Below are 72,089 nucleotides of genomic sequence, written 5' to 3'. Positions count from 1 at the left end.
TTATTATTAATCCTTTTATTAGTCATCTTTTTGCCAACATTATGTGTCATAATTTCTTCATGCACAAAACTTAAAACTTGCTTCCCATCGGCATTCTCACCGATTCTCGAATTATTACATTTATTATCAACATTATCATCAACATTATTTTTCGCAAAATCATGCATAAAACTTGAATCTTGACTTCCGTCGGCATTCTCACCGATTCTCGAATTATTATATTTATTATCAACATTATCATCAACATTATTTTTTTTTAAAATTTTCATGCATAAAACTGGAAACTCAACTTCCGTCGGCATTCTCGCCGTTTCTCGGATCATTATTAAATCTTTCATCAACACATGAGTTAGAAAAATCATCTAGACATACCTCATAAGGTTCCAGCGTAACTACTGGTACTGCAATTTCCACCTCTTCTCGAGTGGTGTTGATAATAAATAAATGCGCCTTTCCTTACGGTTCATCTCCCAAATAAGTTCCTCTGCCTACCTTGAGGCGTCGTACATACCCCGTTTTCATCTCTGTATTCGCAATGCGGACATAAAATCCTGTTTTGGTCCGTGCTGGCACCGTAATAGTTTCTCCATGCTCGAATTTAATCACCTTGTTACGTAGCTTCAAACATCCCTCAGAGTATAATACGTCAATACAATTATCTTTTAAAAATCTGGACCCCAAAATACCATCGCTCCTAATCGGAAAGTCATTCGGGACTAAGTGAAATGTTATCGGAAAACCATAAAATTTTGTATAAATTTTTCCCAATGTAAGTACATATTCTTTAGTAATACCTTTCAATTTTAAAATATCAGTACGATCAATCCAAATATCTGTACCAACCATATTATATTTTAAAAGATTTAACTCACAACCCGTATCAATCATTAAAATTACCGGGTCCATTAGCTCCACTGCGGATAACTTGATGGTAGGAGCTTCACAATCGTGGTTAAGTTCTACTACGGCCACTCGAGTGCTTCTTCCTGAGACTCTTCGTCCTCTTCCTCCAATTGCACCTGCATTATTGGGCACTCGGTCCTGACAACCTCCCGCGTCGCACCCTGTCGTGGAGGTTGTTGGTAGTTTCCCGTCCTGTTTTCTTTTGTCATTTCTTGATCCGCACCTGAAGAACTTGGTTAAGGACATTCCGTGTGATTTCTTCGATTATTTTCCATTCTTTTCCTGCAATCTGACATAAAGTGGCCAGGTGCCTTACAATAGTAACAAACCTTTTCATATGTCGAATTATTTCTTGGAGCCGGTGGTTCGTTAAATGACATCGAGCGGTTAAAATTGTTTCTGAATTTATCGTTCCTAAAATTCGTATTATAGTTATTATTATTATGCTTGTTATAATTATTATTATTTCTGTGAGGTGGTGATTCACTGGATGCCGGTGGTCGGTTAAAATTACCTCTGAATCTATCGTTATTTGGACTTGTATTATAATTATTATTGTTATTATTATTACTATTCATATTATTATAGTTATTATTATTATTGCGGCTCGGGTTTCGCTGGAAACAATTAACAGCACTGTGCCCGGTTTTATTACAAATTTGACAAATTACTGGTTGCCCCTTGACAAATGTCACTTGTCTACCATCTTTATGAGGTAAGTCGTAACTATGAGGTTGATTTGAACAATTAAAGTCTCTTTTTGTTGAGATCTTACCTCTTAGCAACTCCTTAGCTCTTATTTCTTTTTCTATTTTTACTGCTTCAAGCAAGGTATTTCGGAATGTGTCATCTCTTCGGATTTTCTGCTCGATCTCTGGTTTGAATCCTTGTATGAGACAATCTCGGAATTCGTTTCCATACCGTAGTCTCTCGGCTGCCGTAAGTGCTGCACCGTTCTGTGCTTGGATCAGATCTAAAATTTGATTACCAAGCTCCCGAGCACGGTTTGTATATGTCAATGCAGATTCATCATCACGTTGAAAAATTCTTCCCATCTCGCCTTGGAGTTTTTGGTCGTGGAAAATTTCTCACGGCTACTAGCTTGGCTGGATCCGGACGGACACCCTCTGCAGATATAATATGGCCTAAATAACCAACTTCCTTACGTAAAAATTCGCATTTTTCAGGTTGTAGTTTTAAATTAGCGTTTCGCAACCGCTTTATCACCCGATCTAATTTCAACATGTGTTCCTCCAGGGTGCTGGCGTAGATAACAATATCATCTAAATAAACAAAAACTTCCACACCTTGTAGTCCCGATAAAACAATATTCATTAGCCTCTGAAAGGTAGCAGGGGCAGTTTTGAGCCCAAATGGCATCCACACGAACTCGTAGTGTCCAAATACTGTCGAAAAGGCTGTCTTGTGTCGATCTTCTGGGTCAACCTCCACTTGGTGATAACCCGATTTTAAATCCAAAGTGGTAAAGTAAATCGCCCCTCCTAGTTGTTCTAAAATTTTACAGATTAATGGCAAGGGTTGGGCATCCCCAATAGTTTTTTCATTTAACGGGCGAAAATCCAATACTAATCTATATTTTTTGTTACCCTGAGGATCTGGTTCTTTGGTACGATCCACACAAGTGTGTTATATGGTGACACTGAGGGCTGAATTATCCCCTGTTCCAACATTTCTTCTGTTTGTGCATCTATTTCGCCTCTTAAACCTTGAGGATAGCGATATTGTCGCGTAAAGACTGGTACATCATCCGTTGTTCTGATTTTATTAGTCAGTATTTTCGTACATTCCAGCAGATCCCCTGGTAAAAAATAATTCTCATGATTTAATTTAACATGTTCTAAAATACTTTCCTTTTCTTCTTCATTCATATGATCAAGCCGTAATATTTTCATAATTTCCTGGACACGCCTCTCACTTGGGTCGTACCCCTCATCGTAATAAATAGTTTGGTATTCCTCATTTTTTCCTAGATTATTCTTGATGCTTCTATTTGTACATAAGAAACTATCTGTGACAGGACATTCATTATCTACAGCATCTGAAACTTTCTTCTGGGCCTTCTCGTCAACTCTTGACTTATTATTAATCCTTTTATTAGTCATCTTTTTGCCAACATTATGTGTCATAATTTCTTCATGCACAAAACTTAAAACTTGCTTCCCATCGGCATTCTCACCGATTCTCGAATTATTACATTTATTATCAACATTATCATCAACATTATTTTTCGCAAAATCATGCATAAAACTTGAATCTTGACTTCCGTCGGCATTCTCACCGATTCTCGAATTATTATATTTATTATCAACATTATCATCAACATTATTTTTTTTTAAAATTTTCATGCATAAAACTGGAAACTCAACTTCCGTCGGCATTCTCGCCGTTTCTCGGATCATTATTAAATCTTTCATCAACACATGAGTTAGAAAAATCATCTAGACATACCTCATAAGGTTCCAGCGTAACTACTGGTACTGCAATTTCCACCTCTTCTCGAGTGGTGTTGATAATAAATAAATGCGCCTTTCCTTACGGTTCATCTCCCAAATAAGTTCCTCTGCCTACCTTGAGGCGTCGTACATACCCCGTTTTCATCTCTGTATTCGCAATGCGGACATAAAATCCTGTTTTGGTCCGTGCTGGCACCGTAATAGTTTCTCCATGCTCGAATTTAATCACCTTGTTACGTAGCTTCAAACATCCCTCAGAGTATAATACGTCAATACAATTATCTTTTAAAAATCTGGACCCCAAAATACCATCGCTCCTAATCGGAAAGTCATTCGGGACTAAGTGAAATGTTATCGGAAAACCATAAAATTTTGTATAAATTTTTCCCAATGTAAGTACATATTCTTTAGTAATACCTTTCAATTTTAAAATATCAGTACGATCAATCCAAATATCTGTACCAACCATATTATATTTTAAAAGATTTAACTCACAACCCGTATCAATCATTAAAATTACCGGGTCCATTAGCTCCACTGCGGATAACTTGATGGTAGGAGCTTCACAATCGTGGTTAAGTTCTACTACGGCCACTCGAGTGCTTCTTCCTGAGACTCTTCGTCCTCTTCCTCCAATTGCACCTGCATTATTGGGCACTCGGTCCTGACAACCTCCCGCGTCGCACCCTGTCGTGGAGGTTGTTGGTAGTTTCCCGTCCTGTTTTCTTTTGTCATTTCTTGATCCGCACCTGAAGAACTTGGTTAAGGACATTCCGTGTGATTTCTTCGATTATTTTCCATTCTTTTCCTGCAATCTGACATAAAGTGGCCAGGTGCCTTACAATAGTAACAAACCTTTTCATATGTCGAATTATTTCTTGGAGCCGGTGGTTCGTTAAATGACATCGAGCGGTTAAAATTGTTTCTGAATTTATCGTTCCTAAAATTCGTATTATAGTTATTATTATTATGCTTGTTATAATTATTATTATTTCTGTGAGGTGGTGATTCACTGGATGCCGGTGGTCGGTTAAAATTACCTCTGAATCTATCGTTATTTGGACTTGTATTATAATTATTATTGTTATTATTATTACTATTCATATTATTATAGTTATTATTATTATTGCGGCTCGGGTTTCGCTGGAAACAATTAACAGCACTGTGCCCGGTTTTATTACAAATTTGACAAATTACTGGTTGCCCCTTGACAAATGTCACTTGTCTACCATCTTTATGAGGTAAGTCGTAACTATGAGGTTGATTTGAACAATTAAAGTCTCTTTTTGTTGAGATCTTACCTCTTAGCAACTCCTTAGCTCTTATTTCTTTTTCTATTTTTACTGCTTCAAGCAAGGTATTTCGGAATGTGTCATCTCTTCGGATTTTCTGCTCGATCTCTGGTTTGAATCCTTGTATGAGACAATCTCGGAATTCGTTTCCATACCGTAGTCTCTCGGCTGCCGTAAGTGCTGCACCGTTCTGTGCTTGGATCAGATCTAAAATTTGATTACCAAGCTCCCGAGCACGGTTTGTATATGTCAATGCAGATTCATCATCACGTTGAAAAATTCTTCCCATCTCGCCTTGGAGTTGATATAATGATTTTGGTGGCTTGTACAATTCCTTTAACTAATTAATACATTCATCAACATTCGCAAAAGGCGTACCTTGTATTGTTCGTCGTGCCTCTCCTTTTAGTCTGTTTCTCAGTAGCATTACCAAATTTCGATTATGTTCTGCTAGAATCATAGCTTGTGCCTCTTTACATCCATCAATGAAATGAGCTAATGGTATATTGCTACCATTAAAATAAGGGACTGCCTCCAATGCATACTTAATTGGGGTAGGCATTATAATATTAGGTGGATCCATATTTAAATCGCGTACCTAAATTTGTCTGTTGGCAACTCCTGCAGCGTCGATCTGTCCCGCTCTTAACAATTCTTGGCGGCGTAGCTCTTCTTGTCTACGTAGTTCCTCGTTTTCTCGTTGTATTACTTCCTGTTCAGCTTCTTGACGTAGATGTTCCTCGTTCTCCCGTTGTAGTCGTTCCCTCTCAGCTTCCTGATGAATGCGACCCTCAGTCTCCCGTCGTATCCTTTCTCTTTCAGCTTCTTGGCGTCTGCGGTCCTCAGCCTCCCGTTGTACTCGTTCCCTCTCAGCTTCTTGATTGACAGGTTGATTTTCTCTATGTAAGCTCCTAGTAGTAACTCCTAATAATTGTGCTTTTTGCTCAGATGTTAATAAATTTGGATTTGCAGGTAAATTTTCCCATTCAGCTGAATTGTTACCTGAATTACCTTTTTTATTATCGTTATTTCTTTTTCCGGACATACTCGATTACCGCGGGCGTTTCATTATTGAAATCCTACTTCTGACACCAAAAATTATTATTTATGTTACGTCTAACATGCAATAATAACAAATACCAGATACAGTCTCTTATTTCGAGTCAAGACACTTAAGTCCTTTACTCGGGCGACGGAGACCACGTCGTTACGGTAATGAGTATGAGAGAATATAGAGAATTATTCTAGAGAAATAATAGAAAAAAAAACGATTGGATAACTTACAATTGTTTATTAGTAAATTATTCAGCTTTTCGTGGTACAAAGGTGTTGTTGCTGGTTGGGAGTTCTCTGACTTTTTCAAAATGTGTAACATACTGGCTTAAGACCTAGTATTCAACGTTAGTCCTGTCAGTACCCCTGGGTGATAATAAACTCCTTGATGCGCGGTACTACGGAGTATTACGACGAAGTTTCAACTTAACGGAGATGCGTAAACTAGACTGGACTGAGACTGGGCAATTAGACCGAAAAACTGCGGGTTTATATAGTCCGAAATCGAGGGGAACCGAGCCGTGCCCCTGAATCTGACACCAGAAGAGGAGATGCTTACTGTACTAGCGTCTTTTTTTACATGCTTCTCCTTCCGCGGTTTATTCTGCACGTGCGGTACCCGAGGTCAAGTCGAGAGAAAAAAAAAAACAATTAAATCATTTTCTTAATTATTCGGTATTTGAATCGGGGGTTTTCCTTTAAATGACTTTTCAGTTCGAATGCTGGTTATCAAAAAAAAATCTAGCATCTCCTCAAAAGAAGAAGAATTATCGTACATTTAGTTTAAGAAGATTCTGGAAGCGTAAACATGGACTTGTTCTTGGTGGCACGTGCCATTACGGCTTGGCCTCCAAATCAACGAATGGAGGGGTGCCATCTAAGAGGTATCGGCGAACACCAGAGCGGCTACTGGACGGCTCCTGTTACTGGGTAATAAAAAATGAGAGCTCGGGGGGGGGGGGGGGCAGCTAGAATCATCAGTGGACAAGCATAATGTCAGGGTCGAAGTCCTATGTCTCATAAATCACGCGACTGCAGTCTTGAGTAAAAATAGAGGGATCGGATAACTAATGTGAGTGTGTCTTAGTTTGGCTCGTGGAATTAGGGGTCCTCTCTTGCTCTGGTCATTTAAAAGGGACACACTGAGGTTGAGAGTGAGGGTACCTAATATGAGTGTTGAGTAATATAGATTATTACTCTGTATGCACGCGGACTTCGTCAGCTATGTTTTCCGTTTCTATGTTCTCCTAATTCAGATGATCGTGTGGATGTATGTATGAGCCTCCTTACATGCATGTGTACGCGCTCCCGCACTATTTCTTTTATTATGCTATATATACGAATTACATATGAAGTCTTGTTAAGAGTTTTAAAATATCAGTGGCATTAGCTATTGAAACCACGGTTTAAGTTTGCACAAGCGATGAATGTGTTTACAGGTTCACGGGTTACCTCATCAGGTGAGTGTTTTTAAATGAAACTCTATTTTTAACACACCCGGTGTAACCGATCCTGGTAACTAAGGTGTATTAACCCGGTTTCTTGATTGAGTGAGGAAATACAAGTATTTCTTTCTGTTTTTAATGTGTTTAAATGTTTTATTACCTTAAAAATAAATAAATCGTTATGTTGTCCTAATAATAAAATTTTAACTCGATTATGAGGGGACACACACAGTTCTCCCCGCTCTAGTTCCCCTACCACGCGTGTATCTTGCTCCGACTTGAAGGAGAGCTTCTGTAAGGAGAATACCTCTTCCTATGTTTAGAGATTTTTTTTACCAAGGATACCAGGATACGGTAGGATTTTAACATGTAGATTTTTTTTGTGTTCTCTACACTGGTCGTAACAGTGCCAAGTATCCAGTTCCGTAAGCAGCCCAGAAACCTGAACGACGACCCACGGCGAAGGTCAACGATGCAGCGGCGTCCTATACCAGCAGTACGTCGTACTTAATAAATCCAGATAAGATTTTATATTAAATTTGTATTCATATCTCTCTCTTCAACGCGATCTAGCGTAAATAATTATTAGATTTTATTTTCCCGTGTTCATTAACATTGGTGCGTTAAATAAATTTACTTCATTGTCGCTGAACACTTACTTATTTCTAAAGGAATTAAATTTATAAGTAAAGGGGACTTCTGTATATATTTGGGTCTTGGTTAAATAAAACTAAATCTTATATATAATTGAATTGAGTCTCTGAATAAAATTGCTTTCATCACCAGCGTCGTCTAGAATAAGTTTTAATTTCAGCCACGTGTCCGGTCAAAACGAGTCGACCTACTCCTGAGATCTTTTCCCGTCTTTCTGAACCAGCAACATAATACTCATAATTTATATTTATATTTAATAATTTATTATTAATTAATTAATTTATTCGGGAAAATTCTTTAACTGTTGTTCGTGGCTACTGGACACGAAGTAGCCAGGGCCCGTTGTTATAAAATATTTAAACCTTGCTCAAGAATTATGAACATTTCCAAGTGCTGTCTTTTGAACGTTTTCGAGTGACCCTTGAATATTAATAATAAAGATTCTCGATTTTTTCACCACCAATTTGCATCACAATAAATGAAAATATAACCCGAGAAATAGAAATAATGAGTTATTTACATACTTTTTTATTTTCAAATTCAATTTTTAGGTTGTTTCGTTTTTTCAAAACCTACCAAATTTTATTGTTCAAGACTGTCCTGTATATTTTTAGTTATGCAAAAGTTATATTCCAGTGAAATGACAATAATTGAGTGATAAAACACCACAAAAACTAATTCAAAGTATTAGTTATATATTACCAGTTAATATTAAAAATTCTTGAGCACCATTTAAATATTTAAATTTTCGGCTGAAATGTTCCCGCATAGACATGATTCTATAAACATAACCTATTACTGCCATCACAAAGAAGAAATTTAGAAGTAAACAATCTGAATTTCAATCATTTTTGATATTTTTAAAATTCGTGAGTGACCTTTTAATAGTATATTACGACACTAGGCCAGAAAGCTGAATTTCCTGGCCGATGTGATATTAAAGCCTCGGCTTTGATATCACATACGTCAGGGAATTCAGCATTCTGGCTGGGGGTCGTATACTATGTTTCTTGTTTCCCAGCCGAAAGTACGTTGAATTAATTAACATGGTGAGGTGAAGCCAATCGGGAAAGGCGACGAAATATATAATATGAAACGGTGAATATATCATCAAAAATACGTTATTTAATACGAAACTGTCGCCTGCTACACTTGCCTCCATCTGTTCTTAACTTAACCCTAATGTCTTTGTTTCACTATAGGAAGCTTTTTTAATTACTCCTTCTTTCAGTAAAAAAATAATTGTTTTATACTTTTTATATCTACAGATGAGTCAGATCACGTCAAGTGGACTCCCCATATTCCACTTGATCATGAAAATTAAGTCTATGTATGTTTTTCTTATGTGGTCACTATGAAAAATTAAACCTTCGAACGATTTTTCAAAATTTTCATTTTAACAATGATTTTTTTAACAATGAAATTGTTGCGTAATCAAAACTATATTTGAATTCAAATATAGTTTCACTTCCACAGATAGAGGCAGCACCTACTGGGGCCTAGTCTCTAAATTTAAACTTGGACTTGCGCAGTGCGGCGCATGCGCATCTACTCCTTCCTGCTTCGTGTCGAGAAGACGGCCGCCATTATCTTTCGCTATAAACATTCAAGTGATAACACGTGTTATTAGAAATCATATCATTTTGCGCTCATCTCGAGTAATTAATTATAAATAATAATTAAAATCAATTAAGTAATCAATCAGCTCATCAAAAATATAATTATTTTTGTAATTGTAGGCACCAGAGCTCATAAATAAATCAATAAAAAACTCAAGACTTCCAGTGATCAACGACCACGTTCCTGAAGAGGTTATTCCGACGGAAAACATTACAGGTGTTTATTTATTCGATAAATAATAATATCAAGTGCTCAGAAAATTAAAAAACTCAATTTATAATAAATTAATTATCAACATGCTCAATATTTTAAATAATATAAAAGTTAATTCTCGCTCGGTAACCTCTACAATCATGCTACCACGTGTTCATGAAATAAATTCAACTTAGTGCAATTTATTATAAACTCATTCCAATCAATTAAATTAAGTGATCATAATTATTATAAACTCAATAACCTAATTTATTCATGCATTGGTGCTATTTAAAATAGTAATTCAAGTGTTCAATAGTTAACTTCGCTCGGTAACCTCTGAATTTATGTTACTTATTCTCATGACATTTTTTCAATCAACTCAGTGTTCAAATATATTCAAATTAATTATTCCAATTATTTACTTGAGCTCACTCTTACAATTTGCATTTAATTATTCACGTATTCATGAGCTCAGACAATTTAACAGTATTAATAAATTAAATCAACGATTTAATATTGTAACCCAGTAATATTATGTGCTGTGACAAATAAAAATATTGTTATATTTCTTAACATTCGTATTTTTCCAACATCCCAACCACCAACCAGTTCTGGCATGTATTTATTAAATTATTCTTACAACAGAAAATTTTGAATACTTTTAATTAAAAAATAGATTCCACAATAACCCTTAAATATAAATTACTGCAATTTTCAGAATTTATTGTCAAATATCTATATTTCATAAAAATATTAATAGCTTAAAATTTTCGGTTTATTATCCTATTGTTAATTAACTTTTAAGTAAACAAATGAGAATTTTATTAAGTTCTCAGTCAACAAATTAAGTTTTTTTTCATGCGTTACATGCATTATTTATTAAAGTTTAAGATTCCAAAAGAAAATTTCACTGCTCAAGATTAGTTTAAACAATATGAATTCGTTTATCACCACGTGCTGGTCGCTAAGCACTCTCAATACAGTGCGCAGCCGAGCGTTTTGGGCTCTATTGCAGTTTTGGTCAGTCATAATTTAAAGTAACATTTAAAAACATTATCGCTAAACAAATTTCATTTTTTTTAAACAATATCATAAGTCATACAATAAAATAATTTTTTATTATTAAACTGAAACAGAGAAAACTATCTAATAATTAAGTTTAACTATTAGTTAGTTCTCCCTGATTATTGTTTAATAAATAATTAAATTATTATTAATTAGTTAATAATAATTTATAAGTTATTATTAATTGATAATTAAGTTTAGTTATGAGTCAGTTTCCCTGATAATTGTTTAATAAATAGTTAATGTAACAATAATTACTTAAAAATAATTTATAAATTATTATTAATAATTGACACAAAATATTAAACCATTGAATTTTTATACACAAGAAGACAAAATTTTCAACTGTGTAGCTCTTTGGTAATGACTTAGGGAACTTTTCTTGTAGGAAATCAAATTTTCTTCAAAATAAGCCCTATAAAGTTTCGATGTAAAGCTGCTAGTGGTTTGTGAGTAAAATAAAAAAACCATGAAATTCGAGAAAAAATTGGCTTTAAAATTTTTTACCGGTTTGGCCGGTTATAAAACATAAACTAGCTATAAACAGTTTTATAGACAAAAGATACCTCGGTGATTTTCACATATGGCCAATTAAATATTAGGAAATGCCGTAAAGCTATAGATAATTGAAAAAAAAAAAAAAATTGAACTTTACATCTTAATTAAATGGGAAAATTTCAAATTCATTCAGCGAGTTCTCGAAATTAACATTAAGAGCTCATCATTAGTAAGAATTTATTTATGTATTCTTGATTTTATGTATTTTATTTATTTATTTTATGTACTTGAAACATTATTCCGTCAATGGTCCAAAAAAAAAAATAGTCTTTTCAAACGAAGCGCCTTAATATATATGTTTGAATCATTATTTTTTAGGATAAATGATTAGATCGGAGCAGATATAATCATATATGCTTATATCTAGCAAGATCAAATACGGATGTATTTGGATATAAATAGATATAACGAGATCCAGACATATCTGGTCAGATCCAAACGTTGTTTATCGGGTAGGTTGATCAAAAGCATTAATAATAATTAAGTAATAGCAATAAGATCCAAGATGTGAGTAGATATTGTTTTTAGAATGGTTTAAAGTATAATACATTTATACATGCATTCATTAGAATGTAGTAAAACTTCTTTAGATATATGTACTTAAATCTATGTAGATTTCTCTAAAGATCTACATTTACGCAGATCTGCTTGAATACACTTATATATTCGTGGATATAGTGAGATCTGTTTGGATCTCTTTGGACAGTTTGATATCTGTTCGGATCTCTTTTGATATTTTATGATCTGTTTGGATCTATTAGATATAGTGAGATCTCTTCGGATGTTGTCAGATCTGTTTGGATCCGCTTGGATCGCTCCAAAATTTGGATCCAAGCATATCTGAGTGTTTGAATTCAATCATATATGCTTGGATTCAAACATTTTTTATCGGGGTACCCCATAAACTCTGTCTTCTGGCATTTGACTCTAAATACATCAATTAAGCACTAGGCTCCAACTTTTGTGATGTGGACCAGTGAGCAGTTTTCAGGATTACCAGCCAAGAAGAGCCATGTTCGATCCCAGGAGAGGCCCAAAAGGTCTTCATCATCTTACTTTATCAAATCTTTTTTCTAAATTTGTAATTCGTTCACGTGATAATAATCAAAAATTCAATGTTTCATTTTTTTCTGGACTGGTTATTTTGACATCACCTACATTTCATATTGACGTCATAAATGTCATAGGCATCACATTTACGTAACAGTTACGTCATAATCTTACATAAAAAATTGTGAAATAATGAGTTACATCTGACTCATTCGTGACTTAAATCGCACGTAAATGATGACTTAGCATAACGTGATTTTGACATCAAATTTAAATCAATATGTTTACTGGGTATACCCACAAACTGACCTCATTTCAAATGAGCCAGCCACGTACTTCCTTGCAAGGTTAGCTGCAAGGCACTGGACCAAAATTTGTTCCAGTGGCTCGACTCAGAAGCTTTGCGGTGAAACATTGCAACTCCTGGGATCACAGACTTTGCCCACTACGTAGTAATAGGAGTAAAATGTGAACGACAAAAGTTGTTACGTGATTTCTGGCCTCTTCGTTGTCGCGAGGTGAGTTAACCAACTTACAAATTTATTTACGAGCAATTTTACTGGGCCGGAAAATCATCTCGTCGCAAACTGTTCTATTAATTACTTTATTATGAAACCAGAGGCATTTTTCATAATTTTCATCACCAAAATAATGTCATTCATCCCATATGATTATTCAAAGTGCAACTATACGAAACTTAAAAAACAGGCCTTTGGAGCTTCAACTTTGAAGAGTGGTTTTAACCTCTTGATATGTGTCTCCGCAGCTGAAAAAAATACGTGTCCTTTAGATTACGACCGAGACTAACATATCTCAGTCACATCAAAATTGGGGAGGGACACTTGGGATACCTTCCTTGTTCGTAATTTCTTTTCTTTCTTGTTGCTAGATTTTCTAAATCCTAACAAGCTTTTAAATTTTTACTTGGCTATCAAGTAATTATTTTGCCCAGCTCATATTTATATGAATAGTTATTCTGTAAAGTAAAAAATCACTGAAGTGAAAAGCTATTTGATAATTTTATTCGATATTCATTTTATTAGAAAAATATATAAATATAAATTGAATTTTTAAACAAATATATTATCATTAAAATTTCAAATCATTTACTGTTTCAATTGCCAAAAAATGAAAAATTAAATAAGTGATGAGAAAAAATTATTAATTTTTTGAGTAATTATTTCGTATAAATTTATTCACGACGAATTTTTTTTATCGAATCGTAATTCACGTTGAGTGTGTATGATTTTCTTTAAAATCTAACTTTATTGTTAGAAAATATTTTAATTTATATACTAATTAAACACATATTTTTACTATAGTTACTCGTTTGGATTATATTCGTATTAAATGTTTTTATATAATTAATTTTTTGGAAAATACGAAATTATAGTATGCATACAAATAGAAAAAAAATTCATCCTTTGTTTACTTTAAAACTTTGAATATTTGTAACAACATATAAACTGTCACAACAGTTCCAGTGTTATATATAAATTTTGTAACAAGGTAAAATAGATTATCATGATTACCCTGATAACACGAGTTGATCGAGAAAAAGTTGGTCATTCATTAGTTTCCGACCAACTTGACGACAAGTTATCGACAACTTCAGCTTTTGCAACTTTTGGCTACAAGTTACCGCCAACTTTCTCAGAAAGTTGGCGGCAGTATGGAGCCGCAACTGGAATTCAAGTTTCTGAGGAAATTGAAAGTAAACTTACCGTCAACTTATGATCACCAACTTTTGCCACCAACTTTCTCAGAAAGTGATCGTCAACTTTTTGGATTTACAACTTTTGCCACCAACTTTCTCAGAAAATGTCCATCAACTATTGGAGGTACCAACTGTTGGCGATCAACTTGGTTCCAGTTGCGGCTGCAAGTTTCTCGTCAGTTTCTCGCCAACTTGGCTATCAGGGTAAATATTTATATTTAAATTTGAATTTGTCCACGATCGATAACGGGTCCTAATTATAACCCGGTCGATTAAATTAAGTGATTACACAATTCCGTCCGTAAATCTAGGCCTTAAATTAGAGTAATCAAGAAATAATCAAGTGAAAAAGCTATAAGTGGAAAAATTAATCAATTATTACTTAAAATTAAACAAACTTAATTAATTAATAAATTAATGTAGAAATTTTATATTGAGAATTTAGAGTATAGAAAATAGAGTAAAGTAAATTTCGTGATACTGAAAGTACAAAGCGAAGAAAAGAAGAGAGATAGATTCGAAGTTAATGTTAAGTAGATGAAACAGTGTCTGCGATTTAGGTCCGGTGGACAATTAGATTAAAATTATGTCCAAGGGACATTAAAATTAAAATATTGCCGATTAACGTCCAGCGGACGGTTTTTTAATAGAAAATTTGGTTAACGTCCAGAAGACGGTTTTTTAACAAAACGTGTGGGTGAGTGTGAGCGTTCAGGGGACGATTACAATTAAGGAATGTAGCTGTGTCATAAGAATTAGCTTGCCATTGAAATATTAGTTTACCATAAGAAAGTACCCAGTAAACACATTGACATAAATTTGACGTCAGAGTGATTTTACGCTATGTCATAATTTACGTAAGACATAAGTCACGAATGATTCAGGTGTGACTCATTATTTCACACATTTTTACGTAAGATTATGATGAAAAACTAATGAAGTATACGTGACGTAAATGTGATGTCTGTGTGACATTCCATGAGGTCAGTATGACATATGGGTGATGTCAAAATCATCACTCCGGAAAAAATATTTTTGAAAAAAAAAAAAAAAAAAAAAATTTTAATACCGAATTTTTGATTTGATTATTACCGCGCGAACGCATCACAAATTCATAAACACGAATTGATAGCAGTAAATGATGAAACAATCCTGGACGTCTGCTGGGTTCGAATACGGCTCCTCTTGGCTGGTAGTCCTGAACGTTGATCACTGATCCACATCACGAGAGTTCAAGTTTTGTGTTTAATTGATGTATTTAGAGTGAAATGCCAGTAAAGACAGAGTTCATAAGTTTTCGTGATGGATTTTTACAAAATTTAAAAAAACTCCATGAACTCATATGAAATTTTATAAAAACAATATTTGTCGGCTTCCACAATGATCATAAAAAATTATATAAAAATTAATTAAGATTCTTCAAATTTTTCAATTTTTTGTTGTGATGTGAAATTTAAAAAATCTTATATAAAATTTTGCGAAACATTAGATAATTTCACAAAATTTTTTGAAATTCAATCGATTGAAAAATTCTAATACTACACTTTACAATCTTAATATCAAAAAAGTTCAAACTGTCGTCACATTTTCTTTTTCATCCTCAATGATATTTTCGGTATATCATCTAAAAAAATAAAGTTACTTTTTTTATGCTCACGCTAATGTTTTAATCTAAAACGTCTGAAATTTATTATTGAGTTTATCGATCACTTTGGCTCCAAAAATGTTCGAAATTATTTGTTATTTTTAGACATTCACACATTTTTGAAAATTCATTCTATGATTGTTTTATTTTGATAAATAGATGATAAAAACACTATGACTCAGAAATTAAATCAGCATTGCATAAAATACTGACTTGTTACTGATGTAAAGATATGATTTAAGAGTCACATCCATATTACGTATGACCGTGACTTTGCTACTGAAATAAATATATGATTTTAAAATTACGTCATTATGATATACAATAATGACTTTATTAATACGTAATAATGTGATGTAAATTTGATGTCAAGCGTACGTAATACATAAGTCATAACTGTGACGTCATACAAGAGTCATGCTTACATCAATCTGATGTCAAGTTTTTACATCTTATTAAAGTAATGTAGAATGTCAGATTGACATTAAATTTACGTAAGATGCCGTGACATTTCTATGACTTACGTATGACGTCAAAAAACAAGGTCATGTGTTCACTGAGTAGTTTGTCATAAGGAATTAGTTTGTCATAAGTAAAATTAATAAAGGAAAAGTAAAGTGTTTATTTTATAATTAAATAATATTAACTTTTATGTATATTATTTCAGCCTATTCCACTATTCCTCTCCTATCTCACAAAATAGTATTAAACGACCCTGATTAATTTACAATAAATTTTACATCTGATTCTGGAAGGCCGAATCCATCTTCCAGTGGCGTCCTATTATTCAAATATAATACTTAGGTGTGACCAGACTTGACAAGAATAACCCCTCGGTTATAATTTTGTATGACAATATACTGTATCATAGTAATATACTAAATGTTTTTTTTTAATTTATCATAGTAAATAAGATGCGTAATACCTGAAACAAGATATCCATATTAGCGAAGCACCACCAGTAACAAAACTGATTAGTCCAAAAAAAAAAACATCGCTGCTTTAGATAACGGATTCTATAGTAAAAAACAAACGCTAAGTGTCGCGTTAAAGTTCACGGACAAGTTTCATGTTTATATATATATATATATATATATATATATATATAAACAAAAATAAAAAGAAAGAATCAAGTTTATCATATCTGGAGGTTATCAAAATCGATGCAAAATCAATTATCTAAGAAGTTATTGAAATGTTGCAACTTTATCTTTTATTATTTTTTATTAGACATCTACATATTGAATGGTATTGCGTATTATTTGTTAATAATTTTGAATGTATAATATTATTGAAATAATTGAAATTTTCTAATCAACTATGAAAAAAAAATTTTTTTAATTATTTTTCGTTGTGTACGAAAATTCTGGGTGATATAGAAAAATATTTTAATTTTTCTACAAAGTTTGTATACTTATTAATAATTCATTAATACTTAAAGGTGTCATGCATGAATCAAGCATGGTCGTACATGATCCAGGCATGAGTTTGCATGATTCATGGATAAATATGCGTGATTAAGCAAGTCCATTTTCAGTCGTGCATGATTATGCATGTTGTCTTAGAAAATTAAACGCTCTATAAAAAAGGTCTGAACAAAGATTTCCGTAAGTCAAGCCGTACGGAAGATATCAAGGCTCAAATTTGGACCTACTCAAAATTTTTGGATGATTTACTTTAAAACATGACAAAATTCATCTATATCACTTAAATACCCAATATTTCAACTTATTAATAAATATCTCGAAATAGTTAATAAAATAATGATGAGAAATTAATAACAATTAATAAAAAATGATTATTTCTATCGATTATTAGTAAAATTCACTCGTATATCACAGATATATGACAAAAAACCATCATAAATTTTTATATAATATACATGAATGATCGATTTCAATTTGTGATGATTTTGTTCTATATATCTGTGATATACTAGTATTTTTTACTGATAATCGATAGATATGATCATTTATTATTATTTATTATAAATTCCTGATCATTATTTTACTTAACCCGGAAAAAAATTTTTTCATGAAATTTCATAAAATTTCATGAAGTTTTATAAGCTTTGATAACAGTTCACGAAACTTTGTCAAATTTTATGAAATTATACTAATGAAATTTAATGAAATTCTGTGAAATTTTATCAAGTTTCATAAAATTTTATACGATTATATGAAATTTTATAGAACTATATATAATTTTATCAAAATTGATGAAATTTTTAGTTGTTATTGAGTTCCGAAGGAGTTATTGGTATAAAATTTTATATATTTTTATGAAATTTTACAAAGTCCTACAAAATTTTATACAAGTTTATAAAACTGGAAAAAGACTTATGAAATTTTATTAGAAACAATGAGATAATTCTATGAAATTTCATAAAATTTCGCAACATTTGATAAAATTTAGTAATATTTTGTGAAATTTCATAAAACTTTGTGAAATTTTGTAAAATTTTGTTAAATTTCATGAAAGGCCGAAACTTTGATTTTGTAAACTTTCATTAAGTTCAGCATAATTTTATCAATTTTTGTAAAACTTCATAAAGTTTTATAAAATTACATAAAAATTTATAGAATTTTACATGATTGCTATGAAGACTCCAAGCCCGGGAAAAAGTTTTTTCATGAAATTTTATGAAGTTTTATAAAAGTTGATAAAATTTCACAAAATTTCAACAAATTTTATAAAATTATACTAATGAAATTTAGTGAAATTCTGTGAAATTTTATAAAATTTCATAAAATTTTATTAAAATTTATAAAGTTTTTATAATTGTTATCGAGATCCCAAATAGTTATTGGTATGAAATTTTATATATTTTTGTGAAATTTTACAAAGTTTTACAAAATTTTATAAAAGTTTGTAAAATTGGAAAAAAATTTATGAAATTTTATTAGAAACCATAAGATAATTCTATGAAGTTTCATAAAATTTTGTAAAACTTCATAAAATTAAACAAAGTTTCATTAAAATTCATAAAATTGTACATAATTGTTATGAAGATTCCAATGATTTGGTGGTATAAAATTTTAGATATTTTTATAAAATTTCATGCAATTTTATGAAGTCTTATAAAATATTATAAAATTCTATAAAACATAGTGTAATTTTACATAATTGAAGTTCTGGCCTTACACGAAATCTTACGAAATTTATCTCTTGGTTTCTAATTAATTTTTAATAATATTTTTACAATTTCATAGCTATGTACTAGTTCAATAAAACTTATAAGAATAATATATATGTTATAAGAAATAACTAAAAGTAATTTCAAGAAATTTAAGAAATTGAAAAAAAAATTTTTACAATACCCCTTCAGATTTTGGTAGTAAATAAGTAAAATTTTTATGATATTTTATATAATTTTATGAAAATGTCGATTCCCGAAAAAATAATCTCTTTTATACGCCCTTATAGCTCCCGGTACCAACGCCGGGAGCCATAAAGATGTATAAAAAAAATTTGATTTTTGGAAACAAATTTTTTTGTCTCTGGTATACTTATAAAATATAATTACGTTAATTCCTGAAAAAAAAAAAAAATTTAACGCCCATATGTTATCTGTAACGTGATGTGTTATAGATCTCATTATGAAATTATCAGTTCCTTCAAAATTATATAAAATTTTCACAAGATCTTACAAAGTTATATCGAATTTCGTATGAAAGTCTAAAACTCCATATCTCGATAAATATACTATCTACTTATTCACGATCACGTACGTGGCTTGGTGCAGTGAATAGCAGCAAAGACTTCAAATCTAAAGGACATAGATTCGAGCCAAGCAGTCGCCAGGATTTTTTCGTCAATAAACAATATAATTAGTTTGTCTCAGTAATGCCTTCATCCATTAGATCAATGTGTAAGATCTAATTGCAATGTTTTTTTCAAAATTTAATATTGTTTTCGAAAAATTAATGGTGGTTGTAGAAATTCATGAAATTTGGTAAAATTTTATGAATTTTCATAAAATTTTATCAGGCCATTTTCAGCATAATTTTATGAAACTTTATGAAGTTTTATAAATGCTGAGTAACTAACGCCAAAATGTAAGAAAAGACGAAAGAAAATAATTTTTTCAATTAGATTATGATTAGGCAAGTAAAAGAACAAAATTTGCTTCTTTAATTGTTTAGCAGAACTTTGATCAAACAACCGCGAATAACAGCTCGATAGATCAATTTAAAAATTTACAAGGTTATGGGAGGGGGGGGGGAGATTGAGCTAAAAAAGTACCTGGCAACATTAGTTTTTTCATCGATAATTGCAGAGTAGCGGTTGATTTACAAAAAAAAAAACTGAAAAAATTTGCATTTTTTTGTACTTACTTCTAATGGATGTTAAAAATAAAAAAAAAAAACATTTTTTTTTTTTTTTTTTTTTCCAAAAATTGATGGAAGGGTCTTGAAGGGAATTCATCCAAGTTTTCAACACCGCCCTCAAATTTACTGTGCGATCATTGGTACCTGAAATATCAATGACCGAACCCAAAAGGATCATTTTTCGTTTGATGGCTGAAATCTCAGCGACCAGTTGTACGAATCTCCAAAAATTGCAAATTAAAGCTGATTGAACTTGCTAACCGACACATGCATTGGTTTAGCTGAAAAATTTTTTTCGCACCCCGTGGACTCTCGCAAAGAATAGAAAAAATTAGAAAAATTTTGTCTTGTAGTATTTCTCATGTTTGTGCAATAGCTGAAGCTCTAAAAAGATTTTGATAAAAATACGCCGCAACTTGAGATTTCAAGCTATAAAATGCTTTTTTTATAATCCCGATACGATTAATTTTTACGAAGTTACGGTCTTGCAAATATCACTAAAAAATTTCTAAAATTTTTCTGTTCCTTTAATTTATGGCATATGAGTGTATTATGATTTATCCGGAAAGAATAACATAAAATATCATATTTTTAACTTTTCGACGCCGATATCTTCTGAACCAATCTGCTGAATTCAACGTGAAGTGTCGCAAATGACACATTTTATTGAGTTCTAGAGGTGATTAAAATTTGAAATTTATCGGCTTAGTCGTTTCAAAGATATTTGGAAAAAAACGTTTTTCACCATTTCTTTCTCCAACGATACCTCTTGAAGGCATTAACCGATTGAGATGTTTGAGGCAGCAATCGTCGCCTTTTATCAAGTTCTAGAGCTGAGCAAATTTTAGAATCGATCAATTGAGTAGTTTCTGGAATATTTCGAAAACAAATTATTTTCCGATTTTCTTCTATATCTTAGAATGTATTCAATCAATTGTCACGTTCTGGCTCTAATTAAATTTAAATAAAAATTTTAGGAAATTTTGTTTTGAAGTCTCGAATTATTTATTCGCCACGGTAGGCGAATAAACGGTTCGACAATTCTTAGAATCATAAATAAATAATAAATTAATAAATCGTTACTCTGTTAGCGATATTATTTTATTCATCACCAACAATGTAACGGAAATCTCTTGCGATAAGAAAATCGCTGTGGCTCGCGGATAGTCTAAACAGATGACGACGCATGAGACCCGGGCCACGACGATTCTCTCATAGGAAACCTGAGATGCAACGTTAACGCTTTTGATAATGTATAATACCAAGGAGTGACAGAATCAAGTCAGTAGATCGCGAGATCTAAGAGAGCTAAGAATTCTGATCAAAATTACGTTGACTTGGTCCTGCCTCTTCGTTCATTTTTAAACAATAAAGCTGTCACTACGACACATAGTAATCATTAAAAACCGCTTTTACCTGGAGGCACGCTGCCACCGGCGGTCCTCGTCTCCTGTCTTGCTATCGGGAACGCTGACACCGGTGACCTGGTACTCTACCTGAGCGCTGTTACCGGCTGTAGAAGTAATCCCTAAGCCTCAATTACGCCGGATTATCCGAACGATTCACGAGGATCTCGGTCGTTCAGTTCACCAACGTCCTCGCCTAGAGGTGGGATTTTTCAACAGCTGGAGTCGCTCGTCCTTACGTAGAAACCCGACCTTAAAAACCCTTCCTGTGCAGAGGAGGATTCACGGGAGAACCCAATCTTCTGGACTGGTATCAGTGAGGGTTGGCAGTTGATTCCAGTGGACGTTCCATCCGTCCAACCACCTAGTGGAAGCATCCCGTTCCACGACCCTCGTTACGGGTATTATTCTGAGGCCTATTTCAAGGCCACCGGCAGAGACACGTACGCACCAGCGGAGGCGAAGAAGCTACGTCAGAAAGGGATTATTTGGGCCGACTTATGGGGACCATAATCTCCACCATGGGGAGTAGATAAATTTTTTGCATCAAATAGAAGAAGGTCAACAGCTGACGCACCTGGGGTCTATCGACACCCTAACGACGTCAACCTAGTCAATTTAAAATTATTCTGTCTAATTAGTAGATAAGCTAGAATGTAACACAATCGATTTGAAATTTTCAGGAACGTTGACGGCTAACAAACTCTTCCGATTGCCGCAAGAACCATCTCAATGTTTATTATAGTCTACTTCCCCTAATACTAAACTAAGTGGCAAAAAATTGCCGTAGTCGAAAAAAAAGTTGAATAAAATAGAGAAAAATCTGGTGAATCTTCCGGTACAAAAACCAAGCAAAAAAAGTTCTAATTTTTTTTGTTATTAACAAAAACGTTTTGCAAGTAAGGTCTCAGTCGACTTTAACGGAATACTGGATAAAGATTTTTCCCATGCAGTTAATGAAATGTACAAATTAAAATAATTCAATCTTTTCTGAACCATTTGGTCACAAAGTTTGTATGAAAATGTTAATTATTAATAATGAAAAAAATTATTTAATGTAATCAACCAAAAAAATTCTAGCCTAACAGCTGCCATTTGTACCGACCTGGTCTGCGCATCTCCATAGTGGGGAGAAGTTGCACGCGTCATCACGATTTATTTAAAATGCCAAGCGCGTGAACTATTTTATTTCAGGCAATCATTTATTTTAATTTTATAAATTCAATTAATTAATTATAAATATTTATTACTATTGATAAAATTATTAAAATTAATAAAATATACGGTACTAATATTTAAAAAAATGTTTGAATTCTACAAAAATTATAAATTTCCAAATTATCTAAAAATTATTTCAATGTTTTCGCGACAATTGAATTATTTTATTCTATTTTGAATTACAAATAAATCATACTCGAAAGTAATTCAAGCTGAAATTATTAAATATCAATTAATCAAATTGTAATTAGAGACAATAATAAAAAATAGAATTGGTAAGATCCTCGTTCTGTGATTATTTTATAAAAGTAACTACAAGCATATAATATTAATAATAATAATAATAATAATAATAATAATAATAATAATAATAATAATAATAATAATAATAATAATAATAATAATAATAATAATAATAATAATAATAATAATAATAATAATAATAATAATAATAATAATAATAATAATAATAATAATAATAATAATAATAATAATAATAATAATAATAATAATAATAATAATAATAATAATAATAATAATAATAATAATAATAATAATAATAATAATAATAATAATAATAATAATAATAATAATAATAATAATAATAATAATAATAATAATAATAATAATAATAATAATAATAATAATAATAATAATAATAATAATAATAATAATAATAATAATAATAATAATAATAATAAAAGTATCAGAAGCAAGAATAATTGGCGAAAAATGTTTCAGAGAGAAACAGATACAATAAATAAAAGAAAAAATGCTAAGTTTTAAATATTGTAAATAATCTGGCTATTAAGCTTATGAGAATTTAATAAGATATTTCATTACTACCCTAATTCCAAATTACAATTTTAATATTCGTAAAAATATCTGAGAATTATTTTTTTAATTTGCTTGCTACTTATTTTATAATTCATATTTAACATCAGGGTCCATAAAATTTTTTTATTAATTTTATCAATTGTAACAAATACAGTAGACTGGTTATAAGTTATATTTCTGTCTATACTCTTACTTACAGGAAAAAATTAAATTGACGTGAGAGTGAGTGAGCGTCCGATGTAACTTATAACCAAAGTTGACTGTACTTAATAATTAATTAATTGAATTTATAAAATTAAAATCAATGATTGCCTGAAATAAAATAGTTCACGCGCTTGGCATTTTAAGTAAATCGTGATAACGCGTGCAACTTCTCCCCACTATGGAGATGCGCAGACCAGGTCAGTACAAATGGCAGCTGTTAGGCTAGAATTTTTTGGGTTGATTAAATTAAACAATTTTTTTCATTATTAATAATTAACATTTTCATACAAACTTTGTGACCAAATGATTCAGAAAAGATTGAATTATTTTAATTTGTACATTTCATTAACTGCATGGGAAAAATCTTTGTCCAGTATTCCGTTAAAGTCGACTGAGACCTTACTTGCAAAACGTTTTTGTTAATAACAAAAAAAATTAGAACTTTTTTTGCTTGGTTTTTGTACCGGACGATTCACCAGATTTTTGTCTATTTTATTCAACTTTTTTTTCGACTACGGCAATTTTTGGCCACTAAGTTTAGTACTAGGAGAAGTAAACTATTAGTTAAAAAGTTATAGCGAGTTTACACACACACACATACACACACACACACACACACACGCACGTACACGCACACGGACACCCACACACACACACACACGCGCGCGCGTGCAGGTGCTTGGATATAATTCTAAAAATAGTCAGTATAGCTTCCTTGGACCCCAAAACATCGACATCTGATGAAAACTCGGTTTTCGAAAATCAGGTTGGAAACCATAACTTCCTGAATTTTTCAAAAATCGTTGATTCTCTTAGCGGGATGTAAGAAATCAAAAAATTCAATGAAACAATAAAAAGTATGTTAACAACTAATTATTTTTCATGTTTCGTGTTCTATCTTAATTCGTTATGAAATAAATTGGTGGTGAAAATTGAAATATTTTATTATTAATATCCAATGGTCGCTTGAAAATGTTCAAAAGACAGAGCACTCGGAAACATTCAAAATTTTTGAGTGACGTTTAATTATTTAAATTTTGGGCTAAAATTTTCAGCATATTCATTATTTTACAGATATAAACTATTGCTACCACGAGAAAGAAAAAGTTAGAAAAAAAATAATTCGAACTTCAATCACTTTTCGAATTTTTCAAAATTTTTGAGCAACCTCTTAAAGATTCCTTATTGGGCTGATTTTTGGAAAAGGTTCTGAAAATATCTTAAATCAGCGAATTTTTATATAAGATTCGAAAACAAAAAAAAAGATGAATTTTCTGGGTCACTCTACTATCCAATGTAGTCAATTTTACTATATTATTTTTTTAGTCTACTCTGTTCTGTCTGAAAATGAAAAAAGAAATTTTTCTGATGGCATGAATATTTATGTTATATTAGCAATAGACTTGAAAATAATAAATAAAGTAGTGCGTTTATTTGATAATAATGTTTTAATTTGTGAACAAAGTTTGTTTTCATCACTGCAGTTGAATTTTAAATAATAATGCAGAGCGGAAATGCCTAGTCAAGACGTTAAACTGAGTTTACTTGGTCCGTTTTAGCTGTTGGGGTGTATATAATGTATATGGTATACCTGACGAATAGAACAGAAATGTATACTTGCTGCAGCATGTACCGTGACGCATGTAGATATATACTGGTGGTAACGGACGGCTAACATATACATTGAGCATTCCATTTGGACTCTCTTCAAGCACTTGACGAATGTCACGACTAAAACCCATCAGCTTTAAACTTATCTAGTGGACCCATGCTTGTGTTAAGTTCGTATCAGGTACTTATCACCTTCTATAAATCTATCAGACCGATACCCTCTATATATATTTTTCCCGTTCAATGTGGAACGATATTTTAGTTGGAAAAATCTATAAAGGACACTAATAGATGAGGTTATCAGCGGCATGCACACTTAACAGCTGTCTCTCGACTGGTTTTCATCTAAATCAATAACGGCTAATTTTTTTTGTCATCACTTATCATTCATTAGTTTTTTATTTTAGCGTTTGATTCAGATAACCGGTGTTATTGACTAACGGAAAAAAATGTTTTGAATTTTAATCCTGGTTAACTGTACATGCTCGACACTAATTGGTGTTTTTATATATAAAACTGGCATAAAAAAAATATTCTAGCATTCAGCGATTTTTATATTTCACCACTATGAACATGAATAAAAATTATTAAAAAATCTGAAAAACGGTCGACCATGTAGGCCGACCCGAAAACATTATTCTCTGCACGGAGAAAACGAGTCTCGAAAATATAGTAATAATTACAATATTTTAGTAAAATTTACTAACAGAAATGAATAAATACATTTCATTTTGTAATTATTCCAAAACGTTTAGTAAAATTTACAGTTCAGTAATTATTACAATATGCAGATTTTAAAAATTCCTATACGCAATAGATTTTTTACTATCATGATTGAATTTTTTTTAAACAGAGTTGTAAATTTTATTACATTAATTTTTAATAAATACAATACAACGGAAAGTATATTTTACAAAGCAATATAGTAAATATTACATTTCTGATTTTTGATAAATTATTGAACGGAATATAAATTTTGCTATTCATGAAATAAAATTTACTACGTGTATTATGAATTTTATTATGCGCATAAGAAATACTACTACATAGTATACAAAAATTACTAAACGTTTAGTAATTTTGTACTATGTTGAAACCATATCGTTGTAACCCGGCGTGCGCTCCACTCAGTTCTGCCCAAACCGCTTTGGAATAGTGTGTACTGTTAACCTGTTTTCAGGAAGCATAACCTATAAAATTGTATAGTGATTATTTGAGTGAAGGTGAAATATATATGCATGTGCTTGTGATTATTATATATATATATATATATATATATATATATATATATATATATATATTATATTATTATATATTATATATTATTATAAGTTATTATTATTTACTTTTTAATATTTATTATATTATTATATATAATCATAATTAATGTCGTTTCCTACAAATACACATCATATTGTACTATGACAATAACTTTTTAAATTAAATGTTTTGTTATAACAATAATAGCAAATTGAATCATTTATTTATCCTTTATAGACTCACTGAATTTTTTATGATGAATAATTTTTAAATTAGATAAATAGTTATAAATCTAGTTAACACTAAATTGTCAACTAGTGTACAGTCAACTATGCTCGAATCAATGATTTCAAATTAATTAATTATACTTTAAAAATTTAATTGTTTATAAATCTTTATAATAGTCACATATATATATTTGTTTATAAGTATGAAAAGATTCATGTATTAAGATAAAAAAATGCATTATGCATTTATTAATAATTCGTATAAATATATTATTTTTTACAATCAGTTAATTTTATTTCTTACTTTTCAAATTACGGAAGCTTATTGTAATTATTAATTGCAATTATTCCTAAGCAGGTTTTGTACTATTCCATATTTGCGATGTATATTTTACTAAAGAGTATAGTAAATATTCCAATATTCGTACTTTAAAAATTACTAAACGATTTACAATTATTCCTAAGCAGGTTTTGTACTATTCCATATTTGGGATGTATATTTTACTAAACAGTATAGTAAATATTCCAATATTCGTACTTTCAAAATTACTAAACGACTTACAATTATTACTAATGAGGTTTTATACTATTTCATATTTGAGATGTATATTTTACTAAGCAGTATAGTAAATATTCCTTTATCCGTATTGTAAAAATTACTAACCACGATAAGTAAAATATACTAATGTGATTAATAATATTTCCTATATTTTCAATAGCGGTTCAACATTACAATCTAAATATAGTAATTTTTACCCATATTTTTTAGTAAAAATTACTATATTTTTTTCTCCGTGTGTAAATTTTTGTGCTTTTCGAAGTCAAAAAATGTTTGTTATGTTTTTCAACCAAAAAAAATAATAAATGGTCGCAGTTGAATGAACTCATCAGAACTTAGAACTAAATCCATTTTGAAGCGGATCGCGCAAGTAGTTTATGAGTTATATAAAAAAAAAACCTAAAAAAAAAACAATTTTAAGTTTGAATTTTTCGTATAACTCGTAAACTACTAGACCGATCGATTTCGAAATAACCCGGGTAAAAATGTTCAGACATGATCATGTCTCTTTATGTATGACTAGTCCTGAAATTATACATGATCATGCCTGTGCATATATGATCATGCCTGTTCATGCATGATCATGTCTGAAGAAGTCAATACTTCAGGTCTGATCATTCATGACCATGTCTGACTAAGCATGAACAGACATGGTCATATCAAAAGCGTTAAATACGTTCTGGCCTGATCATGCATGGGCATGCCTGACTAAGCACGAACAGTCATGCTCATCCCGGGAAAAAAATGATCAGACCTGATCAGACATGAACAGGCATGAGTCTTCAGGCCTGATCAGACATGACAAATGACCATGCCTGACCAGGCCTGGCCAGACATGTTCAGGTCTGATCATGTATGTTCATGTCTGTTCAGGCCCATCCGGGTAAAAAAATTATAGATAAAAAATGGCCCTAGATAATTATATATAGTTATGTATAACTATATTATACAATGAGACAATGTGAATTGTCTTCGTCGTCCTCAGCCTTGCGGTTCCCATTTTTCCCCGTCTTCTTGTCGTCTGAAACTACACAAGTCATAGTGCCGTGGTCACATGACTTATTTTCACGTTGACGCATGACCGTAAGGGTGAAGTGGGGACAGAGTTCAGAGGCAAGTCCCAGACCCTCAATTATCGGTTAGACAACTTAGACTTCGATCCTGGATCAATTAGCGTACGGACGTTCTTATATCAATTATTCAGTACTAATTCCGGCAATTTACTTGCAAAAACCTAATTATAATTCAGGCAATTAACTTGCGATATTCTGTACATTATTGGCAATTATCTTGCAATTATATTTTATTGTTTAATTATTAATTTCTATAAGTAAAGTTAGTTTAAGTAACTATCACTGTACGTACTGGCGAGATCCTCGTAATATAAATTTATACTGTGCCACACATCTCTCTACATTACACCCAGCGCTTGCATTTTCTTGTAAGTAATTTTTATTATTATAATTGGCAATAAACTTGCACATATTGTTAATCATTCATTTTACCTACTATTTGTTCATCTTATTCATATCCTATTTTACTGGTAAGATCCTTCAATCGTTTAATAAAAGTATCATTAATTAAGTAAGAATTGATAAGTTCGTCAACAATAAGAAATCTATTGATAAGTCATAAGCCGTGAGGTAAGTTAGTGAACTTTACATACGTTGCCATGTTTGAATAAGTGCGGGTCTTTGCTGTGCAAGAACCCCAGCCCACTGCTCTGTCCAAGTGAAATAAAAATTTGTTAGAGGCCAGCCTAGGCCAGGGTTCAACCCGCGAATTCTGGTGGCTGCTGGTAAAGATCGCGAAAATAAAAGCGGTTTGTCTCAACAATTATATATAATTATTTCTATAAAAATAAAAAAATAAAATAGGGGGTGTGCAGGATTCGAACCGTAGACCTTGCGCTCGGAAGTTTAACCTGCTACCCGTTGACCTAAGAGATTGACTTGAAAAGTTAGTTTCTATGAACCTCAAGTAATAAAAATCTTATACGTGATAGATTCTTGGTCAACAAAATTTTATATCTTATACATGATAGATTTTTAGTCAACAAAGTTTTATATATAATTTATTAATTATTGGTTAATAGTTATATGAAATTCTATGTAAGTTATATATAATTATAACTACGTTAGCTATATGTAAATATAACTAAGATAGTTATATTTAATTATAGCTAAGATTTTAAATTTAATCCCATATATCAGGCATGATCAGACATGAACAGGTATGATCAAGTATGATCAGGCCTGAGCGTATTTAACGCTTCAGGTCTGATCATGCCTGGCCATTTTTTATTTCCGATCAGGGCTGAAGACTCATGTCTGCTCATGTTTGATCAGGGCTGATCATTTTTTCCCGGAAGTCTTGATGAATCCTTTCAATCATCGCCAAGCTCGATCCAATCGGTTGATTCGCTTCAAAGATATCGTGTAACAAAAATTAGTTTACGCACATCCATACATACACACACAGGGACCTCAAAACGTCAATATCTAATGAAAACTCGATTTTCGAAAATCGGACTGTTACTAGCTAGATTTAAGTCAAATACACTGAGAAAAAAAAAGTACTATTTTCGTATATTTCTCGAAACAAGAATTTCTTGGTTCGAGAAATCCGTTCAAAATATTTATTTTATTATTATTAATTATCAATTTCTTGAGAAAAGAGCATCAAATTTATTTTTGTTATTATATAAATTTGATATTATATTATGAGTAAACAAAAGAATAGCTTTACTTGAATTAAATAAAAATTATTTCCTTCAATTCTACGAATTCTTGAGACAAAATTATATATTCTTGAAAATTATCAAGAATATATGTTCTTGTATCAAGTAAATGTTCTTAACAAAAGTATTTTTAACTTCCCGCTAAGAAAATCGACGATTTTCAAAAATTTCGGGAAGTTATTGTTTTCACCCCGATTTTTGAAAATCGAGTTTTCATCACATGTCGACGTTTTGAGGTCCTAGGAAGCTATTCTGACTATTTTCAGAATGATGTCTGAGTGTGTGTGTGTGTGTGTGTGTGTGTGTGTGTGTGTGTGTGTGTGTGTGTGTGTGTGTGTGTGTGTGTATGTATGTAAACTCTTTGTAACTTTTTAACTAATGAATCGATTTGGATGGTTGAGGTGGCAATCGAAAGAGCTTGTTGGCCGTCAACTTTCCTGAAGATTTCAGATTTTTTGATCGAATAGACTCGAAAATATTTGCAAATTACGAAAAAAAAAAAAAATTTTTTTTTTAGTTTTTTATTGATTTCTCAGAAACGACTTATACGATCGACATCAAAATCTAATCAGCTCTAGAATTCAATAAAACGCGCCGATTGCCACGTCAGCTATCAAAATCGATTGATTAGTTCAAAAGATATCGGCGTTGAAAAGTTAAAAAAATAACATTTTATGTTATTTTTTCCGGATAAATCAGAATATAACGTACTAAAATGTGCCTGATATTATACCAACTCATCTTTTTTATGGTTTCTTTCGATCATATAATGTCATCGAACTTGGTTTTTAGTTTAAATCACATTATCAACAAAAAAATCGATAAAACGTAGTTTTTAAAATTTTTATCGGATATTTCATATTTTATTGTTTCTTACATGAGTCAAAATTTATTTAAATCTTGATTTTGATCCCCGACATTGATTTCTGCCTTAATACACTTATTTTACTGAACAAAATTAAGAACTAAATTTTAAAAACCGCTTCATTGATGATTTTCGATTCTTAAATTTTCAATCTTCAGCATAACAGGTAACTTGTTAGAGCTTGGAAAGATCATAAAAAAACAATTGCATGTGATAGCATGTGAAGAGCTCGAAAATATATCTACACTAATGTTTTCGAGCTCTTTGAGGTCGAAAACAGCGGGAAGTTTTGGGGCTGGCCCGCAGGGTCAACCGACAGACCGATTTTTTTTTCTCAATGTACTCGAAACATAAATATAAATAGTGTTACATGGAATTCAAAATAATATGGCCGCTAATTTAGTCGTACACAAAGGAAAAGCATGTCGTTGATTCTCTAGCGTTCCCACAGGCCCTTCAGCAATTTACGGGCAACGGAGATTACGCGAAACGTCATTACATACTATATTTGTACATGGTTATACGACATGGTCCTAGGTGCGTGTGTATTAGTTTGTATCAATCCATACACTTGTTTGAAGTGTTAAATTTGTGGGTCTAAACCTTTAGGTACGTATTCTATACAACACCACCCTTTCAACTACTCACACCCCGATGAAATCAACTCCATTTCCGTCGCTAAAAATCTCAATTACTTGAAAGATAATCATCAATTGCGATGTTAATGGTACTGCGAAAAATTGCATGACTTTAAAATCGTTAATTGAATTTTAAAACCATCAATCAAAACCAAGTTTTACCATGATTTAATGTAATTCTTTATTTTAAAAATATTGTTATAAATTGAATTGCAATTAATCCTTTATTTTTTATTTACTTAATAACCAAAATCGAATAAACTATATTTTACGAGTGAATAACAACATCTTTGGCTGTACACATTCGATTGGACGTAATAGAAAAGAAATGAATAAGCCTCTTCATCAAGAATGAGATCTATCTCAAGAGATATCTTTGGTCATAATAGCCAGTACGTGACCGAGGATAGAATTAAGAACAACAACCCCCGGAGAATAATTTACATAATATCTACGAACGAACAAAAAAACTATTTAAATGTAATGAAATCCTGCGTCACCAGTATATATATATATAAGAATATATATATATATATATATATATATATATATATATATATATATTAAGACTCGACGGTATAGACGCTTACTAAATAGAAAACATCTTTGCATGTATATACATAGTATATACACAGATAGATAAATAGATAGAGAGAGAGAAGTATTTGTATAGCTTCTATCAAATAATTGGACGTCATCGTTAAATTGGATATATGTGATAACTGATAGCAGATAAAATTATAATATTTGAGCTCTTTATCGTGAAAATTCACACTTTATTGACCATGATGTTAATCTTAAAAAGTGTGTCACTAGCACGTCCTAAACTAACATTGTTATCATAGAAAATCATATTAAGGTTTTATATAAATAGATAATTCGAAAAATGGATTTTTTTTTCTTTTTTCTATTAAAACATAATATATCAATAATGTATAATTGACTAATAGTCTAATCAACAAGTCCAAAAACGTCTTAAATAGACATAAAGCTCCTAAAAATATGTATGATAGCTCATTAGATGCGGAATGATGTCTAGAAAAATGTTTTTTAAGGGCTTATTAGCACATGAAAAATTGCGATTGTTATAAACAAAAAAAGATTAAAAAAAAAAGGAATTTGGTTTTTCCTTAATAATTTCTAAAATAATGATATTTAAGGAATTTTGAAAAAAGATCCTGAAAGAGGAGGAAATTTCCAATAAAAAAGTCATAACTCCCGGAATTCTATCTCTATTATTTATAATTTTTTTTTAACGCTGAAAATAGGGCTCCGCGAGGTCGTTACGGCATAGGCGTGCCGTCTAAAAAGCCGGTGTATCACCTAAAATAATTTTTTTATAGTATTGAACAACAATTTGAAAATTTGAATAAATTATGGTGTAATCTAAACACTTGAACGAAAACAACCTCGGTGAGAAAAAAATTTTATATCGATTTTTCAAAAATTTACACCATTGTTAATTAACTAATTTTTTTCCAATCTCTGTTTTTATAAATTACGGTATAAAAGTTTAAATAATTAATCTATAAATTTTTTCCTTTGTGGAGCTGTTATCATTTAGGTACTCAATAAAGTAATGAAAAAAAAAATTTTTTAATGTTTATTATTTTGTTAATTATAATTTTTTTTAATTAACAAAAAATGAAATTTCTAAGAAATGTTATGAAAAGAATTTTTTTTCAGTAATATCTTATTATTGCTGTTTTTGCATCTACCATAGGTATTAATTAACAGTGGAAAAAAAAATTTTACGCTATTTGTTAAGAAATTGTTTATAAACAAATAGACAATTTTGGGATGTTTTAAAATTTTTTTTACCATCTTATTGTATAGGTGAAATAATGATTTAAAAAAAAATTTTTTTCTTAAATAAATTTTTTAATTGTTTAAAATCGTTTTTTTCATATTTCAATTGTTTAAATAATTAGTTAAGAAATTATTTTTTTCTTAAAAATCATCTTTGACTCTTTTCAACGGATTAACAAAGAAATACATTTTTTTAATAAATAATTCAATTATTTATTAACTTAACAATTTGTTATAAACAATTAATATTAATCGTTATATTTTTTTCGAAAGCTACAAAAAATTAAAAAAACAACCATATAAAACAAATTATAGAAAAAAATTTTTGTGTATTTTTTACAGCATTTTTAAATATTATATGTTAATGAAATTACAGCCGTTACATAATTTGTCAAGTTATAAATTGTTATAACTTTTAAACTATAAAAGATACGGTAAAGAACACTCAAGTCATTTTTATAAAGGATTTATTTCTCTTTGAAATAAATTCAAAGTCGATCCTGTAACTATTGTTTATCAGTTGTTATAAGCATTTGTTTATAAAAATTTAAGGTTTTTTTGATATTTTTTGAAATTTCATAGCTTATAATTTATTGAATAATATAGATACAGCTACGGACCCAATAACTTTTTTTCTTCTATGATAAAATATCTTTCTAATTACATATAAATCATAGAAATATATAATTTTGTTTGAATATTATACTAGTTTTAATTTATACTTACCTCATTTACATTCTGCTATCGATCAGTTTTCATTTATTTATCATTAGAATTATTAATATTTTGCTAAAATTTAATTATTTATTTACTAAAATAAGCCTTAATCACTTTCTATTGGAGGTCTCTACATTATTTTTTTACAGAAAAATGTCATCTTTTATTTAATAATTGGATTTATTTTCTAATTTTTCTATTTTTTACAGGTATATTCCCTAAATTATTTTTTTTTTTTATTATTTTTATTGTTAAAAACGATTCTGATTCTGATGATTCTCATAACGAATCCAAAGACTTAAAAGATGATGAAGAAATTGAAAAACAAGGAACCGAATCAAGAAAAAAAGAAGAAAAAAGAAAACAATCGCAATTTTTCATGTGCTAATAAGCCCTTAAAAAACATTTTTCTAGACATCATTCCGCATCCAATGAGCTATCATACATATTTTTAGGAGCTTTATGTCTATTTAAGACGTTTTTGAACTTGTTGATTAGACTATAAAATCTGGATGTTTTATTGAAGAAAATTGTCAGATAATATATTTATTTTTGAATTCAATAAATATTGTTATATTAATGGTTTATGGGGATGAAGTGATTATCAATGAATATGATGTTTGATATTAAATTTGTTAAATTTGATAATTAAAATATTAGTTATTGTATTTAAGTTGTGTGAAGGAATATTCAATTACATTAATTAATTGTCAGGTTTTTATGAAAAATTCTAGTTAGGAAACTTCACATTGAATCAATGCAATATATTTCGCATCAATTACATTCGAGTTTAATCTGATATTTCGAGTGTCATTGATTATGAATCATTAAAAAAGTCATTGATATTATTTTTTCTTTCCCAATAGATTAAATAGTTAATTTGAGTATGTAAAGTAGGGGGTATTTATGAAATGGGACGAATGTGAGTCTTTGAATGAGCAGATTTTTTAGAAAAATAATTGAGTAATATTTTTTTTCAATGCTAAAATAATTTTAGAATTAATGGTAGGGGTGTGTGAATCGAATCGAACATATCTTTTTGATCGAATAATTGAAATTTCCCAATTATTCAAAACTTTTCGAATCATTCGAAGCTATTCAAATTATTTGAAACTATTCGAACAATTTGGAACTATTCGAACAATTCGAAACTATTCGAATAATTCGAAACTATTCGAATAATTCGAAACTATTCGAACAATTCAAATTTTTTCGAATCATTCGTAACTTTTCAAGTTATTTGTCAATTTTTAAATTATTTGAAATTTTTTGCATTATTTGTAACTTTTCAAATTACACGATTTGAGTCGAGATTCGTGTCTGAACTATATTTATCTCTGACATAAATTGGAATTATTCGGAAAACTATTATTATGTTGTAATGTCAACTAGTAATCTATATTACTATGTTGAGTCGTTTAGAAGAAAATTTACAAATAATTCGAATTGTTGGAAATTTTGAAATTCGTAAGTTTTAACTATTTGCACACCCTAATTAATGGTAATTTAACTCAAAAAAGTACATATTTGGTTTAAAAAGTTTTTTTCTCAGAAGTAATTGTTCTTTTCATTTTGGCTTATTTATCAAAAAAATATTTTTCTAACAGGAAATATTTCAATAAAATATATAATTCTTTTTGAAAACATCTCTGAAACTTTTATTCTTTCACTAATTTTACTAAAATATTTTTTACAATAACAATTATGAACTCATTTATCTCTATATGTTTTTTTAATTTCAACACCTTTCTTCATAGTTTCCAATTTTTTTAGTGCACAAAAATAACAAAGCACTATTCTCCCCATCTGTGTAGAATTTCACAATTTTTTTTTTACGAAAAAAAAAAAAAAATTGTGACAGTGACAAAATCTGCCGCTACGAAAAAACTTATTTTTAAGAATAAAGTCACATAGCCCATAAAATCAGCCGTATGTACAAACACGTAATAAAAAAGTCCTCATACAACGCATGTGTTTTTATCTGAAAAAAAAAAATAATCCTTTGCTACCGTTTCGATAACTCCCATTACATATAAATTTCACCACTGTAAAAATAGATTTCCATAAATAATATTTTTCTCTCAACGGGCATTTTTATTAGGTCACCGACCTCCAAATGCATTCGTCACTCTTAACTATTCAAACTGAAAGAAAATAATAATAAAAGAATATGCGTATAGAAAGACTTTCATATTCATATATCTATGGATACTACGCACAGCTTCCCATAATAATACCTCTACCTATCCAGTAATTATTCAGATCACGTCATTGTAAAACTATTTTTCTCATTATATTATACATATATCAGAATATTAAAATGACAACCTCCTCGATTTTCACACTCACCTGCCCCAATTTTTTACATGACACTAAAATCTACCGGTTACTAAGTAAAGCTTGAGATTCACAGCTACCCTACACAAAACCCCATAACACAAGGCACAAAGAAAAAATTACCTAAATCCCGTTAGCTTTACAAGGGGTTCATTGCACTTTTCATTGACGCAAAAATAAAATCTGAGGGGTCGTTTTTTGATCCCCTAAGTTACCCTCGTTCCCTTTTTCTCAATGAAATCAGAGTGTGCCGTCACTGTCTCGTACTTCTTTCTCTTCTTTGTCCAACGAATTTTTTCTCCATTTATATATTTAGGGGACTCAACCAGGGGAATCGAGTCCCCTATTTGAATTTTTTTTTTTTTTTTGCAACGTTCTACTCCCAAGTCAAGGGGCATGGAAAATTAAGAGGTATTTATTCTATTTTAGTTATCGTACACCACTAGCCATTTTTTAGTTCAATTCTATTTTTCATTTTCTCCTAATCTTAAACTGTTGTAATAGTAGTTTTAGTATTATGTGGATGGTAGTTCAATAGCGTTGTAGCTATAGGACTACGTAGTAGCTAAACTACAAAAGGGACCCCAGTAATGTCATAACAATACATCTTTTTAGCGACGACACGATAAATCAAAATAAACTTTCTGGAGAGGGATAAAACAGGTTAGGTTCACGGCAGGAGATGTTTCTTCTTTTTTCTTTACTCGTATTTATCTGGCCTCTACTCTTGTCTCTATATACTATACTGTACGGATTGGGTTTGTTGTTCGTTTTCTACAAGATTTGTGAGATTATATCTGTATACGTGTGGATGCATTCTACATAATGATGATGATTGTTCACGGATAAACCTTAGTGTATGCATGTGTTTGTGTGTGCAAGATTAGATATAGTGTCAACAGGTGTGCTTAGTGCCTTTTGTTTTGGGCTGTCAATTTATTTGTGTGTGTGTGTATGTGTGGGGGGTGGGTGGGGGGAATACTCTGTATGCATCTGAATTAGTTACCGAACTTCATCAGTATGAATATCTAACTCACCTTTATAATTCTGAGGGTACACTCCTCTGTTTTATCAATTTAGTTACAATTTATGTGCAGATGTAAGTAAGATAATTTAAAGTCTGTGTAATTTAATTATACTTTATTGAGTAATGAAAGTAGGGGAAGGGATTGTGGCAATATGGGCCCCTTAACATGTTTTTGGTCTCACTATGCCGCGTCTGTGGAAAATTACACACCTTTAAATTTGGGGCGAAATCGGTTCCCCTAAAAAGTTTTAATATTTGATTTTTTTTATCCTTTTTACTTTTTTTTAGTCTTCTGTCATGTATCAGTAATCAATATGCTCCAAAAATAATAAATTTAAATTTAGGGCGAAATTGGCCCTCTAAAACATATACTAAAATTCGGCTATTAATTTATTCCGTCTTAATAGTATATTACCCATCAAGAGAAGAAAGTAGGGTATTCCAAACCAAGTGTATAATTGCCTGCCCGAGCCGAAGGTAAGGGTGGCAAACGCTAGGATTGGGATTTCCTACTTTCCTCCGTGGTGTGCATACGGTTTTTCACCAGATTAGCACCTGAAAGTTTAAATTTTGGCCTCTGTTGGTTGGAAGAATGGCGCATGGAATGTTTTTTATCATTTGTTTGTGCATCAATTAAAAGAACGACTCTCTTTCCTTCAAACCTTGTAGGAATTCAAACTTACGGTGCAGGTATGGTAAAAAAGCTAGTTAATAAATTTTTGAAATATTGATTTTTCGCGCTCAATTGTTCGTTTTTTTTTGGACACAGAAATATTGGAATCCGAATGGTTACTATTCTGCGCCCAACTCAGTACGGTGCTGGAAGAAAATGTACGGTTTTGGTGCAGCACCACACCGATTACTGTGCGGAACCTGACTGAAACAATCAAAATTTTTACAAATGGGAGGAAAATATTATTCATTTTATATTTGACATTCGAAGAATAGTTGTACAAGCATGGACAGTGCCATGTAAACTCTACGCTGTAGAGGTTTTATGCACACACTGACATCAGTAAGTTAACTGCCAGGTACAAAGTCAGCCCAATATTTATCCTTAGGACAAAAATATTCGGGGGTTATTTCTTAAACTGATGTGACGAAATTGAAATCTCCAGTTAACTCACGTTAACTAATGGATAACTTAATCGTAGGATAACTACGAGTGAAGAAATCGGCCATGAGTGATATGCGTACACGACTCACTATACAGGGACAACTTTCATGCACGAATAGATATAGATATAACTATGGACATATACTAAATATTTCTGTGTCTTCTAGAAATGATTTCCACACTTTTCATTAAATTAATACTTTCATGATAGTATGGGAACCATTACCATAATATTATAGGAATGATTCCCATAATGGTATAGAAACTATTCCCATAATAATATGCGAATGATTCCCATATTATTATCCGAATTATTCAAATTGCATTGTGGAAACCATTACTATGATATTATGGGAATAGTTCTCATACTATTATAGGAAACACACCTATAATGTTATGGGAATGGTTCCTATAATTTACGGGATTGGTTCCTATAATTTATAGGAATAGTTCCTATATATTGTGGAATTAATTCCTATAATATTATAGGAAGTATTCCTATAAATTGTAGGAACCATTTCTATAATTAAAGGAAACATTCCAATAATGTTATGGGTATCATTTTCATAATTATAGGAAATTTTCCTATAATTGTGGGAAACATTCCTATAGTTATAGGAACTGCTCCCACAATTTATGGTCGTAATTCTCATGATGGTATAGGAAAAAATTTCACGAAATTATGGGAACCGTTTTCATAATTTTCTTTCCGTGTATAACGATTAATTGCGTCGTGTACTTATATATATTTAAGTGAGTTTTAAACGTACGATATCGATTTTTCATACAATCTTCAACTGAATTACTTCAATAAATCTATATTAAAAAAAAAAACATTATATTTCCTCAAAAATATTAAAAACATTTCCTGTTATCCGAGATTTGATGTGAAAGACGGATATATTTTTAACTAAAAAAAAATAAACAAATAATTTTTCCCGTTCCATCTTTATGATTATGATGTTATTATTTCTAAGTGCATTGTGTCATTAGTTCTTTATAGCTTATTACAATTGTATGAATGCGATTGCCGAGGAAGTCATAGGTCGAAGCCGTAGTTATAGAAATAATTTTAATCATAAAAAAAAATCACCACGTTAACTTTAATTTACGCCCAGCAATCGGGCGGGTAACGATTAATATATATATATATTAGGGTGTCCGTTATTTACCAACTTGACTTTTTTTTTGAGCAGCGCTCCTGAAATTTTTCGTTTATGAGCTAAAAAAAATTATCAGACCGATATAAGCCTTTAATATTCACACTAAACCGTGCCGCAAACTCAATGCATTTTCCATTTGAATATCATGGGGTTTTGGCGCGTTTTACATTTAATTTTTTTTCTCCTAAGCAAGTTAATATACAAAGATGGGAGATGCAAAATTGTAGTAGGAAATCAAGCGCTCCACAAAAAAAGTCTCTTTTGTTTTTTTGATAAATTTACTTGTTTAAAAGTTATTTAAGGATAATCTTATAGTAATTTGGTTGATTTTTTTACTTTGACCGCAAAATTATCATTATCGAAATAAAGGTAAATTTTTTATTAAAGAAAATATTCAATTTTAACTGTGAAGAAGGATTTATTACTGAGTACTAAATGGATTTAGTAACAAAATTTTTAGTCACTTATTTGGAAGAAAAAAATATTTTGTGCCCATCAACATAATTTATTATAATTTAATAAATCATTTTTTTATCTCAATTAAATCTTATTATGGTAAAATAAATATTTGTTTCCACCAAAAAAATATTTGATAATCGGAACTAAATATTTTTTTTGGTAAGCTTCGTCGGTAGATGACTTGTTTAGGAATAAATACTACGTATATATTTGTGGGAAATAATATCAAGCTCTTAAAATCAATCAGAAGACTATTTTTTTTATGAGCTTGACATTGATATGAAGATAACTAGAAAACAATAAGGAATTCGAAATAACTTTTAACGTAATAATTTGTAGGAAATAAAAAAGTCTCCAAAAAAGGTCCTATAATATTTTGTGATAAGTCTGATAGTTTCGCTGGAAAAGTAAAAAGATTTCAAAATTTAATATAAATTCAACTTCAACTTCGAATTATCAAAAAATGATAGGAGATTTTTTTTGTAAAGCATTCAATTCCACACAAAAATTTGCCTGTTGGTTTTTCCTATGATGCATCGTTAGCTAGTTATAAAAATCAAAAGACGCAAAAAAAAATTTTTCCATGTTATTCTTATGGAAAATAAAAAAGTGCAATGCGGGACCTCTTAATGATAATATTAAGAGCTCTAATTTTCACAGGCATCTTTTTATGTCTAAATGGAACTTTTGAACCTGTTTCCAGAAAGAAAAAAAAATTTGTTATTTCTTGAATCACCCTAATGTATATATATATATATATATATATATATATATATAATTACTCCCTAATATATAATATATATATATATATATATATATATATATATATACGTATATATTCTAAACGGGCTAAAATTTTTGACGGTAAAAAAGCATAATGTCAATAATATATAAGCCCAGTCACCAGAAACAGTAAAAGTTGTTACAGAGTAACAGAAGCAGTTATGCAACAGCACGTTGACGTTTATCTCTTGGCTTTAGTAGTTTCTAGATGTTTATTTGTGATTTTAGATCAAACGGGATAAAAAATGATTTTTATTCTCAATAGAGCGCTTAAATATAAGTAACTGCGTTCTATATTATAATTGTTATATTTTTATTATTTTATTATTGCTTGCACGTAAACGTTTAAGAAGGAGCCATAGGAATTAGTGCATATGGCGGGTGGGGATGTATGAAAAATAAATTAATAAAAAAACAAAACTTAAATGGTATTATGTAGGCTCTGTATATATATACTGCAACTCTGTACTCGTGGTGGCGATCTCGACAAACTTGACAAGGGGATTAACTGGTGCATTATGTATTCCAAGCACTTTTATTTACTGGGTTTCTGCAAACACACGATACAACCTTATACCATCAACTCTACAAGTTTCTCAGCTGATGACAGTGATAATAAGTTTTATTTTATTCAGTTATAATTATTTTCAAATTTGTACTTGGCTATTATTTTATAATCAACTTGAAATTTGTTCAAATAATTTATCACTTATTTTATTATTACCCGATCAAAAAAAGATTCTATACAATTGCCCTAGTAAAAATAAACGAGGGCTGCCTCGTTTTAAACTAGGCGCTAACTAGCGAAATCGAGGCAGTTCAAGAGATTGTAAGCCATCTATAATTAAGAAATTGGCATAACATACGCCTATGTATTGTTTAGGTTAATTCATATTTATGTTTACAAAAAACACTGATTAACCTTTAATTCATTATAAAAGATTTCTAAGCAGTTTAATATTATAAAATATAATAAGAACTTCATAATTAAATAAATTTCACATGAATGAGTTTATTTATAATTTATTATTTTTATAATATAGTAGTTTAATAAATAACATAGTTTGAAAATTAATATTTGAAAATGGAGAAAAGACTGGACACTATTGTAGAACTCCGATTGTGCGCAATTAAAACAAACATTGCGGATTGTGACTTAACTGAGTTATTAAATTTAGTCTGGAGTACTCTCAGAGTTACCTATATCAGCAACAATATTTTTAAATAAATGTGATGTTTCTTTTAAAGTGGAAAAAATGCCGGATGCTGATGAAGTTTAATTTAATTTAAAAATTTAAAAAACATTTAATTTTTGCAAAGTATTTCAGTACGTTTGTAAAAACTTATAAATTTAATACTAAAAAATAGTTTATTGAATTTTTATTTTGTAGTTTGAATTTATTCATTTATTAAATAGTACTTTTATTATATAAATTTATGTTAATTTCATCAAGTCATTAGTGTTGATTGGTTAAATTTATTTATATTAATCTCAAACATTAATAAATTTACCATTATCAAGTTATTCATTTAACTTTATAGTTATAATAATTATTTTAAATATTCAAATATATAACCTAAAATATTGAGACATTTGTCATTTTAATGATATTTAAAAAGTCGCCATTTTGGATTTAGATAATCTCTAGCGAAACTGGCCAGGCGCTAGCCAGTGCCTCTGTTTTATGCTAGCTAGCGCCTTGTTTTACTTTAGTGAAACTGGCTAGGCGCTGGCCAGTGCCTCGTTTTCATTTTTACTAGGGTGGATAGAAAAAATGGCCCAATTCATTTGTATATAATCGTACATGATTATATCTTATTTGTATATAATCAGATAATGTTTTCGTATAAATTATATATAATTATATAAAATTCTATATAATTGCATACAAATATATACATTCGTATATAATTTAATTACTCTTTTTGGCATTTTTATAAAGCATTATATACGATTGTATATAATTATATAAAAATTTTATATAATTATGCATTACCTCTGTTCAGTCACGAGCTTGACTAATTTGAATCAAGCTTCGTGCATTTCCGCTAATCAAGTGTCAAGACGCCTTGAGAACCCACTACAAGCTGGCCAATCACATAATTCGTTTTATATTGGTCAGCCAATGAGAGAGTTCGCTATCAACTGCTAACTGTTGGCGCGCTTTTAAGCCAATGGGAAAATTCGTTATATGCAGCAAGGCTGCCACGTCGACACCAAGCTTCTCCACGACTCAACGACGCTACCATCTTGATTCTACAACGCGCTTCGATACTTGTTACCTCGTGCTCTTAAAACCGCTTCGCTATTCTTTTGTGATATTAAACTAAACCGCTACGCTAATTTCTCTCAATATTTAGTCAGTAAAATTAAGGCTGCTATTTATTGAGAATAAATAAACTGATATTTTCGCGTAATTAGTATCTGTATTAATTTCCGTTAATTTAACTGCTCTCAGCCACGTGTCTTTTATATACGTGAATCTTATCACCAAAGTTGCATTCGCTATCACGTGTCTGTTTTGTTGCATTCGCTATTAAGCATAATTTCTTACAATTTAAGGTGTAAATGAATCTCTCATTTATTTATTGATCAAAACTGTGTAATTTTTAATTGTTTAATTCCTCACGCCTAAACCAGATCCATTGTAGTTTATTCGCTCATCTAACAACTTCTATCTAATTGTATATAATTCATATATAACTTTATACAGTTATATAAAATATTTTTTCATCGGGTAATAATTATTTTTTTATGTATTTCATTTCATAATTTCGAAGTTTCATTTTTCAAAATAAATTTTACTTACTAAAAAAATGGGATTCTACAGTTTACGTGGCGCCGCTAAATGATCACGAATTCTTATAGAATTCAACGAAATACGATTGTTTTTTCGAATAAAATTTTTGGATATCTCGCTTTGTTGTGGAGAATAAATGCGATTTTTTCTAAAAAGTGATAAATTTCATAGATTTTTAAACCTTCAAATTTTTTTCCGGAAGGTACATTTAAAGATAAAATTTAAAAAAAAAAGTCTGAAAGTTTTCATTTTTAAAAAAGTTATAAATATTTGAAATAAAGTCTGATTTCGTCGAGTTCTACAAGAATTCGCGGTTATTTCGCGGTGCTACAAAAACCGTAGACTTAAAAAAAAAAAAATTAATTGAATGATCAAGAAATAAAATTATTAAAATTAAATTATTGGTTCATAGACCTCTAAAAGTTTAATTAAATAAAAAAACTTGTATCAATTTTAAAGTGTCTCTCATTAATGACTAAAAATTCAACTGAAGGTAAGAAAAAAAAATATAGTTAAATGTAAAAACAGTCTTTAATCTGCGCAGGCTGTCGTTCCGTTTAATTAGGCCGAGATGTACCGCTTCATTGAATAGAAGCAAGTGTGCACAAGATCAAGATGATACGTAGCGACAATCCATACAAACATGCACACTCATATATATATATATATATATATATATATATATATATATATATATATATATATATATATATATATATATATATATATATATATATATACAAGGGAATATATTCAACAAACCATATGAGACAGTACGTTAACATTAACTTACGCTGCCAAGGACAACGACGGGATAACGATACGAAAAGAAGTTAATATAGACAAGAGTAGACTCGAAATATCTAATGAAGAGCACAGCCGCTTTAAAAGCTCACCACACACATTTCAATGCTATTGTATACATAATATTACACCAAGGTTTTCAGGTTCGCCGATCGAGGATTGAACTCCGTTGAACTACGGTTATACGAAACAAGTCCATGTATATGTATATTTATATATATATATATATATATATATATATATATATATATATATATATAGAGAGAGAGAGAGAGAGAGAGAGAGAGAGAGAGAGAGAAAGAGAGAGAGAGAAAGAGAGTATGAAAAAGTGAAGCAAGTATAGTGTGTATATGTGTGTGGGTGTGTAATCGAGTGGAGTCGAGCGAGGTTGTTGGGTCATTGTCGGGTCAATGTCATCAGAATAATTACCTCTCTTTCTTCTTGCTCTTACTCTTATTCCTCTCTTTCAATTGACGATGGTTTTTATCTTATTTTCTTTGATGGAAACAAAATTTGATATTTTCATTTTACATATCCAATATCACCTACTCGTGGTAGTACTATTTTATTATTTTTATATTTCGGCACAGGTTTCTAAATGTACTCCTTCACAGTTCAGTGCGTTCAGTTTCTGCTTCATCATCTTTTAATATTTTCATTTTTTAATTCAATGTCTGAAATTTCAGAGAAAAATTTATGGTTACTATCATTGTTTTTTATTTCTTAGCTAAAAAATTTTAAATTATTAAATTGTCTAACTTTTTTTAAGCTATAGTCAAATCATTTACAAAAATACGTTTTCAACAAATAAATAATATTATCAGATTTCCCAACAAAAATAACAATCTATGTAAATTTTTTAATTTTCAACAGCTTTAAAACTTAACTAACCGCGTCGAATGCCATCTTAACGATAAATATTGGATCGTTTCTCCAAAAGATATTGTTGTCGATAAAATTTCAAAAAAGCGTTCTATTCTAATGAATTCAATATCGCTGAAGCGATTGGTTCAAAATATTGTATTTAGCATTAAAGATTGAAAAATTGCGTCAAGTTTCAAAATCAGTTTATTAGTTCGTAAGATATCGGCGATGGAAAATTAAAAAAATAACAATTGACTTCATTTTTCCTGGATAACGCATTGTGAAATTCATCATATGTCCCAAAAACTATACTGGCCCTTTATTTTCATAGTGTTTAATGATAACAAGATAAATTACTGCAATCGGTTCATTAGTTTTAATAATATCATCATCACAAATTTTGGAAAAATACTAATTCTCACATTTTTTTCCATATGGTTTTTATATTGACTCGCTTGTTTAATTATAAGTTCATGTGACTCTCCATCTTGATCAAATCTTTTAATTACTGTCCAAAAATATGAAACTTATCAAGCATAATCGGATCAATACTTTACCAAACAATCCTCATTATTGATTTTTTTTTTGTAATTTCTCGAATTCTTGGAAATTAATACGAAACATAACTTTTTTTGAGCTCGATGAGTACGAAAACATAAAAGTACTCGAAAATATTGTTGAGCTCAAAGAGCTCGAGCATACACTACTGGAAAAAATTAAAAGATCAAAAAAAAATTCCAAATTTTTGGGTGATTTTCAACAGGCCGTAACTTTGAGAGAAATGGTCGTACGAGGAAAAAAAAAGGAAATTGTAGCTTCAAGTGTCTAGTTTTTAGATTAGAACTTCAAAAATTTTTAGTGTCAGCGGTTTTTGAGTGATCTTAGAAATTTTTTTATTTAATTTTTGTTTTTTTTCTGAAATTTTTTTATTTTTTGAAAGTTTCAGCACTGTCTAGAATGCGAATGTAGACGAAGCTTGAAAAAAAATTTTTTTTTTCATTTTGTTAAAGATTATGAGCTTTTCAGAGCAAAAAACTTGATCCTTTAATTTTTTCAAAAATTCGATCGAGTGAAACAAAAAACGGCTGGTTGGATTAATCTGGCTCTTTGTAGGGTTTTTGTGGGCATATTGAACTGTAAAATGCACACTCAAAATTATTGATATTTACAATATTTTCGATCCAGTGCTTGATTTTCTAAAAAACCACCAAAAGCCCTTTTTCTGTTGCATTTTCAAATTTATGTGACGAAAGGAAAAAAATTTTTTTCGAAAAAACAATGGCTAATCATTCAAAAGAATTTATTTAAGTTTTTGAAACCCACCATAACTTTCTGTGTGATTATTGGTTACTGAGATATCGATAATCAAAGACAAAAGAATCCTTTTCCATTTAAAAACCGTTGTCTCGGCGACAAGTGGACTTATCAAGGTCTATAAAAAATGAAATTAAAGCTGAATAATGAAGGTATCCGATCCTTATAGTGGTTAAGCAAAAAAAAAGTTTCCCACACCCGTAGACCAAAAAAAAAAATGCAAAAAAAATTTGAAAATTTTTTTTCGCTGGTTTTTCTAAGATCACTCAAAAACCGCTGACACTAAAAATTTTTGAAGTTCTAATCTAAAAACTAGACACTTGGAGCTACAATTTCCTTTTTTTTTTCCTCGTACGACCATTTCTCTCAAAGTTACGGCCTGTTGAAAATCACCCAAAAATTTGGAATTTTTTTTTGATCCTTTAATTTTTTCCAGTAATGTATATTGGCAATAATGTTTTCGAACTCAAGGAGCTCGAAAATATATGGGAGTTTTGGGTGGACCCGCAGAGTCAATCGTTTGTCAGAATTTTTTTCGAGTTATCTTCCTTCTTTAATTTAATTACTCAGTAAATGTAAGTATAGAAAAACAATTCGGTGGATCAATTTGAAAATTTACAGTGTTGTGTAAAGTACACTAAGCAAAAAATAACCTGGCAACATTAGTCTTTCAGCTGATATTTTTAAAGTAACCGTTGATTTATTGAAAAACTCAAAATAGTCATTTTTCGTTCTTATTTCTAATGGATGTTAAAGATACAAAAAAATTTTGATCATAAAAAATTATAAAAGGGTTTCATTAGGAACTTATTAAAGTCTTCAAAGCTGCCTTCCGATTTACTATGTAATAATTGGTAGCTGAGATATCCATGATCAAAGCCAAAAAAATATTTTTTCGTTTGAAGGCTGATATCTCAGTGTATAACGTTCTCTTCTATTTCGCGCGTCCCACGGCGGAGTGTAGTTGGCGCTCAATAGCCGTTATGGCTCTCCGTTGGTCGAAAACTGAAAATAAAATAAACCCAAAACCAAATATCCCACCTGGAGATGTCCTGGATCTCCCTGGACTGGCCGCTCCGCTCAGGCTGGGTTAGAAATCCTAATTGGGCGCCAGTTCGTGTGCCCCACGAACAAAATTAACTCGAAAAATAACACAACGGAAAAAAATGAAAATGAAAATAAAATGAATAACAGGATAGCGATTTCAGATTTAGGAAGAAGGATAGCAAGAAAGATAGCAGTAATTAAAATAATAAAATTAAATAAATACCGGGTTGATGACCATTTGCTTTAATTATCCATCAATTAATTAAAATAATCAGTCAATATATAGCGCATACTCACATAAATAATGTTCAAAAATAATAATAAATCACTTACAAAAGAAAATAATAGTAATAGTATGCGCATATAAACTTAATTCAAATAATAATACTATTGCATAAACAATAAACGTATTGTAAAACATATAGTTATTAATAATCAACAGTCTCACTCGCACGTGAACATAAACAAATGTAAATTAGGAGACAATAGATAAATAATCTTGGATAAGAATTTGAAGTATTTCCCAATACCACTTCCCAGTAAATTCCAATGGTGAGTTTACAGTATTTCAAAATAATTCTGTTTTGAACGCAAATAATAAAATAATTATTTGATGAATCAACTCACAAATAAATATAATAATAATTCAAATTAACAATAATTAATAACTCAATTTAATAATACTTAATACGCAAAGTAATAATAATTCATAATCAATATTCAAATAAATAATAATTAATAATTCAAGTTAGGAATAATCAATACGCTAAATAATACAAATTCGTAAGCAATGTTCCGTTGAATAATAATTAATAAATCAAATCAATAATAATTCATAAATAATACTCAAATATTGAATAATTTCACTGACTGTATTTGTGTTCACTGGGTATAATATTCACGCATTCCACTATATGCTTATGACCAGTTACTGATACTCAGAATTCTCTGTCTCTCTTACTCTTATGCTATATACAAATGATCACCAACTCGGGAACCAAAATTACACGCCAATGTATTAGCCAAAAAGTACTTACAGTTTACGTATTATTCAACTCCCTTGGTTGCACGCTAATACGGTAAATGTATTTTCCTTTATGCAATTTAACAAATGCTCAACTAATGCCAATGGGTGTATATTATTTACACGAAATACCAAATGGCGACAAATGTATAATTAATTTAATGTAACAGAGCACACACGCTACTCTTACAGAGACTATCCCACGTCTGACCATGGCAGCACGTGAATCTCACGCCGGCACCTAGGCCGACGCCATTTTGTCGTATATCTCACTTCACCCAATAGAGATATACCACTGTCGCATGTTATTGCTTTACAGTACCACCAACGTACTACATAACTGTGGCCGTGTAGTTTATCAAGTTCCCGACGCTAAATGACCAATTGTATTTTCCCTAATTAATTCTTAATAATATTCACCGATAAATCAACCAATGATTTATTCATAAAACTAGTAGATTTATTTATAATAAATAAATCTACGGATGCCAACTGTTGCGTTGACGCGCATGCGCCAACCAATTCAAAACAATCATAAGCACATAAATGAAATGCGCAACTATTTTCCCCAGCGCTACAAAATCCAAATATATGCTTAACTTAATCAGTAAAATCTCCTGATTTAAACACAATTCACACCTAAGAAATCAATTAAGTAGTATTAATACAATAATTAAATAAAATCTTATGAATGAACAAACAACAATTATAATACAGTGTCGGATGAGACGTGTGAGCAGCGTGTGCTGCCCTCTGTTGCTCACCGACCTGATGCGAGACTGCCGCGATATTAAAATATCGTGACAAGTGATAAACTGTCATAGAAGAAGCAAATTAAAGCTGAATTAATTTGTTAATTGACCTATGAATTGGTTTCGCTCAAAAAAATTTCCTTGGTCCGTGGACTTTTTAAAAGAAAAAGAAAACTTTCAAAGATTTTTGTCTTGCAGTATTGCTCATGATTGCGCAATAGTCGTCGCTCTAAAAAAAATTTTGATTATATGATCTTGAAACTTAAGATTTCAAGCTTTAAACAGCTTTTTTTAAAATCTCGATACGATAATTTTATCGTATCGTTTAATCATGAAGTTTAGATTATAATAGTGAATGTGAAATTTCGCCACTTTAAATCGATATAACTTAAAGGAGAAATAGGAAAAATAAACTTTCGTTTCCTTTTTAATTCCCAAAGTTGCAAATAATTATCTAGTTAATTTGGATGAATGATTTTTAAGTAATGATTACATTATTTATGTGTACGCACCATTTTTTCCTGATTATTAAAACTTGAACATTTAGAATTGCCAGCATCCAAAGCCTCGTGAGAGGTGTTATACATCAATTTCCGTAAGTTTTCTACTTGACGTTCTAATTTAATTATTCTTTTACAGTTCTCCTGGACCACTACAAATTTTAATTCATGAATTATTTGATGTATCAATTATTATATTGTTACTAAGTCTAATTTTTTTTTTTATGTAAATTCGAATAATGACAATATTTTTTAAATAAATTTCAAATTTTTATCAACTACTGAAAAGTCAATACTTACTCAAAAATATAAGAAAAAAAGAAGAAAAGAAGATATAGAGACACATTATTGAAGACTGAAATTAAATCATAAGAGTTACTTAATAATAAATTGTGCAAAACAAACATACCAGAATTGTCGATTGACATTTCAGGACTTAAATTTTCTTTTGTATTTAGCTTTTGGACGCCGGAAATGTTAAAAGGATTTTTTAATCTGCTACCAGGACTATCATGACTAGTACTAGGTGACTAGGATTTACCTCTTTTACGTTTTTTACTGTCCATTACTACAGTAGCTGAAGTTTTGTCTTGCTTTGGAAATATCTAAATCATGAATAAATAGTAAATACACACTTTATGTTACAAATTTTTACAATGTATATGATTTAAAATAACTTTAGTTAGAACTTACTCTTTCAATGTCACTATCATCATCATCGTCATTATCATTGATTTCTACGAATCTTTTGTTATTTAGAGTCGAGCTACCAGGAACTTCATTTCTCTGAGAACTTGAAGCCGATGAATTATTATTGCGTACCTTTACAACAAATTCATTTGATAAAAAATCAATAATAAATTATTTAACTTAACTTTTATCAATAATAAATTAACTAACTTCAATAACATCACTAGAGTTCTTTTCAAAGTTTAACTCTCGTGGATTTTTAGATAAATGGCAATTTTTTGGGTTGTCTTCTACTGATGAATCATAAATTTTTAGTATAGTTTTAGGTGATTTTTGTCCATGAATAAATGTTAGCATTTTTTCAAGAGCAGCTATACGATCTTTAAATAAATATATTACATTAATAAGTATTGTGAATTCAAATAAATTAGTATTCCAATTTATAGTATATTTACCGGATACTTGGATAATGATAGCATCGTAACATTTCCATCCACCTTTCGGTCGTTTCTTAGTGTCACGCCATTCAATGACATACGATTCATCAGTATCATTATTCGAATTTAAATACTCCTCGTAATCGAAATTTTTAATCCAACTTATTGGAACATCACAACTAAATGTCCCTTTGTCTTCTCCTGCTACCCATTTCACCAAAGCATACAAAGTCTTCATTCTTACCCCTGCTAACATGATAAAGAAAATAAATGAAAAAAAAAATAATAATAATAAAAAAAGAAAGAAAAGAGTTAATTTGGCAAAATATAATTTCGAAAATACATAATTCTTCATCACATCAATAGTTAATTAGTTTTAAAATCCATTTTTACACCTTTTAACTATTTATTTGTTGAATAAACATGAATACAGAAAAACATAAATAAATGTATCTCGTACGATCATCAAAACGATACTACTTTAAACTTTTTACGTACCTTGTGGATTCACTTATTACTAAAAAAAAAAAAAATAACAAAAAATTCTAACAATCGAAACGAAACACAATCAATTGCAAATTTTAATGTACAAATTATTTTTGACAATTAGTGAACAAGCTACTTTATAAAAATGTTAGATTATGGTAAAACGAATGAAGATCAGAACGTTTGTAAATTCAAAGTATCTGATGAAACGCAATATGCTAGTCAATTGGCATTTTATTTTGTAACCCCGTAATCTAGTTTATCGACTGGTCCCCGGAAGCGCCAATTTTGGAGGCTCGTCCTCCCACCCTAATTAGAAGTTAATGAGAGTGGGAAAACTCACGAAAATTGCCGAGGGGTTGCGGACTTGGATATTATTAGTGAGTGCACGGGGTGATTCTAGACAGAGTCGGACGGACCGGCGAACGAAGCTGACGAAGGAACCACGTATCAATTATATAGGTAAATATATAGGCTCTGGAGAGGTTAGAGTGGAACCTTTCAGAAGCTATCATCATATTAATAAATTTGTAATTCTTGTATCCGGCAGGAAGCCGATACAATTATGGAAAGATAATTAATTTATACTGAATTGTCAACAGATAAGAAAATTTATTGGAGAGAATTAGAAGGTGTCGGAACGAGGAGATCGGCAAAGAGAGACTGGGTGAAGTTAAGAACGCCACGAGATTGAAAAAAGGAGGTAAATAAATTGTCGGCGGTTAGCCACAATTCATTAATAATTAATTTTCATAATTATTAAGTAATTATTATTCGTGGGCAGTCACCATTTCCGAACATTCCTGATAAATAAAAATTCTCGGCAGAGGCCAGAATTCTTTTGTTAATTTACAACGCGGTCCGTCGAAATAAAATTCTCGGCAGAGAGGCCAGAATTTTAATTATTATTAATTATAAATTAAAGAAAATTTTTTCGGCAGGAAGCCCGAACCTAGAATCGTTATTAAGTCATTGCTATATGATAATTTAATCGATATTAATTAATAAGAAAATATAATAATTAGTAAGACTGAAAATTTAATTCCGTAATCAAGTGCTGTGAAAAAGTGATAAGAAATCTTTATAATTAATTATTTAACTTTGAGTAAACTATTGATGTCAGTAAATTAATAAAATTGTTAAAAGAAAATCTAAAGTTTAATGCGAAGAAAGAAAGGCACGAATCAGAGAGAGATAGACTGACGCGCGAAGTAGAGAAGGATAGCGTCAGTTACTCGAGTCCGAAAATCCGTCACTTGATGAAAATTTTTACTGGAAAATTTTTGTGGATTAAAGTAAATGGTTATACGAAAGAGAAAATTTAAAAATAACTAAATTCAAATTTTAGGGAGAAATTTTTGAAGAAAAATTAAAGTGTGTGTGTGTGTGAGTAAGTCCAGTGGACAAAAATTGAGAAATTAAATTGTGTGTGTAAGAAATAAAATAAATTCCAGGGGAATTTTAACTAATTAGTTCAAAATAATTAGATCCAGGGGATCTGGCAAGTTGCCAATTTTGTTTTAATATAGATCCAGGGGATCAGGCCGGTGGCCATTATAAATAAAGTCCAGGGGACTAATTTTATTAAGATCCAGGGGATCAGGCAGACGCCAAAATTGTATCAGTCCAGGGGACTCAGTATTAAATAGATCCAGGGGATCAGGCCGGTGGCCAAATTTATAGTAATAAGTCCAGGGGACTCAGTTTTAAATAGATTCAGGGGATCAGGCCAGTGGCCAATTAAAGATTTTAATTCATACAGTCCAGGGAACTAATTAATCAATGTAATAAAGTCCGGTGGACTCCGTTAGTTAATAAAATAATTACAAGTGAAGTAAAACCCGGTGAGTAAAAGTGTTTTGTGATAAATAAAATTGTTAATTATATTAATTGAAATATTGTGTAATAAATTTAATTCCTCATCCTTTCTCACTCTTGTAAAATTCAACGACCCTGAATTTTTTAAAATTAACATCTCCGGTTCTGGAAGGCCGAGTCTTATCTTCCAGTGGCGCCCTTATTAAGATCAATTAATAAAGGGGCCAAATTTAGCAAGGTTGAAAATTACCCTGTTACAATTTATTTCACTAAGAATAAAAAATGAATAGTTTATAAGAATTAAAAAATCTCATGAAAAATAACTCGGAGTAAAATGTAAAATATTTAGCAAAAAATTTTTCAAATTAATTATATTTGATTATTATTTCGAGTGTACGGAATAAAATCGTCATTTGACTTGACCGTATATTCCGCAATGAAGCCTCTAAAAAATCCTAGTAGCGATGTCTAGAAGTTAGTATGGATATTAATTAAAACCTCCATACATAAAGGCATATTTATTTATGAATTAAATTAAAGGTTATATAAATTAAAAATATTTCAAAGTTTTCAAACCTATTATACACAACCATTACAGCGATGATATAATAAAAAATAGTGTGACATTTATTAGACTTGTCATGGAAAACCCTGGCAGAAAAAGAGGCCTTTATAACCAATACAATTATTGGGGAAGTGATGCATGAGTTCCTAAACGTACGAAACGACTCCAAATAAAAAAAAATTGTGTCAACAATTAACCAAACAGTAAGAATATTTATATTATTGTAAATACTTTTCTAGTACTTTGTTTTCTTGCACACTTAATAAAAACAGTATAATTTTTATTTTTATAGAGTTAATGTTTCATCTCATGAATTGCCAAGTCAAAATTTCTCGACTTGCACCCAAAGAGTTGTTTTAGACGCTGAAACTCACATCTTGGTGGGTATATACAGTTCAAAAGTTGATAAGAGAAAATTTTCAATCATTATTAAATAAACTAATTTTTAGGATCATGGTAATAATTTAACAGAATGCAATCGACAGCAAACTTTGACAGCTCAGCCATTAACTATTGATGAATTATCATCTAGCTGTAGTTCTACTGATGAAGACGTTGAGGTAGAAATGATGTCCACCAAAAACGTAAAGTATTGTTTTATAAAAACTATATTTATTTTCAAAACTATGTGCAGCTTCATTCAGTTCTTTTTTAAACTAAATATTTATCGATGACAAGGTATTCAAGTATTGAATCTCAATCAATTATTTATTTAACTTACAAGCATATTCAAGCTGGCCAATCTCTAAAATTGTCGATTTTTTAGCAAAGTATCTTATGTCAAAAAATTTTTTTTTTTTTTTTAATGTTAAAATATATTAAATTTTTCGTTCTTTGGGTTGATTCTGACAATAAAACAAGTGATGATTCAGAAACGGATTCTGACAATAAAGATGACAATATTTCTACAATTAATGTCAATGTTGTTGACTACGAATCAGACGGATTCCAACCCAATTTGCTGGAAAATACTGATGACAATATTGACGTTAATAATGAGTTGGATATTGATGGACTTGATGATCATATTATGAATAATCCTGAACCAATATCATCGAATTTATCATGTGAATATTCACAAGATTTTCTCATAAAAGCTTTATTTGTTATGGCAACAAAGCACAAACATAACTTAAGTTATGTAGCAGCAGAAGATATGATGAAATTAATTAATTTATTCAGCGATTCGACACTTCTTCGTACCACTAAGTATCATTATAAACAAATTATAAATTCTTTTTCTACAAATATAGTGGTTTACCATTTTTGCCATAAGTGTAAACGCTTCATTGACAGTGTAAAAAATGAGACAAAAAAAACATTGATGATGAATTAAAAAATAAAAACCCAAGCTCCATTAATAATACGAAAGAAAAAAATTGTGAAAACGATCCTAATGATAAACCAGAAGTTTATTGTAATAATTGTAAAATTTACATTGAAGCAGAAGAGAATATAAAAATGGGAAATTTTTTTGTACACATACCTCTCCATCAGCAATTAACCACTCTCTTTGAAATATTAGAGGATGATTTATTACACTCTGAGATTCGGCGAAAAAATTTCGTTACGCAATTGAAGACATTCTTGATGGCAAGTTGTACAAGAAAACTGTGAAGTCTGATATGATAAGTCTTAATTGTAGTGTGGATTGTGTACCGGTATTTAGCAGCTCCAATTTTTCAATGCATCCTGTTACTTGTACTATCAATGAACTCACTCCAGAAAAACGTAGGAATAATATTATGTTGGTGAGTCTTTGGTGTGGTTCTGGGAAGTCGTGTATGAATGAATACTTGAAAGCACTAGTGGAAGAAAGTAAAGTATTAAACAATCAGGGATTTACTTATACACGAAATGGAATCATTTGTATTAAAAAAGTTAAAATTTTAACATTCATCTGCGATTCTGTCGCTCGGCCAACTATTTCTAATTGTCACCAATTTAATGCAAAGTATGGTTGCAATTTATGCTTACATCCCGGAGAGCGTGTAGCTAAAGGTGATAGAGCAGTTAATGTTTATCATTGGACGCAGATGGTAATGCGTTTGGAATAGGTCTTAGAACGCATCAACATACACTGATTGACGCAAAATCACAGAAATATGGAATGAAAGGCGATTCAGTGGTTGTCGGTATTCCTGATTTTAATATTGTTGAAGGTTTACCGCCAGATTATATGCATTCAGTACTGTTGGGTGTTTGTCGACATTTTTGTAATTTGTGGTTCGATTCAGAGAACAAAGATGAACAGTTTTACTTTGGAAAATTATTGAAGAAAATAGATGGTTATCTTACATCATTTAAGCCATCGTTAGATATTTCTTGAACACCAAGGGAACTAAGCGATCGTTGTCATTGGAAAGCACACGAATGGTGTGCTTTTTTATTATATTACAGTATACCGGTATTAAAAGCTACGATTCCATCTAAATATGTTGATCATTGGAGCTTACTTGTTGATGGTATTTCTATACTCCTTGGAACTTCTGTAATGGCTTCGGAAATTGAGTTCGAAAGACAATGCTTATTTACTTTTGTGCAAGGTACTGAAAGTTTATATGGTAAAAAGCATCTTTCATTTAATATACATTTATTAACACATTTGCCAGATAGCGTGTACAACTGGGGTCCACTTTGGTCCCATAGTGCGTTTGTATCAGAAGATTTCTATCAAGAAATTGTAAAATATATCCGTAGCTCTCAAGGAGTATTGATTCCTTTAGAGAACGATATGCTATGGAGAATTTATTTCACTTACATGGTGATCAATTTACACATGAACAACAAAATTATTTATCTAAAGCATTAAATAAAAAAGTAAGACCACAACCAACCTTATACGTTGATGGCATATGTATGCTCGGAAAGCAGTGATATATAAGACGTTGAAAAGAGAAAATTTTTTAGCTTTACAAAGAATTAATGTCAACGTTCCGAATGACACACTTATTCAATATTTTTCTAGAGCCATTATCAATCGTGAGATCATACATACTATGCAATATACTAAGCCACGAAAAAGTTGCAGTTACAACGTTTTAACATACAGTAACGAAGTATTTAAAATTAAGTAATTTATCGTAATAACGTACCCAAATCAGCTGAAACGTTACGCTTTAGGAAACTACTTTAATAAACATCAAATTCAATCATTCATCAAGCAACGAAAACTTCAACACTTAATTCAACTACAGACTCTAGAAAAAGAATAAGCGGCGCTACCAGTGACAGAGATAAAAGAAAAAGTAATAATATTAGAAATTGATGAAAAACAATTGCTACTTGCTTGTATTCACATTAATCGCCATGAAATTTTAAATTTAAAAAAAAAATTTACTTATCTTTTTCTAGTATATTTCAAGCTTTAGAATTTTACGTATTGTGGTTACTTAATTATTGATAAAGTATTACACAGTATTTACTCTGACTTCTTACTACTCGATATCATTTCTTAAAAATTTCAAAACCACTAAATTACGCATTAACATTAATAATAATTGTAATTACCCATAAAAATAAGATTTTACGATTATAATAAACAATATTTATGCCAATTGTAAGCATAAACGTATGCGTGATATTACCAGTCATAAGTCAGACAAAAAATTTTGAATTAAAATAAAATCGTTATTAAAAATGTCAAAATGAATGTAGATTTTTTAACCAGGTCCATTTTTATTCAAGTCATCATGAGTTAAATTATATTTTAAAATATATTAACTCTCGTATAATATTTTATATTATTATTCATATCTATTTTCCAATTAAAAATTATATCTCACGAATATATCTAGTTATGTATCTTACTTATCTTATTTTTTTGATCATTGGTTCAACTATATTGAAGTTCAAACTTGTAATTTAAAAATATGTAGTATATTGCTCCAAAACATTTTAATCTTAAAATATATTATCATATATTTTATCAAGACACATACAAGAATATATCCTTCGACTATATTTAGACTATATCTGGTTCTAAACTCAGTTATAACCCGATATAAGATTAGAACATACAATTTGTGGGATATAATGGTATATATTTCGGGAATCTAATAAATTATAAGCAGATTTATCCAGCCACATTTTAAGATATAAATTTTTTCGTGGGGGCGGACGGTTTTAAAAGTTTTAGTTTTTAATTTCCGTCATTTTTTTATATCTTTTAGTGCTTATCAAAAAACTCATCCTCCTAAATTTTGAGATTTTTTTGATCATTGGTTCAAAAGATATGGAATTTTCAACAAATCTGCTTGTTTCATGGTTTTTTTGTTTATAACTTTATGAAAAACGCTTTAAATGAAAAATCTCAAAGAATAAAAAAGTTTTGTTTTTCCATGTACTTTTAGTAAAAAAATACAAATCATTTTTTTAAAAAAGTTTTTCCGCGTTATTTTTAAGTTTTAAAACTTTAAAGTCGTTTTCTGAAAGTCATGCATATTTTGATATCCCTCAAAATTTGTGACAACAAAATACTATCTATTCCACAACTTTTTAAGTGGTTCCGGTCGTGGAACCTCGGTAGCTACTATTTTTTTTTTTATTTTTAAAAATTAAAAAAAAATTATTTTGCCGATTCAAAATCATTAATTGCTATTTTTTAAATTATATATTATTTTTGACATCGTTTTTCAGTATTTTCTTAGAATTCTATGCAATCAATAAATTTTTCAAATAGCTCGTTAAATTTGTTTACTTTCTTAACTTCCCGCTAAGAAAATCGACGATTTTCAAAAATTTCGGGAAGTTATTGTTTTCACCCCGATTTTCGAAAAACGAGTTTTCATCAGATGTCGACGTTTTGAGGTCCTAGGAAGCTATTCTGACTATTTTCAGAATGATGTCCAAGTGTGTGTTTGTGTGTGTGTGTGTGTGTGTGTGTGTGTGTGTGTGTGTGTGTGTGTGTGTGTGTGTGTGTGTGTGTGTGTAAACTCTTTGTAACTTTTGAACTAATGAATCGATTTGGATGGTTGAAGTGGCAATCGAAAGAGCTTGTTGGCCTTCAACTTTCCTAAAAATTTCAAATTATTTGATCGAATAGACTCGAAAATATCAAAATCGATTGATTAGTTCAAAAGATATCGGCGTTGATAAGTTAAAAAAATACATTTTATGTTATTTTTTCCGGATAAATCATAATATAACGTACTAAAATGTGCCTGATGTCATACCAACTCATCTTTTTTATGGTTTCTTCTGATCATATAATGTCATCGAACTTGGTTTTCAGTTTAAATCATATTATCAACAAAAAAATCGATAAAACGTAGTTTTTAATATTTTTATCGGATATTTCATATTTTATTGTTTCTTACATGAGTCAAAACTTATTTAAATCTTGATTTTGATCCCTGACATTGATTTCTGCCTCAATACACTTATTTTACTGAACATAATCAGGAACTAAATTTTAAAAACCACTTCACTGATGATTTTCAATTCTTAAATTTTCAAACTTCAGCATAACAGGTAACTTGTTAGAGCTTGAAAAGATCGTAAAAAAACAATTGCATGTGATAGCATTTTCGAGCTCGAAGAGCTCGAAAATATATCTACACTAATGTTTTCGAGCTCTTTGAGGTCGAAAACAGCGGGAAGTTTTGGGGCTGGCCCGCAGGGTCAACCGACGCCCAGATTTTTTTTTTTTAGACTTTTTTTATTTATTTATAATTATGTTGGTGAGATAAGTTATAAGTTAATGGCGTATGTTAGTAATAAATATGGTTTAAAACAAGCTTTTTGTGTCTATACTCATGTTTAATATTAAATTGAATTATACTGGCTACTTAAATAATAAATCATGTATAATTCATTTACAATAAAAAATTTAACTTATTAAATTGCTATTTGAATGCAGACATTAATATGTTAAGATTTTCATTCAGCATAACCCGGGAAAATATCTTTTGATAAAATTTTATAAAATTTCATCAAGTGTAAGGAAATTGTATAAAATTCTGTAATATTTTATATTATTTTTGGACATGAACTTAGTAGAATTCAATAAAACTTCATAAAGTTCCATAAAATTCTATGCAATTCCTGTCTCAGAAGTTCAATTAAATAGTCTTGGATATCCGAGAAAAAATGATCAGATCGGAAAGAGATGAACAGGCATGAGTCTTCAGACCTGATCAGGCGTGAAAGTCCTTGCTTGTTCATGTCTCACCAGACCTGATCATGCCTGCTCGTGTCCGGTCATTTTATATCTGATCAGGTCTGAAGGCTCATGCTTGTTCGTGCCTGATTAGACCTGAATTCACCCAGTCATTTATTTCATCAATTATAAGCCTGAGAGACTCATGCCTGTACAGATCTGATCAGGTCTAATTATTGTTTCCAGGTCTGAAACAAAATGAATTTCTTATTTTTACCTTATTGAAAGTTGTAAATATACATTGCAATGAAACATACAAATAATTTATACCGTAAATTAATTATCATAAAAATTATAAAACAGAGTTTTATACGAAGTTTGTGGTAGGCACATTTTTTATTTATTATCTATGTAAATGACCAAACATGTTGAGAAAAAAAATTTTGAATGTATTGTGTGTAGATTTATTTTAATCGTCAATAAACAGTGTATTTTATTGTTCAATTTATGAAATTATCCTGGCCATAATTGAAAACCTACTGTAGAGTCAATTCCTCTATAATTATCGCTAATTAAGTTTTTTGAATTCAATCCAACATATCAGACTTGGTCAGACATGAACAAGCATGTCCATACATGAAGTCTAAACGTATTTAACGCTTCAGGTATGATCATGCATGAACAGGCATGGACATACGATATCATACATGATCAGGCATAATTAGGCCTGAACGTTAACACTCCACAGATGATCATACTTGAACAGGCAAGTTTGAAAATTTTTTTCCGGATAGAGGTGGAGAAGCCATACCACCCATACAAAGTCGCCGTTAATGAAAAAAATGCCGTAGGTTGGCCGATGTCTAACTGCAGTCACTCAGCCACGTATTGGCAATTAGTAATGGCCCAAACCTGATTAATTACCAGCAGTCGTTTAATTTTTCATGAAGATAGCGTAGTCAATTTGAAATGAGATTTTATTAAAATTTTTAAATGTATATGTTATGATATTACTGGTTTCATATCGCAATATGACTTCCCGTACCGGAAACGACAGACATACGACGTTGCCGATGGCTGGCCAATGAATGGTTACTTATGACTGGCCGATTATCGGTTCTCAACGTTGGGCCACTATTTGACGAATTAGTGGTCCATGATTGATTCTTGTTAAATGAAAAAATCTACTCATCGATGATTAATTATTCAAATAACTTATTATTACAGTTTTCTTTAACTAATAATTAGTTATTGTTTAATTAAAGTAAGTCTTAATTCATGAATATTTTAATTTTCCGATTACAATTATTTACAACTAACAATTAAAATATTTTTTAGTTCGTTATTATTTGCAATTTATAACACGGGTACTGTTACTTTGGTCGTCCTTATTGAAGGGCGCCACTGGAAGTATTAAACGATCTTCCAGAACCGGATCTTAATGTTCAGGGTCGGTGTAATTTTTAATTGTAAGAGAAGGAAGAGGAAGGATAATTTTATAAATAAATTAGATTTGTTTAATATAATTATTTTCACCTTTATTTATTTTATAAACCTTTTTAAAACTTATACCTTTTACTTATGGAACCTTATAATTTTAATGAACCTTATACCTTATAATCTCCCCTATGGCAATAAAATATATAAAAAATATATTTCATGATGTATGTGAAATATATGTGGCATATAAATAAAATTAAAAAAAAATATAATTCGAATGTATGTGAAATATACGCACATATATTTAACATGTAAAATAAATATATTTCAAATACATAACTTTTGGCCGTTTTGGTCTATGAAAAATATATTTCTAATATAGTCAAAATGTATGTCACGTATATTTTTTTTGTACGGCAAATATATATGATGAAATGTAATCAACATATATGTGCGATATATTTTGAATATATTTTCGTTATTTGGGCAGATCTTTGGTGTGTGTGTGTGTGTGTGTGTGGAGGGGTAGGGGGGAAGGGGAGGGTCGGAGCAGATAGATAATGATTGAAAAATTCAACTGGTTCACGATAGAGTACCACAGGCACTAGCTCTCAGATTGTTCGATGGTGGAAGGGCTCAGATCATTTTGTGGGGGGGGGGGGGGGGAGGGAAGGAGCAGAAAAATAATCATTCAAAATTCCAACTAGTTCAGGCCGGAGTACCACTGGCACTAGTTGTCAGGTTGTAAGATGATGAAAGGGCTCATATTTTTTTGTAAGTTGGAAGAGGATGAGCAGATAAATAATGACTGAAACAACCAGCTGGTTCAGGTCAGAGTACCAAGGGTACTAGCTCTCAAATTGTTCGATGGTGGAAGCACTCATTTTTCTGCTCTGTCCTCTTCCCCCCCCCCCCCCCCCCCCTACAAGATAAGAGCTCTTCCATCATCGAACAATCTGTCAGCTATATCCCTCGGTACTCCAGCCTGGACCAGTTGGAATTTTTAATCATTATTGTTCTGCTTCCTCTTCCCCCTCTCACAAAATGATCTGAGCCTTTCCACCATCGAACAATCTGAGAGCTAGTGCCGATGGTACTCCGGCCTGAACCAGTTGGAATTTTTAATCATTATTTTCCTGCTCCTTTCTCTTTCCCCGCGACAAAATGATCTGAGCCCTTCCACCATCAAACATATATATGTGTAGCGTTGCTACACTAATTATGATCGATCAATTTCGGCAATCTAAGCAGAATATCGATCGAATCGATTTTTCAATATTCCGTCTCTACTTCATTCGTAGACATTACAAGATAAACCGCTGAACTGCGTACACGCATTCAAGCATTTTTTCATTTTGTATACTTTCTTCTTACTGTGTTAATTACGTTGGTTGAATAAAACATTTGTAGTTGTGCTGATGCTGTCACTGTGTCAGTGTGTGACGCTATTATTGCTGTGTCGTCAGCGAAGGTTTCTATGGTGGTATCTTCATCCGTGGGTAGATATGCCGTAAAGAAAGTGTACAGGAGTGGTCCGAGGACGCTTCCTTGTGGAACTCCAGCTTGAGCTATATAGAGTGTGGATTTAGCTTGTCCTTGCCGCAATTGGAACTTTCTGTCACTCAGGTATGATTTTAGAATTAAGAAAAACTGCGCTAGATTCTTTTTCATTTTGTATGAAAGACCTGGATGCCAGACCTTGTCAAATGCTTGCTGTATATCCAAGAAAGCTGCAAAACAGTACTTTTTCTCTTCTAGTGCGTTAGCGATGGTGTTGAACACTCTATTGACTTGCTCAATCGTGAAGTGTTTATTTCTGAAGCCAAATTAATGCTTGGGAATAAGTTCTCCTTCATTTGCAAATAATTTTATTCTTTTGAGCAGCAGCTTCTCAAAGAGCTTGGAAATTACGGAAAGTAAGCTGTTGGACCTATATGAGGAAACTTCATTGAAAGGTTTACCGGGATTTAGGATCATTATAATTTCCGCAATCCTCCATTGAGTAGGGTAATAAGAGGTACCCAGGGCGGCATTAAAAGAGAGCAGATACAGACAAACGCTTTTAGTGGGAGTTCCTTAACTATCTTCCCTGTTATGAGATTTTGTCCTGGAGACTTTTGACTGTTGATTTTTTCAATTATTGCTGCACGTACTTCAGTGGGAGAAAAATATTTGAATGGCAGCGTTATTGGTAAGGGGCAATCTAATGTTGGAGGAAAGCGGAGTTAATACTTCAGCTAGGTGTCTAGCAAATACTTCTGCTTTTTCGGCGTCGCTTCTAGCCGAGATAACTCTCATTTTCTCCGGAGTCTACTTTTGTGGCTTATTTTTTCTTTAATTTCCCTGGGGTATTGATTTCTATTTTTTGTGGTTATGTTGTTGTTTGGTGGGCTAGCTTCTGTGGCTGAGTCTTGTATCATCTTAGTAAGGTGGTTCATTGCATTGTTGATGTCGTCTTCACTCTTGAGTGGAGCATTGAGGTTAATGTTTCGGTGAACTTTTTCGCGGAAAGTGTCCCAGTCAGTATTTTTATTGTATATTGATTGTGACACAGGTTTATGAATAACTCCTGTACTAATTGTTAGGAGTACTGGCGTATGGTCAGATGACAGCTCAAGGCTTGACTCGATACGAGTATAGGCTCTTGCAATGCATTTGGTGATGAAGATGTCGAGTAGGTCCGGAATTTTATGGAGATCCGATGGCCAGTAGATTGGTTCTCCTGTTGAAAGTGTATCACAGCTAGTTGCTGAAATAGCTTTCTGCAGTTCTTTGCCTCTAGTGGTGTCTAGCCTCACTCCTAAGTGTAAACTTTTGGTGTTGTAATCTCCTCCTGCGATGAATTTGGTGCTAAGAGAGTTTAGCCTTTTCCCGAAAGTATGAATCGAAATGAATCGGTGTGAGCTCTACAGGGAAAGCGCCAATTAAAGTTCGTTGTAAAGCTGTGTGAGTGACAGTTTTGTTGTAGTAGTGTACGCATGCTACTTCTTCTACTTTTTTTGAAGTTCCCGCTTACATTTCGCCAGTACCGTACTTAAAAAGAGAGTTTCAATTTGTTGACATGGTAGTAAGAGGTTATGTTTCTTGACTATGCTATGGAATTTATGCTATAATAAAATTAATGACTTCAAATTAATAAAGATATTCATAATATTTGTATTTATAAAAATAAAATTATACTTTTAAATCCTAGCAATTAATATAATTTTCTGTTCATGACATAAAGCAATGTATTTTTTAGAATACAAATTTTTATTGACCTAAGTATAAATTATAATTACCACTAAATAAATTAAATTCTCACATAAAATGATCAATTTTATTTTATTTCCAGTTAGATTATACATTATTTGTAATTTTTTAGTTATGAAAAAAAAAAAATAGTTTAGTTTTAAATTCAACTGCAGTAGTAAAGGAGTTGAAAAAAATGTTTCAAGGGCACAAACAAGTAGTAATGTGAAGAAGAATATTTTATCCGAGGTGAATCGTCAAAATACAACACGTAAAAGGAAAATAAATGTTCTCTGCAATAAGGAGACAGAAACGGTTTGCAAAAAGAAACCAAAGACAAATATTAAACCAAAAAAATTGTCAGAGAAACTTGGTTTAAATAAAGAATATAATTCCTCGTCTTCAGATGAATCTCTACCTGATAATTTTAAGGATTCTGATAGCAGTGATAAAAGTGACAATTGTAATTCCGCTGTTAAAAAAAGTCAATTAAAAAACAAAAGTTCCGATTTTTTATGGAAAAATCAACTAGTCAACTCTTCTATCGAGCCTTTTGAACATCGTCGTGGTCCGCGCCATAATTTACCACCCGGAAGTGATGAGCTTGCTTATTTTTAATTATTTATTGGTGATGATTTCTTTGAGCATATGGCTCAAAAAGCCATCAAATATACCAGTTATTGTCACAAACTCAAGGATAGGAATGACTATTTTTGAAAAGAAGCATCTGCAGATGAAACGAAAATATATCTAGGTGTCACTATTTATATAGGGATAGTTAGATTACCAGAAACTGCGATGTATTTTATCAACAAAGATAATTTTATAACATGTGGACCTACTCACAAGAAAATAACTTTTACAAGATTTAAAAAATTAAATCAGTATTTACACTTAAATGATGAAGAGCATAAAATAAATAATGACCCTTTGTATAAAGTAAGATCAGCAATAGATATCACGGACAAGTTTGTGCAATTTTTTCAAGCTGGTCAAGACATCGCAGTTGACGAGGAGATGATTGGTTACAAATGACGAATGTCATTCAAACAATATATGCCTCAGAAGCCGACTAAGTGGGGTATTAAAGTTTGGACGATCGCAGACAGTATTACTGGGTATCTCTTAAAATGTGACATCTATTTAGGAAAAAAAGAAGATACTAATAATAATTTATTGACGGGTGAGCAAGTAGTTTTAAAAATGACGGAACCATTTATTGGTCCATATCACCACGTTTATTTTGACAATTTTTTCACTTCTGTCAGACTTATGAAGTTATTGTTAGACAAAGGTCTCTATGGATGTCGAACGGTACGATCAAACAGACAAGACTGGCCAGCTGAATTTAAAAAGCCAAAGACGTTAAATTTAAAACCTGGTGACTCAAGAACTTTGCAATGTCAACAAATTACTGTAACAGTTTGGCATGATAAACGTGATGTATCGTTGCTTTCTACCAACTTGAACCCCCTGGAGCAAACTGAAGTTGAGAGAAGACAAAAAAAAATAAGTTTAAAATTAAGTGTCCTGTGATTGTCCAACAATATACAAAGGGTGTGGAGGGAGTAGATTTAAACGACCAATATCGAACTTATTATTCCATAGGTAGGCAAAAAAATGGTGAAAATACATTTTTTACTATGTGATTGATTCTAGCATTGTAAATGCTTATAAATTATATGATTTGATGAATAGACCACAACAGTCTGCTCACACGACTAGTCAACTAGACTTTAGAAAAAATGTAATTAACTTGTTAGTTAAAAATGAAAAAGGAATAGCTGAAACTACCAATGTACGTATTTTGGAGCACAAACTAGTCAGTAGCTCATAGAAGACTTGTGTTATGTGCATAATTAATTGCAAACGTACTGTAAACGACAATTATATTAAAACAAAGTGGCAGTGTGAACAATGTCAAGTTCACCTGTGCAAGGTTTCGTGCTTTAATGAATACCATAGAAAATAATGACCTCTGAATTGTGATAATTTAGAATATATAAATATAATTGTTATGATTATAGTGCCTATATGGTATTTTACGCCATTTTTTTTGCCTTTCTCAATTGAAGGTAAAACTGATTAAAAAGTTACATTTTAGTTAAAGTTAGCATCAATGAAATATAAATTTTACATTGATATACAATATAAATTTATCATATCATATAAATTATTATAATTAATTTCAATTCTTTAGATCAATCAATAAATGGTGCTCTTCCATTGAAGCTTTATTTTTAACTTCCCGCTAAGAAAATTATCAATTTTCAAAAACTCGGGAAGTTATTGGTTTCACCCCGATTTTCGAAAATCAAGTTTTCATCAGATTTTGACGTTTTGAAGTCCTACGAAGCTATTCTATCCGAGTGTGTGTGTGTGTGTGTGTGTGTGTGTGTGTGTGTGTGTGTGTGTGTGTGTGTGTGTGGATGTAAACTTTTAATATATTTTTAATGAACTGACCGATTAACATATGTGAGGTTGCAATCAAAAGAGTTTGTTGGCCGTCAACTTTTCTGAAAATTTCAAATCGATCGATTAAATAGACTCTAAGATATGGAAGGAAAACAAAAAAAAAATTTTTTTTTTTTTTTCAGTTTTTTTTCAAATTTTTCAGAAGTGGCTCGATCGATCAAATCCAAAATCTAATCGTCACAAGAATTCAATAAAACGCGTCTATTGCTACTTCAATTATCTCAAACGGTTAATTCGTTCGTAAGATATCGTGGGAAAAAGAAATGCTAAAAAACGGTTTTTTTCTAAAAAAATAACATATGTCACGATCGGAGAGAGTAAAGGCGACGGGCGAAGGGTTATTATTAATTAATTATTTAGTAAAACTACTCACAATATTTATTCTATTACTCAACCAAGGAGCCTAATAGGACCGTCACGTGGCTAGTGTGAGAATGTTTAATATTTGGCAAGTTTTGATTACTAAATAAGTCTATTTCGTACCGAGCGGAGGTACGATAGACAATCCCGATCGTTGACCTGCGTGGCTTTAGGGTAGGTTAGGGATTTTAAAACAAGAGGGAAGCAGGTAGGTGAATATGGGCCCTCGAGAAGTCCCTGTTCTTTTACGTCTGTCTCGTTCTGTACCCGTTGACTAAGGAATGTTAGAGTAAGAGGTATAAATAAGAGAAAGATGATTTGAAAAAAAAAAGGAGAAAAGAATCTGTATATTCTTATGAAATTATAATGTTGTTTTACATGTATGTACTAAAATTAACAATTATAATTAAATTACCACTCAGCTTTAGGTGGTTTACAATCTCGATGATCACACTCTCTCACAATTCACCACTTTGAATTTATGATCGCGGAATTGTTTTTGTTTGATTCGTTGGAACCCTGCCCGTGGCTTAGGGATTTTACTCTGCGGAATTTGATGCACTTTTCGGACTCGGAGCTACTGGGGTGCCAAGCGGATACACACCCCTATCTGTCGAGTACGAGTATGAGTATTTAATTTTATTTAGGATTTCGATCTAGGAGTCTGGTTTCCTAGGCTATAGACCGTCACGAGACCGATGATCCTGGTGAGTCGAATTGACCGCGATTTTTGCAAGATTAAAATCTAGGTATTTGGCCAAGGAGCCCGATTGCCTAGGCGGTGGACCGCCACGTGGACAACGATTAAGATTTTATCTCTGATTCGCGGTACTAGTCGGACTTGGGCCGATAGAACTAATCGGAGATTTTAAACTTATAGAACTTCGGAGCGAGTGACTCGAGATCCGACAGAGGTTAGTTCAGATTAGCGATTGACTGCCTTCGTTAGATTTTCGACAGTTTATATACTCTAATTTTGATGGGAAAGTCATAGGTTTTCTTATGCAACCAACCGGTCCATCTCATCATTTCGGACAATAACATGATGAGTAAGTACATGGATCCGGTTTAGGTACCTTTCTAAAAATTAGAAAAGTCCATATATGGAAATTGAATCATATTATTTTTGTGTAAACAACAGCGGATGAGTAAATGCTCTATTGGAAGTACATAGATCCGGGTGACTTTCGAAATGTCATAGGTGACTCGGAATATGGAAATGAGATGGTCATAGAATCTTTATATATATTTGAATTTTAATTAGAAGTCCGGTGCACACGTGCAGGTGTCCCGCTGAGTCGCAGCTAAACTCGTTTTTGGGTACTACGCCCGTACACACACACATACACACTCTCTTATAACTATAGTGTAAATAGATGTACGCAGGTAAGCGTGGATGCAAGATGAGTATACAGCTGAAAGACGTAGTTGGGTTTGAGCATAGGCTCTGTCCCTTTTGATGGAGAGAGAGAGGGAGAGGAAGACAGGTATATTATCATGTCTGTCGATCTTCGTCTATCCTTACTCATCGTGCATGCACTTACATAGGTACCTGCGAAAAGTGAAAGGATCTCGATGAGAAGAGTTGCGGTGTAGTTTGGTAAACCCTTTTTGAAAGAAAAAAATAATAAAAAAAATCTGGGCGTCGGTTGACACTGCGGGCCAGCCCCAAAACTTCCCGCTGTTTTCGACCTCAAAGAGCTCGAAAACATTAGTGTAGATATATTTTCGAGCTCTTCGAGCTCGAAAATGCTATCGCATGCAATTGTTTTTTTACGATCTTTTCAAGCTCTAACAAGTTACCTGTTATGCTGAAGTTTGAAAATTTAAGAATCGAAAATCATCAATGAAGTGGTTTTTAAAATTTAGTTCCTGATTATGTTCAGTAAAATAAGTGTATTGAGGCAGAAATCAATGTCAGGGATCAAAATCAAGATTTAAATAAGTTTTGACTCATGTAAGAAACAATAAAATATGAAATATCCGATAAAAATATTAAAAACTACGTTTTATCGATTTTTTTGTTGATAATATGATTTAAACTGAAAACCAAGTTCGATGATATTATATGATCTGCAGAAACCATAAAAAAGATGAGTTGTTATGATATCAGGCACATTTTAGAACGTTATATTATGATTTATCCAGAAAAAATAACATAAAATGTTATTTTTTTAACTTTTCAACGCCGATATCTTTTGAACTAATCAATTGATTTTGATAGTTGACGTGGCAATCGGCGCGTTTTATTGAATTCTAGAGCTGATTAAAATTTGAAATCGATCGCGTCAGTCGTTTCTAAAATATTTAGAAAAAACCGCTTTTCACCATTTCTTTCTCCCGCGATAACTCTCGAACGAATTATCCGATTTTGATGTTTGAGGTGGCAATCGACGCGTTTTATTGAGTACTAGAGCTGATTAGATTTTGAAGTCGATCGTATGAGTCGTTTTTGAGAAATCAATAAAAAACTAAAAAAAAAAAATTTTTTTTTTTTCGTAATTCGCCAATATTTTCGAGTCTATTCGATCAAATAATCTGAAATTTTTAGAAAAGTTGATGGCCAACAAGCTCTTTCGATTGCCACCTCAACCATCCAAATCGATTCATTAGTTCAAAAGTTACAAAGAGTTTACATGCACACACACACACACACACACACACACACACACACACACACACACACACACACACACACACACGGATATCATTTTGAAAATAGTCAGAATAGCTTCCTAGGACCTCAAAACGTCGACATCTGATGAAAACTCGTTTTTCGAAAATCGGGGTGAAAACAATAACTTCCCGAAATTTTTGAAAATCGTCGATTTTCTTAGCGGGAAGTTAAAAAATAATGGTTAAATCGCGATACGTATATATCGATTGTTACACATATAACAGTATTTTCGAGCTTAAAGAGCTCGAAAACTGCGGGAAGTTTTGGGGCTGGACCACAGGGTCAACCGATAGACCAATTTTTTATTATTAGTTCATGGCGATTCTGATTAGGCCTTTATTATTTGTATGCATGTTACGGCACTGATCCTAGTGCAGCTCTCTCACTCTAAGTCAAACGCGTACGGAGTGGGGACTCGAGGTCAACCGGGAAAGGGTTAAGTAATCACAAAATTGGTTTTGGTTAATTTCATGTTTGGTCGGACAGTATACTGCCGAAAGAGCTAAATGCCCATGTTTCCAGTCCTCGATTTCAATAGATGTTGCTTGGAGGTAGTCTGTTTCGAACTTGGTTAGTTCCTGGTGCCTGATTGATTTTTTCACTATTAGTGCCGTACCACCGTGGGCCGTAGCATCTGGATACTTCGTGTCATAGACAATTTAGTTAGGTATAGATAACTTCGGTTGGTGAAGTGCGTTTCTGAGACAAGTACGATGTCTATTGCAAAAGAGTGAAGGTACGTGACTAATTCTTGTCTATGTTGCGTTAGACCGTTAGCATTCCAGAGTGATATGTGGTAGGTTGTTAAATTTTCAGTAACTTGTCCAGTTCTGCCATTTATCGAGCTTGTATTCTGCATGGCGTTTGTGTTCTGCATAGTGTTCATGCTCTGCATCCTGTCTATCCTAGACCTGTGCCACTGAGGTCTCTACGCGCTAGTCTCTTTTTTTTCAATTGTCTTAGTAAACTGGACCTCTCTCGTAGTTGGCTGTATGATCTGCTTTACATAATACACAAACAGCAGAAGTGCTTTTAGTTGTAGCGCATAGGGTTGTGCTGTGTTCCTTACCACATTTGACGCATCTGTACTGTCGACAGTATGTCTTCGTGTGTCCATACCTTTGGCATCTGGTGCATTGTACCACATCGTTTTTCTTGCAGGGAGGCTCAATTAGCACTTTAGCATTGATAAGCAGATCGATTTTGTAAATATCTTTGTTGTTATGGTTGGGTTTTAAATCCAGGAAAAATGACAAAAGTGGCATCTTATTTTTCCTCCTCTTTATGTTGAACACTCTCTGAACCGAACAGTCTTATGGCAATAATCTTCAGTATTAACAGCTTGGTTGAGTGTTGTTGCTAATTCTTTGATGGAATTTACATCGGGGACAAAGATTGGAGGAGGCTTTGGTTCTTTTTTGTCTCTTTCTGTTTCTACATTTTGCGTAGAATTTTGTTCTAGTTCTTGACTTAGCACGACATATCTATTGGTGTTTATGTTGAATGGAGATTCATTATCACTGTCGTTTTTCCTCATGCGTTTTGTGCCTCGGACAACCTGTCACTTAGGTCGATTTGAGGTTGACGTCGTTTGTCTGAAGACCATCACAATTTTTTCGGTTTGATTGGCTTCGCCATTTAGTCTCCCGAGGTTGATTCCAGTGTTGACACCGTTGTTGGTTTCCAGGAGGCTATCATCTTTCTCCAGTTTCATGTCCACTGGAC

The 72,089-nt window shown here is 31.3% G+C and overlaps 1 protein-coding gene and 1 long non-coding RNA gene across 2 annotated transcripts; both read right to left on the bottom strand.

The window, feature by feature from the left end:
* Positions 1-5,267: 5,267 nt before the first annotated feature.
* On the bottom strand, positions 5,268-5,714 carry LOC128668182 (trichohyalin-like). The gene has a single exon (XM_053740502.1). It carries the CDS (start codon positions 5,712-5,714, stop codon positions 5,268-5,270), a length of 447 nt encoding a protein of 148 aa, XP_053596477.1.
* Positions 5,715-26,313: 20,599 nt separating this feature from the next.
* LOC128667746 (uncharacterized) lies at positions 26,314-49,483 on the bottom strand. Its single transcript, XR_008403679.1, has 3 exons — positions 48,847-49,483; positions 45,014-45,258; positions 26,314-26,468 (listed from the first exon to the last, which is right to left on the bottom strand). It is a non-coding gene; the product is annotated as an uncharacterized LOC128667746 (long non-coding RNA).
* Between the last annotated feature and the right edge of the window lie 22,606 nt (positions 49,484-72,089).

This window comes from Microplitis demolitor, chromosome 1 (assembly GCF_026212275.2).
Source record: "Microplitis demolitor isolate Queensland-Clemson2020A chromosome 1, iyMicDemo2.1a, whole genome shotgun sequence".
Lineage (NCBI taxonomy): Eukaryota > Metazoa > Arthropoda > Insecta > Hymenoptera > Braconidae > Microplitis > Microplitis demolitor.
This window is presented reverse-complemented; position numbering and strand designations above follow the sequence as displayed.

Coding starts and splice junctions, on each gene's coding strand:
- LOC128668182 (XM_053740502.1), bottom strand. CDS start 5,714: ATGTCCGGAAAAAGAAATAACGATAATAAAAAAGGTAATTCAGGTAAC.